The sequence below is a fragment of the Psammomys obesus genome, unplaced genomic scaffold (genome assembly GCF_907164565.1).
Source record: "Psammomys obesus unplaced genomic scaffold, mPsaObe1.curated_primary_1811, whole genome shotgun sequence".
NCBI lineage: Eukaryota > Metazoa > Chordata > Mammalia > Rodentia > Muridae > Psammomys > Psammomys obesus.
In genome coordinates, this window is record NW_026592510.1 from 835087 (window position 1) to 896001 (window position 60915).

Sequence of the window (60915 nt, forward strand, 5' to 3'; positions counted from 1 at the left end):
CACCTAAAATATAAATGAGTGATATATCTCCAGGATGTGCTTCAGGAGAACTGGTTGACCAGGGAGATTACAGAACTTTTCTTTCAGAAATACTCATGCAGAGGCAGTGGGCTCAGCCAGAAGCATGCCATCACTCAAGTTGTGCAGGAAGAGGCAGACTTCTCCTCTGGACTGTGAAGAGGGAATACAGTGCTGGGCAGGTGCCAGGCAGGTACCCGGAAGTCCTTTCCTGGGTGCAGAGATATGAACCTTACCGAACACATGGTTCTGCCCCATCCTCCTGAGCACATCTTCTTTGAGCTGCCTGGGACCAGCCTTGACTTCCTAATCTATGGGTTCAACCAACAATGAGCCAAAAATATTCAAGGAAGAAGGCAGAGAGAGATCAAAACAACAGGAACAATTTGACTTTGCTGCAGTCTGCTGAACCCCCGGGGAAAGGATGATATACTCCACATCCTGCTGTGTTCTCACGCCATCCTGTAGGCCCTCTACCTCTCCCCAGTGTATAAATCTGAATATTGCACAGCTTTGGCCTGTTTATGAACTATGTGGTTAGGCACTAATACCTAATCTCTATGGAGATTTTTATCATTATTCTCTAAACAGTAGAGTTAACAACCATTTGCACAGCAACATATCACACTTAAATCTATACCGAGCACACAGTCTTTCATTTTCTTCTCATTCTCTAAATAATACAGTACAAGGGTTATTTACATAACATTTGCATTCTTTCAAACATTGTAATCCAGAGAAGACAGACATATACACAAGGATGTATGTACATTACATTCAAATACATCATTTTAAGCAAAGGCTTCGGAGATCCTTGGATTTTGGAGGAGCATGGGGTACTGGAAACTGAGGCGCAAGTATGTACATCCTTTGGTAAAAACTAATCCAGTCAAATTTCCCAATTACCAGCCGGAATGTGGTGGCGCAAGCCTTTAATCCCAGCTCTCAGGAGGCAGAGGCAGGCGGATCTCTGAGTCTGAGGCCAGTCTGGTCTACAGATTGAGTTCCAGGACAGCGAAGGCTATATAAAGAAACCCTGTTTCAACAAACAAACAAAAACAGAACAAAACAACAACAAAGGTAAAATTTCCCAGTTAGCACAGCGTTCCCTGTCTATGGAGTCCTACAGAGTTAAAACACACAGTGCAACAGAGCTGGCAGGGACTACAATGGGGGTGAAGAGTGTAGGGTGAGCAGCTTCCATGTTAAGGAGAACTTCAGCAAGGCTCTTGTACTATCAGGGAATTGAATGAAGAGTGGGGGTCAGGGCAGGGTGTAAGGTAAAGAATCAGTGATGTCCAAAAGGTCGCAGGAAGCTGAAGGAAGCCACAGATGTCTTTGCAAGGTAGCCAAGTGTGGCTAATGATTGAAGGAAACATCAACTTAGTTCTTTGTGTGGTGTCTCTCTCCTCTCTCCTCTCTCCTCTCCTTTCCCCATTTCAGGCCTACCTGTGACAAAATGGTCAGTCTACTCTCTGACGCTCAGACTTTAAGCAATAGAGACAAATACTTTCTCAGCAAAAGTCACTAAGTCTCATTTGGTCAAAATCTTCCTTTGGTCTGTTTTGATGGAATGCAGGCTCGAGAAAAAAAAAAAAAAAAAAAAAAAATCAGCCAGTCAACAGCCTTTTGGCTACTGACCACTAAGGTTATGGAATTTCTTCCTTCTCCTTTGTCTATTCCCGGGCCAGTTTTCCTCACTGTTTTGGAAGTAAGTAAAATCCCAATATGGTTTAGAAATAAAAAGGCATGGTAAACAGTTGGCAGTTAGGTTTTTCAGTGTGGTTTCAGAGAAGTGCGGCAACACAAGTGGACGACCAGCCACTCGGCCGCCGGCGCTTCTAAAGTATTTCCTGTCCTGTCCTGTCCAGGTTGCGCTTCTAGAGAATATTTAACAGGGAGTGTTTTAGTTCTTCTAAAGATGATGAAACTAAAGAACAAATATTGACGCAAACAGCACCACAAACTCCTCAAAGAGTAAAATATGCCCTTTTTTCAAAGGGGAAAAAAAAAAAATCCCAACCAAAATATGCCAGAAAAACTCTGCCCAACAGGTCCTCAGAAGAAGCAGGGGCCACTTGAGAAAGACAGGGCCTCGACACTAATGTTCCAAGCTGCATCATAGGTCTCTTCTCGGTCAGTGAAGCCACCATCACCACACCATGGCCACGTAGGCCTCCAGCCAGGGCAACAGGACCTGGAGGCCACCCCAGAGCAGCTGGCTGCCGCTGGGTCCCCGCTCCAGCTCTTGGCTTGGTGGATCGTCTGGGCCTGAGAGTTTGGCTTCACCAAGACCACCCTGCGCGGAGCTCGGAGCAGAGGCGACAGGGGTGGAGAGGCTGACGGAGGGACCCCCCGCGTGCCTTCAGGCGGTGAGTCAGGGCTCGTTATGCAAGCCCGGCCGCCCCCCCCCACCTCCCGCCCCCGGCACCTCCCCGCGGTCTTTCACCCCGCGTGGTTACGAAAGCGAGACCCCCTCCCCCCGGGGCTATAAAACGCGGCCGGCCGCTCGGCTCCCTAGCTCCTCGCGCGCGCGAACGCGGCGGCCAGGCTTGCACGCGGCTCCGGCTGGTGAGCGGCCCCGCGCACCCCCGGGGGTCCTGCGGGGCGGGGCGGGGCGGGATGGGGCGGCGGGCGGTGGGGTCCTCCGACCCCCGCGCTCACCCGGCGCGTGTCCCGTCCCGCAGGGCGGACTTCTGGGTGAGATGGAGTGGGTGTGGGCGCTCGTGCTGCTGGCGGCGCTGGGAGGCGGCGGCAGCGCTGAGCGAGACTGCAGGGTGAGCAGCTTCCGAGTCAAGGAGAACTTCGACAAGGCTCGTGTAAGTATCAGCCCGGGGCCCCCGCTATTCCTGCCGGCCGGCGGGGAACCCCAAACTCCAGTCCCCAGCTCTCTCCTCTCTTTCTCAGTTCTCTGGGCTCTGGTACGCCATCGCCAAAAAAGACCCCGAGGGTCTCTTTTTGCAAGACAACATCATCGCTGAGTTTTCCGTGGACGAGAAGGGCCATATGAGCGCCACGGCCAAGGGCCGCGTCCGTATTCTGAGGTCAGGGGCCTCTGGTGGGCTGTGTGGGGGCGTTTCAAGGTCCCTCCCTCCTTTGCCTGGCTGGGAGCCCAACCCTCGCTGGGAAGGAAACGGAGCACCTTGGACGGGGTAGAAGCCCGTTCCTGCCGTGGCTCAGGGCTCTCTTGGCTTTTGCAGCAACTGGGAAGTGTGTGCGGACATGGTGGGCACTTTCACAGACACTGAAGACCCTGCCAAGTTCAAGATGAAGTACTGGGGTGTCGCCTCCTTTCTGCAGCGAGGAAGTGAGTCGCGGGGCATCCAAAGCCAAATCGCTGCCTTTCTATCTAGTGACACCACCGGGCAGGGCTGCAAGAAGCAGAGCCCTCAGCCCTCTCTGAATCTAGGGGGGCGGGAGGGTAGAGGTGGCCGGATTCCCAGCCTGAAACACCCGGTCCAAGTTCGGAAGGACCTTTGGGGCTTCTCAGGTGCCATTTTCCCGGTCACCCACCCCACTATGAATTGCGCCATGCTGCCTCCCGCGTCACCGCTCCACTCTCTCTTTGGGGCGGAATCCCCGAGACAGTGCAACTATCTGGAACATCGGCAGAGCTAGATAGCCAAGATGAAGGTACCATTGTGGATAGAGTTGGGTCACAGCCTAGAGTCCTGCCCGTGGGTTGCAGTGTTCTGGATACAATGACGTCTCGTCTCCTTTCCTTAAATACTAACAGCCATAGGCAAGGCAGGATTTTGAAACTCTTAACGAGGTTCCCTTAAAGGACTGGATTCACTAAAGCTTCAGAACACACAATCTACATGTTCTTTAACATCCCTTCCCCGTTTCGCGTGAACTCTAAATCTGACCGATATTGATAACAAAGGAGTAATTTAGGGTGCGAAGTATAGTGGGAGCTCAAAAAGAAAAAGTTAACCCTATGGCAGCGAGTCTCAACCACTGGTCGCGACTCCTTTGGGTGTTAAAAAATGGCCCTTTCCCAGGGGTCGCTCAGACAGTCAGAAAACGCAGGTGTTTGCATTATGATTCACAACTGTAGCAAAGTAACAGTTATGAAGTAGCAACGAAAAATAATTTATCCTTGGGGTTCAACACAACATGAGGAACTGTATTCAGGGGTCCCAGCGTTAAGAAGGTGAAGAACCACCAGGGGGGAAGGGAATGTTCAGGATAAATTCCTCCTTCGTTTGCCTTTCTGAAAAGAAGCTGTGCAGCCAGCGTTAAAATTAGGCTGCCTGAGGGCTGGAGTGGCAGCTTGGAGTTGTAGCTTCCTGGGATAGCGTTTGGCTAGCATGCACAAGGGTCTGGATTCCATCTACACACACACACACACACACACACACACACACACACACACACACACACTTCAAATCCTAGCTAAACTATAACCTGTGGGACCCTAAATTGTTGCTTAACTTTTCTGTGCCTCAGTTTCCCCCTGTGCAAAGTAGAAGGAACCACAACATCCGCATCAGGGAGCTGCGAAGGTATAATGTCTGGGCATGCAGAAAAGCCCTTGGAAAAACACCTGACACGTAAATTCTGTGTTTGATATTATCGCCCCTTAGGTCAAGATATCATAAATAGCTTTTTATATTCTGGGTCTGGAGTGTGAGAACCCACAGACACCTTCAGGTTCAAACTTATTATTTAAGTGAGTCAATGAGTGTCCCAGGGGTGCACACACAGTTAACTGCTGGGACCTAGTGGCACCTCTTAGCACATGATGTAAAGGAACATGCACCCCACCGTCACCCCTGTTTTCTGAGTCTCTACAGACTCGTTTGAAGTGTCTGCCTCCCACTGTCCTATGTGCTTCTCTGGGGACCCTCTCCACAAACGCCATCTTGATTCCTTGTGTTAAGTTCCTTCTTCCTTGAGCTTGTCCTTGCATTAAGCATGAATTTGGACAGGAGATCTGAAGCCCACTCAGGCCCAAATTCTGTCTCACTCCAAAAGGATATATTTGTAATAAGGCAGGCTGGGTGGAAATAATTCAAGGCAAATTAAAGATGTAAACCTCTATAGTTGATGCTTTTCAAGAAAACCCCTGCCACTCTGAATCCCTATGGTGATAGATAGGGAGCTAAAGGCAGAGACTTACCATGAGTTTGACAGCTGGATGATGGGGCTGATGCCTTTGCATTTTTCTGACCTTTTTCCATACAGGGCCTGGGAACTGAACCCAGAGCCGTGTTGGGCAAGAGCTCTAATGATGAGTTGCATCCTTCAGGGCTAGCAGACTGCTTTGACCTGCTGCCCCCTCCCTTGGGTACGCTCTGTGCTGATCTCTTTCTCCTCTTCTTGTTCTACCAGCACGGAGTGAGAGATCTCAAGAGTGAAGGGCGTTGGTGTCAGCCTGTATTGGTTGAGTATATAGACTTAGTTATAGACTAGATTTTCCAAAATTTGATTTCCTTTGCTACCAAATTGAGTTATGGGACAGTTCCTATTTAATAAGATTGTTGAAAGAACAGCTCACGGTAATGAATGGAAGTGTTTAGCTTGGGGCATAATAAGGGCTTATTAAATATTAACTGTGATCATTATTTCGTTGTGCCCTCCCAGAGAAACATGAACTGAGACTTCTTTGTTTTTTGTCCCAAATGAACTTTGCTGCTCTCTTGGCAAAGTCATTCCTGTTAATGTGAGGGACAGCATAGGCTTGAACATCAACATCAGCGCTTCTCAAAATCTCTGCCTTTTGGTCAACTTCAGCTAAGTCAACTCCAATATTTTTTCAAAGTGCAGATTTATGGGTCCAAATCAGACTTCCTGAATCAGAAACTCTGGAGTGGAGCCTTGTCTCTCTATTTTCAATAGGCTCGGGTGATGAGTTCTTTCTGAGCAATGAAGTTTGAGAATCCGTGGGCTAGCTAATTCAAACCATGACATCGTGATTAGCTGGAATCTGTCTCCTGGGTGGTTTAGTTGGATCCTTAGACCTGAAAGTCATAGGAAGCTTTTCACCTGGAGGACACATATCTAGGGAGCCAAGAGGACATTTTCTTAGGGCCCTAGCAGTGAGGCCAGTGAATGGTGGATGTTTAAAGAAAGCCAGTCAAGACATTTCCTGCTACTAAGCATTTGAAACCAGGCAGTTCTAAGCTCTCAGCCTATCTGTTCAGTGTGGACACAGCCATGGTGTAACGTCATATTCTGGGGTGTAGGAGGGGAGTCGGGGACATGGTCTGACAGCCACATAGCCTCTGCCTCAGGCACTCTCTCCACAGTCGGCTGTGTGGAGTTAGCTGATCTCTGGAAAGACTTGGGTGTCTGTTTCTCTGAGGAAACCTACCCAGCTGCAGGAGGGAAGGCTGGAGGGCTGAGTTCATTCTTTCAAGCTGCACCCTGGCAGATCTTCTCTTGCAAATACTGTTAGGAGAGAGTATCTGTTGAAGGTTGTTGTTAGGAATCTTTATGACTGAACTATCCTTCCAAAAAGGACCTGGAGATCAACCAAACTTCTTTTAAGTCAAAAGCAGTAGCCTAGGGCACTAAAATCAGGCATTGAGAGTTAGCCCTCATGTCACACTTTATATTCTGGCAACAATTTGGGGACAAAATTGTTAAGCTGATGTATGCCTGGACCATGAGTTGAGGTACTACTTGAAGGATGAGTGTCTTTTTTTGTCTGAGGCAGTCTCCCTGGGGTGCCCTTCATGACCCAGTGATCTCATGACTTCCTCCAGAGATGGGAGGACTCTGCCCAACTGCCTGGGAAGGGTGGAGCCTGTGGTGAGGGGGTGGCCTGGCAGCAGCTACATGGCTTTTATTCCTGTTCCCTCTACTGTGGAACTCCAGGGCCACCGCCTAGGAGAGGAGTCGTGGGCCAGGGACATTTCCAAGCCAGGCCTCTGAAAGCCTGGAAGATAGAGGAGTGGCTCCTTCCTCTTCTTGTCTGGCGGGGACAGGGGCTGAGGAGGAGGGCTGCACATGTGGTACTCCTGGGCGGTGCTCCTCTGAATCCTAGGCTAGTATCTCAAGTGTCCGTAGAGAGGCACTGGGGACTTACCGTGGGGACTTGAGTGGCCTCACATGCCGTGATGTCTCGGCAGCTGGGTCCAGACGCAAGTACCCACTGAGCCATCTTCTCAACTCCCGCCACCCCCCCCCACCGCCCCGTCAAAATTCTAAGGAGTATTTGAAGGTGGATAGTGAGCAGCTTTTGACCCCGGGCATCCCGTTTGTCAAGCCGGGGAAATGAACGGGTTTCCTAAGCATGAATAAGGGTAGAGCCTGAAAAAACCATTATCATTAGATTGACATCCTCCAGCCCACGGAAGTAGGGGAACAGTGGGGCTAAGTGAGATGGTGGGGAGTAGATTCTGCATAGCGTTGATGAAATGACGACCTGGAGTGGGGGGTGACGTAAGTTAAGGGCTGTCAGACATTAGACAAAGACACATGTTATGGGAGGGAAGGTAGCAAAGGCGGCAGTACATCCTCAGTGGTCCCTTAGAAAAATGTCGTGCTGCCCATTATCAAAGAGTCACCGACACGAACGAGATGAACGAGGTGCCCTCTGTGCCAGGACTCCTTTCTGTAAAGGAAGCAAGCTCCCCTCTCACCTGCCCAGTTGTACAAAGCGATCAGGAACCCCTGCACCCTCCGCTCCCTAAGGAAAGGCCAACAGTTCCACAGAGTCAGTGGTAACAAGTTGGTCAGGACCCGGGCCCACTCTGGCTCTCTGACTTACAGTTGATGACCACTGGATCATCGATACGGACTACGACACCTTCGCTCTGCAGTACTCCTGCCGCCTGCAGAATCTGGACGGCACCTGCGCGGACAGCTACTCCTTCGTGTTTTCTCGTGACCCCAACGGCCTGACCCCGGAGACGCGGCGGCTGGTGAGGCAGCGGCAGGAGGAGCTTTGCCTGGAAAGGCAGTACAGGTGGATCGAGCACAATGGTGAGCGGCTCTTCCTGAGGAGCTTGGCGGGGCTGGGCCAGTAAAGGGGGTGAGGAATGCTGCATCTGGGTAGACGGTTGTCTGAGGAGCCTCCTCTGGGCCAAGTCTTGCCCCCTCTTGATTAAATCTTTCCCAGGGCTTTGCCATCAGCCACATGCAGAAGGGACCAAACATTCATTTCCCCCAAATCCTGGCACTTTCAATAACCCAAGCTGCAGGGCCACTCTCTTGTCCTTATATTTTGCTTCCCACGCCATTTTGCTCCCAATGCAGCAGTCCTGACAAACCATTCCGCCGGAGTTAGAGTTTCGTGGGGATGAAGTGTCCCCAGTAAGGAACTGGATGGGGCATACAGCCATTTTATGCAAAACCATAAACAAAGGCATCAGTGTGGCAAGTCCCAGAAAGACTGGTGCCTGCAATATTCTTTATGCTTTATAAAACCCTACATCACTCAACTCACTGGGTCTCCAGTGGGTTTGTTTCTTAGGAAGAGCCCCTGAGATAAGAGTGGGATGTTTTAATAGCTATTTCCCTTAACTGATCCTAACTTAAAACTCAGAAGCATGATGGGGGAAGTGGGCTGTCTGTTTTGAAATGACATGCACTCATTTCTGTGGGCCACTGGGCTTCAAAATCCAAAAAGGCTCACGCTGAAGTGTAGAAAAAGAATATCTTTCTTGGGCTGTTGGGGATGCGGTGAAGTAGGAATAAATGCAGCAGGTCCTGTGCCCTCAGCACCACTGCTCGCTGGAGAATTCAAAGAACGTCAGCGTCAGCTGTGGGAGACCCCCATGCAGCCAGATATAAGCATATGAATGGCCTCCTGCTCTAAGGCTGTCCGGGAGTTAATTTATCTACATAAGCACCATCCACCTCTCTGTCCTTAATGGCTGATTTTCTGTATTTCAGGTTACTGTCAAAGCATACCCTCAAGAAACAGCTTGTAGCAACACCAAGGATGTCAAGTTTCCTTTGAAAACTTCTGGTTGACTCTCATCCACTCTTCATCTCTATTTATCTTCGAAGTTTAGTTTCCCACCTCTCCTTCCCTTCTCTGGGTAGGAGAAGCCATCATTGGTAGGCCTAAAAATATACGTGTGAATGACCGAATCTGTTCCTTGCGAGACGGCCGAGGCTTGGCATTCCAAACTTGATTTATTAAACATGTAGTCACCATCTTCCTATGCGTTGAAGGCTTTTTTGTGGTCCGGTTGCAGGTGGGTTGTACTTTTAGATGCCGAGACTTGATCTCTATACTGAAGACTGGGTTCTAACTTCTTGAAAAAGGTTTTCCTCATTAATGCAGGAAGGCCTTGATAACAACCTACCAAGTCACTGACAGCCCAAAGAGGAAGTGAGCGTGGCCAGGCCATTAGATCCAAGGCTGTCAGCCCAGGGCCCATGAGGTGTGCAGGGCAGAAGGCGCCCCTCTGGATAGAGTGGACATTAGGAAGCCACTCTGCTCTTCATTGCTTCTAGGGTGATCCACTTTGTATTTCAGATGGGGAGAAAATGTTGAAGAGCCGACTGCCTTGGTTTTCCCTTGGGGAAGTTCAGGGATGGGACCTTGGAAGCCAGCATCCCCTCGTGAGAGTGTACAGGAGTATCAGGGTGACAGAGGAAGCAGCCAGAATCACAGCAGCAGCAGCAGCAGCTGTCAGTTCTAGGGTAGCACTTGTCTCAGTTCCTCGGGGGGTTCCCAAGAGCCTGTCTTTCAGCAAGGCCATGGTACCAGAACATCTTGGTGTTAAGTCTAAGCCAGTTCAGAGCTGGGGGATTGGGGCCTGGTTTTGTGGCTTCTCTCATTAATCTTGGGGAAGCAATCATTTCCTGCCTGACAGGATAGCGTGAGAGTCAGTATAATGTCTGTGAGCATGCAAAGGGGCTGTGAAAACTGTCGAGACAAGAAGACATCTGTGCGGTATATTGGAGGTGGCTTGCTGAGGATGGTGGGGCACGTCTTAGTCAGGGTTTCTATTGCTGTGACAAAACACCATGACCAAAAAGTAAGTTGGGAAGAAAAGGTTTATTTGGCCTACACTTCCAGAGCCATAATCCATCATTGGAGGAAGTCAGAATAGGAACTCAAGCAGGTCTGGGACCTGGAGGCAGGAGCTGATGCAGAGGCCCTGGAGGGGTGCTACTTGCTGACTTGCTTCCCATAGCTTGCTCAGCCTGCTTTTTTATAGAACCCAGGACTAAAAGCCCAAGGATGACACCACCCACAATGGGCTGGGCCCTCCCCCATTGATCACTAATTGAGAAAATGCCTTACAGCTAGATCTCATGGAGGCATTTCCTCAACTGAGGCTCCTTCCTCTCTGATGACTCCAGCTTGTGTCAAGCTGACACACAAAACCAGCCAGTGTATGGAGCTCACAGCAAATGTGTGTGTGTGTGTGTGTGTGTGTGTGTGTGTGTGTGTGTGTGTTGTTCTCTAGCAAAGGCAGAGGAAACAGGTAGCCATGCATGAGAAAACAGAGTTTTTCACCTTCACAGTACAAGCTGATTGATGGAGTCTGGCTCCTCAGCTTCAGTGTAACACCACAGCCATACGATATCTACATGGCCCTTCAGAACAGAGCATCAGTATATCAAGGTTATCAACCAAACAAGAACAAAGGCACCTTGTTATTCTGTCTTCAATGTCATGGTCACCATAAATGTTACCTCAGACCTATGTGTTGACACATGCTGGGGCTCAGTGTTTGACTCTGGTTTCTTTCCTTTCTTCATCTTCTCCCAGACTACCTCATAAAACCGTGGGTCTCTAACCATCATTGTTATTTCCCAACAAGATTGTATCATTAGGCCCAATTCCCTATTTCTTTATCCAGCTGCCCCACTGGGATTTCAAGAATATGCTCTAGATAAAACCCCATTTTGCTTCCCTATTTGTCTTAGTCTTGTTGCCTGCTCCTCTATCTAACTAGTGCCTGGCTTGAAGTCCAGGAGGCATCCTGTTGATGTAAACTGTCGCACTTTCCCAAGCACAATGTAAGATTATTTCATACAGTCCTCCCCTAACGCCATGCACCTTCAAGGTCCCATCAACTTTTCTCCTTCAAGCAAGCCACACACCTGGTGTCCGTGTTTTTTCTTGTTCCTTCAAGCCTGTGCCTTGCAGAGGAGCCAAAGTAAAAGTACTCATTCTTCAGGTCTCCTGTTGCAAACCTCCAGTCCATGGAACACTGAGTGAACTTCTTATGCTGGCCTGCCAGGCCCTTCCTGACCTAGCCCTGGAACTTCATTGGCATCCATTGATGGGCTCCAGGGAAGCACTCCTCTCTCCTACTATCAAATACAAAGAAGGCTCAGTCAACCGTTTGCAGGTCCTGGACCACATAGCTCACCAGCCTCTCTCTCCCAGCAAAGATCTTCGCCTGGATCCACATAAGTGCTTCTTTCTTACCTTTTGCCTTTTAATTCAACTGCTGCTCCTCAGTTCTGAAACCCATCCCTATCCTATATAAACACCCATCGCCCTCACAGCGCCCTATCCTACTGTCTCCACTGTGCTCATTCACTCCCAAGCGCTACTTTGTTCATTGACTTCTCTTTAGCATCTGTGGTCCCCTGACCCCATGAGAAGGTGACATCCTGAGAACAGAACCAGGCTGTCCACATTACCCCTGGATTCCTAGCACCAAAAGCATTGTGCAGCCACAGCAGGTGTTTCAAAGGCCTGATGGGTGGAGTGATAAAGTATCCACTGTCGATCTTCTCTAGCATCAGGGTCCATCCCCCCCTTTTTGATTCTATGGTGCTCCTTCTACTAAAGTGATCAAGTGATATATATATTGAACCTTGGGCCACATGCTTGCTAGGCAAGCATACCATTGAGCCATGTCCCCAGTCCATTTTTAATATGTGGGGGGAAGGAGGAGGATTCCTTAAGCACTCTTGACATGAATGAATAAATGATCTCAAAGCATTATGAGCCCAAGGTGGGGACTTAGCATGGCCATGACCCCCTTTACATGGAAATCTGAGCCCTGTTTGTTTCAATGACCATAAGGTTCAACTCCATATGTAGGAACCGTTATAAATAAAAATTTATTAACTCAATCATATTACAAACACACTAAAAAAAAAGGTTCACAAAAGGAACCCATAGAAAGTTCTTTTAAGAAAAAAATATTTTTATACTGAGCGATCATTCCTTAATTTTCTGGCCCTGTAGGTGTGTGCTGCTGGAAGTCGGATTTCCTTAAAGCAGCGTGCACTGGTAGGCTTTCCCGAAAGTTAACTCCCTTTACATGCACACAGCGCTTCACTAGTTAGTTGGAAATAACAGACAAGTCATTTCGTCTGACAGATGTGTCTGTGAAAATGGCTCCCTTCTCTGGGAAAAAGAAGCAGCAAAAAATCTTCCTCCATTCGTTCCTGAACAGCGACATGTTGTACAGAATTGGGTTTAGGGCGGAGTTGGCAAAAGTGAAGGCCACTACCCAGAAGAAAACGAACGGCCAGATGACTAGGTCCTGCTGGAAGTTCTGGATCAAGATCAGGAGGATGGTGATGATGATGGGACTCCACATGATGAAGAAGGAAACCATAAGCAGGAAGAGGGTGCGGAAGAGCCGATAGTCCTGCTGGGACACTCGGATCTGGTGGCTCTCGGAGTACGCCAGGCTCAACGTGAGCCTCTTCCTTGATGCTTTGGTGATCTGCAGAAAACACAAAGAACCGGAGCTACAGTGGGTCGTGGTGGCTCATGCCTTTAATTTCAACACTAGTCTCGGGGAGGTGGCGAAGAGGTGGGGGGAGCTACAAGTAAGTCACTGCTGACGTCAGGGTTGGTTGGTTTTTGTTTGTGGTAATGAGGACAGTGGATTGGGGTGGGACGAGAAATGGTGTGTTGTAGTCTAGCTGGTTACTTCTAACCTGGACATTATGTCTATGGGTCTGATATGCCAGTCTGCGACCTTTGTCCTGAGGGAAGAGAGCCAATGGGATGTGTTTTGACCTTGTCAGTGGCTCTTACTAACTTCCAATGCTGGGGCTGGTCCAGGCCCTGTCTCTCTTAGTCACATTGCCAGCTCTGGATGGGGGTGGGATTTGGGGCCTATTTTCCTAAGATCCCTGCATCTTGAGAAAGGAAGTAATTTTAAAGTCATTAGCATCATTCACAATTTGAGGAAGTTTAACTCATCAAAATGGCTTAAAATGCTCTTCTTACAGTTTTTTTTTAATTCCCCAATTAAAGAATGAATGCTTAACTGTCGAATGATTACATGATTGCTTCTCACTCAGCAGGGCATTTGGAGCCACCTGTTTGTGATAGAGACTAGGACTGCAGGTGCCCGCTGAACTGCTTGGAGCGCCCTCAAACAAAGCTCCTGAGGACCAGAACACCAGGATTCGAGCAATCAGGACTGCGGCGCTTTCCTGTTGGCTCCCTGCCACATGCGAGGCATTTATTTCATCAGTTGTCACCTTTAATCTTCACATATCCTCTCTGTATTCACATCACTGTTGGTCTTGCAAATTGATTCTCTGAAAATGTAAGTTACCTGCTGAAAGTCATTTTTCTGATACTAAATGGTTGGGAGCCCCACCTGTGAAAACTGAGCTCCAGAGGGGTTCCCATTCTACTGGGGGTGGGGGCGGGCCTCCTACCCACTCTAGTGTGCAGGTGGGGGGTGGCTCAGCCGTCACTTCCCGCTTTGTGGGGCCAGGGCTCTAGCAGGTGCCTGACAATGGCTGTGATAAAGTGATTGGCTCATAGCCAAGCACAGAAGATAATATTTTTTTTTCTAACAGATGCTACTGTTTGATTCTGATTCCACAGTCCCCAAAATTTGTAGAATCAGGAAGAAAATGAAACACTGTCATAAAATGAGGGTCCTTCCTTGCTCCCCATTCCTCCATTAGACTAGCTGGCAGGTCAGCATCAAGCCAGGATTTCAAACGTCTCTGGCTTCGCAGAAGGCCTCATGTGCTCTTAGGAAGGGCTCCATTACTTTCTGGAGATTAACTTTCACCCTCAAAACAAGCCACTAGGGGAGGTCCTGGGGTTCTCCCACCTCAGGAGCCCCAGTGCAGAGGTGTCCATGAGCTTCTTCACCCTGGCATTATTGCCAGTCTGAGGTGAGGGTGGGGCAGTGCTCTTTAGAATGTGCTCCGTGACCTCTGGAAACTTGGTAAAACATAAAATGTCTCTGAACAAAAGTTCCTATAAAGAACTATACCTTACGCTAACCCTTCTACAAGGCTGATTAACCAACTAGAATGTCAGTGATTGTCCAGAGGTTGGTGCTGCAGATCCAGAGACCAATTAGAATTTATTTTTGGCCACTTTTAGCCCCCTTAATAGTTATCCCACACCTACCTTTGCGTCTGCCCTAACATCCCGGGGACTGACAGGTGCAACCATTTATAATTTATTTACTCAAGAGAAGAGCAGCTTCCACCAACCAAAAGGCTTAATAATGTCATCAGACAACATCTGAGGTCTACAGCAGAGGATTCCTTGGTTGGCTGTGACCCACCTACCCGAGGTTCCCACCAATGTATTTGAAAACCATCTTGATGTATGACTTTCTTTTTTCCATTACTATTTTTTTAAAAAGCTTCATGAAACAGTTACTGTTAGTATTTTGGAACACAAGCTGCTTCTGGGTTGCCCAGCAACCTATCATGTGGCCTCAGCCAGTCAGGTGACCACACCTGGAGGGCGTGGTTACCTTCCAACTTAAAGGGCCCACCCCGACACGTGGTCCCTCTCTTGCTCTCTCTCCCTCTCTTTCCCCTTCTCTCTCTCTCTCTCTCTCTCTTGCTTTCTCTGGGGCGCCCCCCTTTCCCTCTCCCTCTCTCTTCCCCCACCATGTCCTGCTACCCACATCCTCCCTGTCCCTCCTAATAAACGTCTCGCAGAGAATATCGGTTGGCCCCCTGCCTCATCTATTTGGAACATGGGATTTGAGGTAGCCCGAATCTGCATTCCTGGGCCACGGCCACTCATATTTGGCTCCAGAATAAATTATCTCCTATCCTTTTTAGGTTGAAAGTTGTGGGTTTTTTTTCACACATGCAGTGAGGCTCACTTTGAGACGCCTGGATTTAGTGAGGGGATAGAGGTCTGCACTACTCTTAAACTGGCTAGGTCACCTTTGCGCACAAGAGCCTAAGAACTGCTAATCCCAGACAGCTGCTTGGTTTGGAGTTTTGCTCCCTAGACCTTTAAAAAAGTCCATTTTTAAAACAGACCTTTTGTGACTCATTGTAGCCATGTGAGCTTTGGAAGGCCACCCAACACCCCTTTGCTACACCAGCTGGATGCTGGCAGTGAAGGGGAATCCTACTGACAGAAGTTGGGGCCTGGAGGGTTTACTTAGCTCCCTTTGTTTAGTTAGCTCCAATTGGCTCATCGGTAGTGTCCTGATTAGAATCATGAGACAAGAGGCCCCACCTGCCTAGAGGTCTACCCTCAAAAACACATGACTAGAGGAGGAAAGCAAGACTGGAGAGAGTGGCATCAAGGTGGACATGTGAAAGAAGTCAGGTGGCAAGAGACTGGAAATGCTTCCCAACACCCATGCAACAACAAAGTGCATTCAAGAAAAGCCTTCCGTAGCCTTAGGCAATATGCAAGCACGGGAAAGGCACACGCAATGCAAATTATCCCTAAAGGGTTATAAGCCTAGAGGCGCCCCCCCCCCCCAATTGTTGTTCTTTTACTTGGAAACCTTCCTCCCCATTCTCCACATCTCATTAAGTCACTCCCACTCCCAGGAATGTCTTTCTCTTATTGATCTGACCCTGTTTCTAATATTAATCATGTGTCCCTGATACCATTCTTTGCCCCGGAACACAAGTACCTGGAAACTTCAGCAGGTGTCTCCAGGCCTCAGGACACATATCTAAGCCTAGAACATGACCCCAGTTCCCAGTGGCAGGTAGTGAGGGCCAGGCGTTATGTTCAATTGACACAGATTTTAGTTTCCCAGCTAAGCTCTTCAAGGCAGAGGAATTTCCATCTGCAGGCCGTGGAGTCACTGCTTTACTCTGTAAATATTTACTGAGACTCTACTGTACGCTAAGCTTTCTTAAAGAGGCTGCACACAGTGCGAGAAACAAGGAAGCCCTGCCCACTGTGCTCCCATGCCCTCTGCATGTGGCCAGTGGGAGAGAGAACGAGAAACACAGGTACAGTGGCAGAGACATCAGAGACTATCACTGTTACGGTTGCTGGGTAAACTTGTAAACTTTATCCGAAGCTGCCAGCCCTAACAGTCTGATCCAAGGCACTTAGGAATTACTGGGAAGCTGTTCCCTTGGGGGAACTGTCAATAGGAAAAACATCACTGAAAATGTATGGTGTGTCTGAGTCACAAGGAAAGAGGAAGCAGAGAGGGTGAAGGGCAAAAACAGTCACTGCCCAGCACATGAAGCAGTAAGGGCCATCAGCAGGGGAAGAGGCAGTTGGATGCCCAGGTCAGAACCAGCAAAGGTTGAAGCAGGACTTCCCACTGGGACCTCTACATAATACCAGCCAAGAGAGATGCTCTGTGTGCAGAAGGGGCCACTGTGATCAGATTTAGCAATGCTGTCTAGTTTATTTCCTTGCTGGGGATGCCCAAAGCACACTGGTACAAGAAAGTTCTAGGTCCCACAGCAGAGAATTCCATGCAGCTAGCTCAGAGTTCCCTAGGTTGGTTTGCATGACAGTTTCTATATCCAGCTTCCCATGTCTCTCTAGTGAGCCACTGAAGGATGCTGCTTTGCAATGAAAGAATGAGGTAGAGTGAGAAGAGAATCTTTCAAGCCTGGAAATGAAATCCAAGTTGGAGGTGGGGTCAAGCCTGGTAGGGAAGGGGGTGGTGAAAGCTCTGCCTCCAGGGGATACTGATGTTCATTCAGTGTGGGCTACAGTCCTGCTCCTGGCAGAAAAGGCCTGGGCAGGAGGGCTGGTTCAGTGTGCCTGGGCTGTGCACCTTCTGCGGGAGGAGATGCCAACTCTGAGGCCCTGTCCAGCCTGACAAACTCACAAGTCCAAAGTGAGAATAAATGTCATGATCCTCATAGGAAAAAGTGAAACTGTCCATTTTAGTGGTAGTATAGAATCTAATTTTTAAAAAAATCTTCTTTTTGTACTAGTGTTGGGATTTTTCAGACATTACATCTGTTCTTTCTGTGTTAATCACAGGCGTATTTAATTTTCGTGGAAACTGAGGCCCACCTTCAATCAGTGGTTTGTCCATAGTTACATGGTAGCAAAGCTTAATCTTGAGCCCATCTCATTGCTATTTATCCAGAGACTGCCCACTGCCCAAGCAGAGAGGCCCTGCAGATCATTTTGCTGTGCTCCAAAGCTTGTATATGCTCATGTGCAAGTATAAACTGAGCACCTATAGGCCAGCTCCAGGCTTGCAGGTGCAACAGTAAACAAAACAGGCTTTGCTCTCACTGAGCTTGTAGCCTCCGGGCAGTGGGAATGACAGACAACAGGATGCCTGTTTGGAGAAGCCTATTAGTGAGGGATTGACAGGAATGCTTCCAGGGAAGAATTCAGAGTAAGTGAGAAGTAGTCCCTACAGCAAACCAGAGAAGAGAGATCCTGGAGAGGAAATAGCAGGTGTCATGGCCCTGGGGCAACCGTGTGTGACAGTTTTTGAAGGACAGTCTCCAGCCTGCCTGTACATGAGACGGGAGGAAATTCGGGGATCAGGCAGAAGGCAAGTGGCACAAGACTTTAGATTGGGGCTTTGGACATGGTTCATGCGTACGAAAGGGATGGGTCTAAATTTCCTCTGTGACTGAGCCCTCAGGTAGCTTTCCACAGCTGCAAACCGCAGATCTTCTGCTGCTTGTGGAAGCAGCTGCAGCGGTCTGTGGTGTGGAGATGTGCAGGCCTGGCTGTGAGTTTAGACTCAAGTGTGGGGAGAGCACCATGCACATGCTGTCCAGAGCAGGAAGAGGAGGGTTCTTTCTCCTTCCTGATGCAGAAGGCCTTTCTGATTTTCCCAGCTGGGAAGGCCCAGCAATGAGACTGAGATTGGGGTGGGTGGGCAATCACACTCCCCACGGGAAGGTGTGTCACACGTGGAAAGGGAGCACCCCGGAGCCCTCTTAACCTCCTCAGGTTTCAGGAGTGGCCACCAACAAGAGGAGCACAGATAGCACTGCCACTCCCAGCCAGTTTGCTCCAGCCATGACTACTTATTCTTATTCCAAACCTTGACCTGTTGTTTGACCTCTGGGAAACCTCGGTGATGCCATTTCCTAGCACACCCAGAGGGAAAGGTTGGAAAAACAGCCCAGCCCTGCAAATAGCATCTGCCATTTTACTCCATGCCTACCTCGATCAGGCGGGCAGTTTTGATATATTTGCCCTACGCAACTTCACACTGGAACTAAGGCTGCCTTTTTTGTAGATGATGGAACTGGGGCCCAGGGAGTGCAAGTAGCAGGCCCAAGCCACACAGCAAAGTAAATCAGAAGTCAAGACTCAGAGATAAGCAATTTTAAAAGAAGCGTCCAAGCCTCATGTCTGTTCCCATGGTTCTTTGCTCTTCGCCATGCCCCTCACTGATCCCTCATACTTGTGCAACAGCTAACAGCTTTAGTTTTGCACCGACAAAACATTACTCTCCCTCATGCTACGGTCTTTCTTGCTTTAAATCTCAGCATCGATGTCCAGCCGCCTCTCCGGCAAAGATTTTTCTAGGCATATGACAACTTGCACACTCCTGAACCACACCCAATCCCTGCAAACATTCTGCACAAAGCGCTCTTAACAAAGCTCTGCGGAATTGAAGTACGGAGACTCCGGGCCCAGTCTGCCTGGGTTTAAATGCTGAAGTTGCTCATGACCTCGGGTAAATTGCACACCTCTGTGTCAACTCATTTGAGAATTGTATTAGGATTGGGTGAGTTGGTGCTTGCTGCATGATAAACACTACATGTGGCCTAGTATAGTAGTGAATTCTTGTAATCCTAGTACTTTGGAGGCAGAGACAGAAGTGTTGATGCAAGTTCCAGGCCAGTCTAGTCCACATAGAGAGTTATAGGCTTGCTAGATCTATATAGTAAGATCCTGCTTCACCAAAACCAAAAGAATATAAATATTTATTAAAATTATTCTATTTTTCTCTGTCATTTCTCTTCTTTCATTTTGGCTTTATGATACTGATTAATTCTTCTGTAACATTAAAATATGCCATACCATCCATTGCAAACATTTTTTCAGGTCTTCACACCCTGAAATTTGCCTCAAATATTAGAATAAGCCCAAAGCTTGGATCTCTTTAGAGATGAAGAGCCGTGGGATTATTTCAGGTAGAGTTAAACAATGTCTCCCACAGAATCAGGGACAGGAGCCTTAGGTGAGGTTGGCCTGGTGTGTGTTCTGAGCTTTATAAGAAGGCTACAGATCCACAGCCATAAAGGGCCGTAAAAGTGGCCAGAAGGTGAGCACCTGATAGACACACCTGTTTATCATGACCCACACATAAGATGCTATAAAACCAGGAATCAGACACTGCATACTGCCAAGAGGGCTTAAGAGCTTTGAGGTAAACCTTACAAGTGGGCCTAAATACACACGCTTGTGTTTGCTGGGTGGTATCTTCCATGCCTTTAGAGGCAGGAAGCAAAGGCCAGCCCATCTTTTATAAGTCTGTGTACATACACTTTTCCAGGAGACATTTACTTCCTGTGTCTACACTCACATGAAGTGGATATTCCCAAGGATGAGGTCACTGACCCATGGGGACAGGAAACACTCCTGGCCCAAGTTCTATTCTCTATCCAGGAGCTGCTTTATGATCCTGTTCAACTTGTGAGCAGAATACGTAAGCTGGGTGTGATTTTATATTAGCCTATGATACTTCCATAAAAAAGTCTTATGAAGTAGACATTGTTGATCACTGCTGTGTCTGTGGGAAAACAGTGGACGTAACTCCAAATCCATAAAATGATTGCATCATGCCTATGTGACGAAAGCTGCATAGCCCTTAACCAAGAACAAGATAAGATACAGGAACTGATAAAGAAAGATGTCCTGATGTGATGTTGAGTGAAAAAAAAAAAAAAAAAAAAGGAAGTTACCAAAAAGCATCATCTCATATCTGAAAAGAACAGTGAACAGCGTCAACAGCCATCTAAGCATTGGAACCTACAATTTCGTAGGTTCATCATACACACACAAGTGTACATGAGGAGACATAGTTGGGTTATTAAGATTGGGAAGAGAATAGATTTTCAACTTCTGTGTTACACAGTTATTTGCCTATTTCCAACTCAGTGTTTTTATAACCTGGTACTATTTTAATGATGAACAAAAAAGGTTCACAAAAGCATAACTAATCAAGAAAACCAAAGCCTAAATAAATACATAAACTTTCATCCCTCGTTGTTACCAGGGGGTAGCAGAGGATCTGCTTAGTGAATCACGATTGTACTATTAGAACCTCCATGGAATCCTCTAACCAGGAAGTTCTAAAACTCTACTGGAAATGCCAACAAGGAGTGAAGTTTCAGAGCAGAACTGAAACAAACATACCTGCAAAATTTTGGAGTAACTGATCACAATGACCAGGCCTGGCACCAGGAAGTTGAAAGTCACGAAAAACACATCCCACGAGATTTCTCCTATGCGGTTGGGCCAATCCAATGTGCAAATTGGGATTTCCTGGTTATGAAAGGGAAAACAACGTCACTTAAATTCTGGCTTCTTTCTTAGCCCTCAGCCCAGTCCTAGTTTGGGGTACAGTACAATGTTACACTGTGTGTGACACAGTTGCTGTGACAGGGAGTCCTAAAATCCACGCCCCTTTTTCCCAGGACATTGCCTCTTAGACCAGAGCCTAGAGCTACCACAATTACAATTGCCATTTTCCAGGAAGGCACCTCAATCTCAGAATCATAGGGAGCAGGTAAGAACTGGAGGCATTTCCCAGGATTGGGCTTTCCACTTCCCTAGGCTGGCAGGCAAAGAGGGTATGAGCCTTCTCTTTCAAGCCTGGTGCTTTAAAAGGGAGAAACTTGACCTCAGAAAGGTCACCTACGTGGAAGTAACATGACTCACACAAAGCGTTTGAAGACAGGATGGAGGATCCAGTGACACTTTGCTGAATCAACGGGTAAAATATTGCTTACTTGTGTCAAAGTCAGGTACACACTTGTAGTCCAGCTACTCTACAGACCAAGGCAAGAAGAGTGGAAGAACCAAGGAGCTTGAGACAAGCCTAGGCAACATAGTGAGACCCTACCCCAAGACATGGATGAAGGAATGAGTGAATACACACATACACACACACACACACACACACACACACACACACACACACATACAAAAGTGGGGCTGAAGAGATGGTTCAGTGGTTAAGAGCACTTGCTGCTCTTGCAGAGGACCAGGGTTCAGTTCCCAGCACCACATGGCAACTCACAACTATCATTAACTCCATTTCCAGGGGATTCAATGCCCTCTTCTGATCTCCACATACACCGGGCACACATGTGGTGCACAGATATACATGTAGGTAAAACACTTGTGTGCACATAAAATAAAAATAAATAAATCCTTAAAAAGCAGAAACATGAAACTCAAAAACAGTGACAATGAACAACACACACACACACACACACACACACACTGTATCAGTCTAGCTCAAAGAATAGGCCATCCCTCTTCAAGAAAGTGTATGGTGCCCTGACTTGGGAACCTTGGCCTTGTGTACCTCCTCCCTGGGAATAGGATAGAGACTGAGAGCAAACAACTGGAACGGTAGAAAGGACACATGAAAGCTGGTGATTACGCTGCTATCACTGTGCTATGTTGAACCAAAAGTTTGATGCTAACTACAAAGCCAAGGTATGAGGGACCTACTGAACAGGAAGAATTCTGTCACTACAACAGTTCTTCCACTGAGCAAATTTGTCAGTGGAAATAGAATAGGAATTTGAACGTATCTTCCCGCCCCTGAACTTCTTCTGTTTTTTAGAACACAATTTACCCCAAACCCTCCCGAACATCAAAATATAGGTTTAAGAGAATGTGCTATGTAAAAGATCATATCATTGATTTTTGATAGACTAGACCATTCATTCATTAATTTGATCAATAGTTATTGAATGCTACATACACTAGGGAAAAACGAATAATTTTTAACATTTGCCAATGTGAATCATAATTGAGCAAACTCAGCATGTTGTCAAATATTCACTAAGTTTCATAGCCGGAATTGGTAGAAAACAGCAGCATTTCATATTTATTTGACATCTACTGTGTACCAAGAACCGCTCCTACACTGGAACATCCACACTTAGAACAGCCTCATTGGAACTCACGTTGTTAGTTTTCCCATTTCACAGAAGAGGGAACTAAAGTCAGAAACATCCTTCAAAAGCAATAGCCTAGAACACTAAAAGTTAATTGTTTTTATTGGCAACATTTTGCCCCCGAAAGAATGTAGTTAAAGAACTACTTGGTAGAGAGCTACCAGGAAAACTTCCCAAGGCAAAAAAAATGGAAGGTACTAGGATTACAGATGTGCACACCACACCTGGCGTATTCGGTGTTAGGAACTGAACACAGGGCATCATGCATGCCAGGCAAGCGCTCTACCAAATAAGCCATATCTCTGGCCCCAGAGTTTTCTCCTTATCACTATTTTTGGTCAGCTTACAAAGGAATGGGTTTCACTGTTACATCTTTATCCATTTTATTACTAGATATTACTCTTATTCATCTCCCCAGTGCCTTCCCCATCCCCCTCCACTTTCTGCTGATCCTTTTTCTCTCTTGCAAATATGACATATATTTCCTCCCCTTCTGCTTTTATGATATATACATTCCATCACCCTCTGTTGCTCCCATTGCCTCTTCCTTTCGTTATCTAAATGTTCTAAATTCTGCTATGCATCTTTTTTTTTTTTTTTTTTTTTTTTTTTACAGGGTTTCTCTGTGTAGCCTTGGAAGTCTTGGACTCCAGTTATAGACCAGGCTGGCCTTGAACTCACAGAGATCCACCTGCCTCTGCCTCCCATAGTGCTAGGATTACAGGTGTGTGCCACTGAGCACACTCTGTAGGGCCCCACCAAAGCATGCTGAGCTGGGCAAGGATGAGGCATGTGATGCCTGGCACACAGTAGGTACTCAGTACAAAACTGCAGAACGAGAATCTTCCCAGACTCTCCGTGGGTGGGCACACCGTCTACAGGCTCTGCTCCAGCGCTGACCCTTCTCCACTTGGGGGATTTATTAAACGCTGTCTGAGTCTAGCTCTTTGCATCTAAGTTCCTCCAGTGATTGTTCTTGCAGCACTCCAGGGAACGCCTAGGCAAACTGCCTCCCCTGTCCCAGGGCTTCAGCTAAAATGGAAGGTCTCAAGACAGTTTTAAGGTATGAGGAAATGGGTATCTTCTCTTTTATTAACATTTGTTTGTTATTCATTTAGTTATCTATTTGAGACAGAGCCATTTATTTATTTGTTTGTTTGTTTATTATTTGGGACAGGGTCTTATTAGTTCAGGCTGGCCTTTAGCTTACTATGTGGCTAAGGATGATGTCAAACTTTCTGAACCTCTTATATCTACCTCCCTCACACAGAATTCCAGGTATGGATCAGGTTTAGCCTGGTTTAGGCGCTGCTGGGGGTGAAACCAGGGCCTTGTGCATGCTAAGCAAATACTCCACCAATAGAGCTACACTCCCCGGCACTCAACTCTCTTCTTGAGTCACAATATCTCACTAAATTTCTCAGGCTGGCTATGACTTCATGATCATCCTGCCTCAGTTCCAGGGTGCTAGGACTACAGGAATGTACCAACACAGACTTCCGAAAAGGTATTCTCTAATATTTGTTAACAGAGGCAAGCTGACTGTGAAAATCTCCTCAGACAATCCACACTCCGTGGAGAGACAAGATAACTTACTGACTTTGCATTATAACAGGGAAGGGCAGCATAAAGGGTCCACAAGGCCTCTAAGACCCACGAGTTCAGGGACTAGGGCAACCAGAGCTATTACATTATGGAAGTACTCTCTGCGTGGTTTTTTCTTCTTTTAGAAACTAATAATGAGAACCCCCTACTTGTGGGGTTCCTAGACCACAGACCGCACTGGACTACCTACTCAGCATCTGGGCCTATGTGTGTTTATGTGGCTTGTGGTGGGGTGGGTGGAGAAGGGTGCTCAGCAAATGTTTGTGGCATGAATGGACAGCACATTCTAGCCAAAGTGGACAGTCTTCCCTACCCAGAAGTGTAGGTCACCGCCAGGCCAGGGTCACAGCACACACAGGTAGGCATCCTGTTGGAGCAGACTGAGCTGACCTGGCCGAGAAGTTAGCATTGCTAAGAGGCATCCACCCTCTTGAAATGGCAGCTGGTTGTGTTGAGCAATCAGAACATTTATGCTGTTTTGAAGGATGTTTAAATGTTGATGCCCAAAGATAAGGAAACTAATAATAGCTAGTAATTCTTGAGCACTTAGCTGCATGCACCAGGGATTGGTCCATCCACCAAACACAAGTCCCCATGGCAACCTCACGTAGTTGACACAGGAGACCCGTACTTCAAACAAGGAGAGCGCTGTGGACAGGGCTGGGAAGGCTTGCCCACTGTGGGGCAGGGACTGTTCCGGAATGTGAGACGCCAAGGCTCACACGCAAATACCAAATAGGTTAGAATTACTAGCACAGCTATCAGCTCCCCTGGATGGCAAGGTATCCAGAGCCTACATGGATGAAGGTTTGAAGAGTCTCACAACAGCAGAGGTTTGAAGGGAAGGGGGGGTCGGGGAGGGAGCTCCCTGCGCTGGGTTTAGTGGGAAGGAAATAATTCTTCAGCCAAAGCCTCCACTTGGAGCATCCCACTGGGAAAGACAAATAAGAGCCACAGGCCGGAAGCTGTCATTCTAAGGGCTTGAAAAAAAAATTGTCTTGTTTGTATTTATTTGCTTATTTACTCATTTATTTATTTAGAGACAGGGCATCACTCCATAACCCAGGCAACCTCGAACTTATGGCAATTCTCCTGCCTCAGCCTCCTGAATGCTGTGATTGCAGAGGTGAGTTGCCACGCCTGGCTCTGCTAATGTTACATGTGAAACTCACCTCAGTCTAAACCAGATTCTCCTCTGCCATTTTCTTTCTTAATTGGCTAAATCCTGTCACTCTCCTTATCCTTACCCCTATTCCCTCCTGTTCTTCTAACTTATTTCTTCAACTACTCAGTTTATAAAATGGAATGCTTCCCACAAAGCCAGACCATAGCCTTTGAGGAACTGGGGAGTTTCTTCGTATTAGGATCCTTTAGCATGAATACAAAAAACATGGAATGCACAAGTCCTCTTATTCTTAAGGGGACTATATCCTAGAATCCCCCAGAAAATAATGGAAACCACAGGGGCACTGACCCCCATATGCATTGTTCATTTTTCTATGCATACAATCCTTAGGCTAAATTTTGTTATGAATTAGAGATAGTAAGAGATTAACCAGAAACAATTAAAAATTACAACCATAGACTGAAATTAAAGGTATATAAATCAGGATGTTTCCTGGAATTTCCAATTACTATTTTCTGACCTCACTTGCCCATAGGTAACTGAAGTCACAGTAGCTAAAATAGTGGAAAGTAAAGCCCCAAAGATGGGGAGATTACTGAATTCCCTAAGAGAGAGGATAGCTAGCCAGGCATGATGTCCCAAGCCTTCAATCCCAGCACCAGGGAGGCAGAGGCAGAGACAGGGAGTTTGAGGCCAGCATGCTCTACACTGAGACAGCTAGAGCTACACAGAGAGGCCCTACCTCAAAGAACAGAGTGTGTGTAAGGGTAGAGGGGGAGGAATAGCTCAGAGGGGAAGGGTAGGGAGAGAAAGTAGCTGAGGGAGAGGGACAGGGACAGGGAGAAAGAGAGCAAAGGACAGGAAGGGGAGATGACAAGACAGGGAGTCAGAACACTGTCCTACTTTTTTTCACTGCAAGCTTCTCCATCCCAACCTGGCCCCTAAAGCAATGTGAGCTCATACTGCCCCAGTGGCGTTGCCCAAATGCCACTCCAAAGACCCTTGAAAGCAGGAAGGTGCTTTTTCATTAAAACAAGAGGGACCTAACCCTGATCCCGCTGCAGGTCCCAGAAGCACCTGCAGTAAAATTCTGGAAGTGCTGTAGAGGGCTCTAAGGTTCCAGGTACACACACACATCCCCCCCCCAGGGGTGGATGAGCACAGAGTGGACCACACTAGCAAGGACCTCCTTGCTCAAACAGCAGTGACCACGTTAGTACACGATGTCAGTCTGGGTTTGGCTGGGAGGAAACAAGACTCTTTTCTCTCTCTCTCTCTCTCTCTCTCTCTCTCTCTCTCTCTCTCTTTAGTGTTATTTGTCAGCAAAATAGGATTGTACCTGAATGGATTTTAAAAGGGACAGTACACCTGGAAATTTAAGCTATCCTATTTGGTCTTAATTCTTGGAATTGAAATCTTTCTGTGTTGAGAACAAGAAACCCTTTAAGTTCTATGAAAAATACAGTAGTATTTGTTGTAACTCAGTGGAAGAAAAATCATATTAAACAAATACCTGAGGGCAGGCCCTCCCTCTTTTTGGGATGTCCACCATTTTGAGATGGTGGCACCTCATTGTCACCGTGTTGGGCCATATTCATAGCTATGCACATAGTATCTACGTGTGGGCAGTTGGCTATATGTTGGACATGACTGATCTAGCTGATTCCTTCGGTATGGAGTTAGTTCTGAGCTTTCACTTATTCCAGAAGCATTTATGTGGCCTGTCCTGATTCTTAGGTATATCTGGGCTAAGGACAAGACAAGCCTGGAGTGAGACAGAGGCCTTGGTCTCTTCCAGGCCAGCAGCTCAGCTAACTCTAGATCTCCTGTACCCATGAGGAAAGATATGGCCTCAGACTTACATGTTCTTTAACGAAATGCCACAGGCCTGATTGATTCCTGCTCATTAGCCATTCAAAGTCATTATCAAACAAACATTTCCCTCCATGTTTTTTGTTTGTTTCGAGACAGGGTTTCTCTGTGTAGCTTTGGCTGTCCTAGACTTGCTTTGTAGACCAGGCTAGCCTTGAACTCACAGAGATCCACCAGCCTCTGCTCCCCTGAGTTTTGGGATTAGAGGCATGCACCACCTTGCCCAGCATCCCTCCATGTTTGGGGAGTTTGATTTTTATTTTTTTGTAAGATACCATTTGCCTAGATTGTAGCCTTCATCCATCCTCCCCATCAATAAAAATAAGTGATAGGTCTGTGGACACTGCCACCCCTAAAAGCCCTCCTGTGTGTTCAGGGGTCAGGGTGGGGCGCTCTCACTCAAACAGTGTTTCTTTAACTGGGGAGCAGGAGCCCTTCCCCCAGGCGACATCCCAGCACTGTAGGGCTTCCCGTTGGGACTGCAATTCTAAGCAGGAGGCTAACTCTAAGGGAAATGCTAGGTACCCCCGCTTTCTTGTCTGTAGAATACGAGTGATAATAACAGTAGCATGACATCTGGAGAAAAAGCAGAAACTCTGTGACCTCGCCCCCCTGTGTCCCACCTGGCTATAAACTCCCATTGCTTAATTAGCCTTATAACAATCTCTGTATTTTGCAAAAAATCTGGGAGAGTCCCTTAACCGCGGCTGGGAGGACTCACCCACTTGGCACTGTGGAGAAACTGATGAAATTAAATTTGGGCAGTGAGTCTGCCAAAAAGGATTCAATTCCACCAACGACCTATTATTTAACTAATCACCACCACCCCAGCTCACCGCTTGGGTCAGATTCCCACCTCCCACCCCGGTCCACCAGAACACCTGTCGCACTGCACGCAACCAGCGCTCACCTGGTCCCCGCCGGGAAGGCGCTGTGGGACCACGCGGAACAAGATGCAGAGGGGCAGCGCTGCCAGCGCCGAGTAACCCCAGATGAAAGCCAGCAGGGAGGCCTGCGTCCGCCGCCCCGGGCCTCTCAAGCCGCGCTGCAGGCGCACGATGCACACCATGCGCTCCAGGCTGACCGCGGCCAGCGTGAGGATGGTGACGCTGCCGCTCATGGTCATCACGTAGAAGAGCAGGTGGCAGACGACGGGGCCCAGCAGCCAGGCCTCGGTCCAGCGCACGACGAGCACTAGAGGGATGGCGCTGGTGAACAGCAGGTCCGCGCAGAAAAGGTTGAGCACCAGGCTGGCTGTCGCCCCGCGGCGCCGACGGCGCGCCACCAGCACCAGGGCACACGCGTTGCCCAGCAGTGACACCACGAAGATGAGCCCCAGCGCGGTGGTCTCCACGACGCTCAACACCAGCCAGCGGTCGCCCTTGACATCCGAGAAGAAAGAGAAGTGGGTGCGATTGATTGGGTCCGGGGTGCGCGAGGGGCCGGGGGCCGTCGTCTGCGCGCACTCAGGGGACATGCCAGGCGCCCGGCCGCCCGCCGCTGTCTGCAAGAGCGCTCATCTGCAAGGTGACTGAGTGCCAAGGCGGGGAAAGAGGGAGGGAGGAGGTTGCGACACCTCCCCTCGGCCCCCCTCCTGCCCTAGTTGCCCGGGCACTGGGCGTAGGAGCTGCGTCCAGGGCGCACCGGAACGAGGAAGTGCCTGGCAACACTAGTCTGAACAACGTGGGTGGGGATGTGGCCACCAAGGCAGAGGCTTCAGACCCTCGGGCAGTCTGAGAGCTGTTAAGCTAGAAAACTAAAGCATCCCAACCCCCACCCACACCCCCTTACAACCCCTTACAACCTTCTCCATCTTTCATGGACACTGATCATTGAAAGCCCTTTAACCATCCATAAGCTAACCTCGATTGAAGAGTGTCAGAGTTGAACTCTAGAAAAGGTGTGGACCTGGGTAGTTTAGACTGCACTAAAGAGACCTCATGGGTAGGAAGGAGGTTGATCCCAAAGCAACTTGTAATAAGCCGGTGTTTATTTGACTTTGGAGTGAGTTAATCTCCTTATATGCCAGTTTGTTTTCACTTGTAAAATATAAAGAATTACTTTGCCTGAGAGTTAGGTTCATTGAGTAGAGCATATACCTAGTGTGTGAGAGGCCCTAAGTTTGATACCAAGCATTAACTACAAGGAGGGGTAGCTGGAGGGAGGAGGAGGAAGAGGACAGAAGAGAAGGAAGAGGAGGAAGAAAGGGAAAGAGGTCAGGTGCACAGCCAAGCTGTGAATGTGCCTCAGGCTCCCAGTACGAGGAGCACTGGACAGTCTGATTCTGTTAGAGGAAGAAATTGAGCCTCAGAAAGAATGACTTGTCTAAGGTGGCCTTTGGTGACTAACACATGTTTCTCCCTTCCTCCTTGCCGTTCCCCACCTACCACTGCTTTCTAGTTTCCTTTTCTAGAAAATGAGATAATTTAGAGAGTTAAAAGTGTGTTTGGGGCCTGAGATCTAGAGACCACTTCTGTAAACACTCCAACCACCTATGACCTTGTGCCCTTTCCCTTTGCCACAGCCCCGGGCCTCTCCTTTCGTCCCTTCTGTCTGGTGGTTGTTGCTGTGTGTTTATGAAGAACAGTGTGTGCCAGTTTGACGCCGTGTCTGGAAATGCATGCATTTGTGCCTCTGCTTATCACCCACATGTGAGTCTGGTACACAATGTGACTTCTAATGGGAGGTGCAGGCCCTCTGTCTGTGGGAGAGAGAGGCTCAGCTTGAGTTTTGACTTGCTTCGAGTGAGAAAGTGGTTCTGGACACAGCTGAAAAAGGCAAAAAGATTGAAATAAAGGAGCCTCAAAGATGGGATTTTGGAAACTGTCTGATTGGGACCAAGAGACACCAGTTCTGTGAAGAGAGGTGGGAGGGAGAGGGAGGGAGGAAGAGAGAGAGAGATCAGAATGGACAACTGAAAGGGATGCTTTCATATTCTGGATTGTAAAAACACACAGGTATTCTGTGTTATAAAAAGGAATTGCCAGATGCATAGGTAACGGTTTGTTTGTTCTGAGTTAACTTTCTCACTGCAGCCCAAATGCCCCTGGAGGTGTTCAAGGTTGATACTAGCAGAAACAGAAGCTAGCCTGAGCCCAAACAGCCCCAGAATGAGGGAAGAGCACAAGAGATAACAAGAAAAGCACAGACACCACAGTCCTCCAAACTGTGCCTGGCCACCTGACCAGAGGGGCAGAACTGAGGTTTGCCCCCTCCCCCTCTCCCAAAATACTCTGCTGACTAGAGATAGAATTAGAGGCACATTTCTAGGATGTTCATGTCCTATCTTCTTGGCTTGCCAGCTCTCAGGATAACCCATACCTTTAAAAGGCTCTATTTCCACTCCTTTTCATTGGAGTCTGCAAGTCTAATTAACCAACTATGGTGGCACATCTGGACTAGAGGGGTGTAATTATCAGCACCTTCTGGGCGTCTGAAACTGGTGAAATGATGTGGGCAGAGACTCCTAAACTTTCTTCATTCCCATCACCTTTGTGTACTCCTGGACCAAAGAGCCACTTGGCCCAAGACTGTCTGTTACTCCAGTGACAACCTGCTGGAACGGTGCAGCTTTGGAGCCCCAACCAGCTTTCAAAACAGGCATCAGATCGGGCACCGCCTGCCTCTTTTTCTACTACATAATGATTTTTGTTCTCTATCTGCTCTTTATCACAGTAACCCCTGAACGTCCTGCTTCCTTCAGCTGCTCCAGAGTGAGTCTAAAGTTAGTAACCTAGAGCGTCCCTGGAGCTAGTGGTGTATGCAGAATATCTAACACGCTGAGTACCTACTTCCCTGAGATACCTGAGTACCAGCGGTGGCTGCTGGGAACACAATCCTGACCACACAATTCAAGGTGTGGACTTTTTCATTCTTCACTGCCCCTACATATGGGAAGAGGATGATGAAAGCAGCGAGACCCTATAAGGTTTGGGAAGATCAAATGAAGTTTTTGTGTGTGATATATTTAGCATAATAGCCAGACAGGGGACTTAGGCTCAGCTCTTTGCCCAACACAGTATATGGACTTAGGAACTGATGAAACCACCCACTTTGCTAACCGTCTCAGTGTCTGAATTTTTTTTTTAACCCCCCTTCAAGTTTGGAGGATAAACAGTTCTGGTTTGTACACTACTGTGGTGATTTGAACGAAAACGGCTTCTGTAGGCTCAGACGTTTCAATGTCTGGTTCCCAGGTGGTGGAATTATTTGGGAAGGATTAGGAGGTGTGGTCTTGTTGGAGGAGGTGGGCCACTGAGGCATTAAGATTTCAAAAGTCCAAGACATTTTCCAGAGTCTCTCTTTCTGCCTCATGAGTGTCTCAACATGAAAGCTCTCAGCGACTGCTCCAACGCCAGGCCTGCCTACCTTTGCTACGCTCTCTGTTATGATTGTTACAGACTAACCCTCTGAAACTATAAGCAAGTTTCCCAATAAACTCAGTCTTTTATAATTTGCCTTGGTCATGGTATCTCTTTACAGCAATAGAAAAGTAACTAAGACACTTATGTACATAAAAATCACCTCACCGTCATGCTTATTAGCACATTTGAGTGTCCTGCAAGATGAGGCACTGCACTTGGAATCATGGCAGTTGACTCCCCGAGTAACAACAGCTTTTGTAGCAACAGCTTTTGCACCGCCTAACCGGGTATGTTAGTCCATGCTCAACTGCTGTGATGAAATACCGAGCCTGGGTACTTTAGCTCAGTTTTCAAGGCTGACGGACCAAAGCCAGGCAGTTCCGTCTGTCCAGCCTCATGGTGGCTGGCATAACGATGACATTAGCGATTTCAGGAGTCATCACATGGCAAAGCCCAGAATCCAGAGCCATAGCTGGGCTCAAACTCATACATCTCACCCGCACAGGGACATACAAGGGAGCTCACGACAACTTCCCAGGGCAGATTCCCCAATGACGTAGTCACTTTCCATCCTTAAAGGTTCCGTAACCTCAGTGTTCCACATGAGGGCCAAGGTCCCAACACACAAAACTTTGGAGAACACGTTGAAACTATACCATAACCATATATGGCACCAGGCTGCCTAAGGCGGTGTGTTCATTGTAACTGGGGTCGGGGGTTATCGTGTTTACTGGATTGCAGAGGGATGGAAGCCAGTAACACCACTGACTATCTTACAAGGCACAGGAAGGCCCTGCAACAAAGAACCATCTACACCTTTGCACAGTGTGGTGTCACCCACCTGTGATCCTGCCCTGGAAAGGCTGAAGCACCCTGATGGTTGGGTTCAAGGCCAGCCTGGACCTCGCAGCGAGCTACCACCTTCCTCTCTCCACTTATCTAGCCCCAATCTGGTGGCGATGCTGAGGTTGAGAAACCCTCTTGAAACCTGACAGGATCACTTCCTACTGTCTGCTCTGCTTTCATCACATTTTGTGGTGAAAGCCTAGCGTGTTATCATTTTCGTTGTACAAGTTTCACTACCGGCTCTGGAAGCCCTTAACCTACCAGCTGAGACTCGGTTTGTGCGGGTGGCACCAGAGGTGCACGCTGTGAAATCCCCTTCGTCCACGCAGCTGTGTCGAGTCATCAGGGTATCTGCACCTTCTGCAGACACCCAACCAGGATGCCGTGGGCTGAGTGTCAACCGATTGCTCAGGGCCATTAATCACTATTAGCATGCTCTTCTTGCTTCTTCCACTCTCCGGTGGAACCATGGAAACAAGACATGGACCCACCAAGTGTAAATACAGACAGTAGGTTTCTGAGCCAAAGGGAAGTCCAGCATTGTGAATGACTTTTGTTCCTCTTTCCCTCACATTTTCAACCAGGTTGGAGCGGGGGAGGTGGAGAGGAGACTTTTTCTGTGCAGTTTTCTCTTACAAAAGTTTTATCAAGTTTATGTGGAAATACTTACTGCTCTCTCTCTATTTATCTCTTTCTTGCCTCCTGTGCTCTCCTCTCGAATGATCTGCCTGTCTACACTTCCACGCTCCTCCTGTGCTAGTCTCTGTTTGGAATAGTTTGGAACACCACTCAGAGCCTCGTTCAGTGGAGAGTGCTTAGGTCTCTTGAAGAAGGCCTAGTGAGCACTGGAGAGTGTGGTACCCAGGGATGTAGCCCAGGTGGAAGAGTCCTCGCCTAGCATGTAGGGAGCCCTGGGTACAATCCCCAGCATGACAGAAAAGCAGATATGCTAGCACAAAACTGTGTTCTGGGCATTTTGGGGTGGGGAGGCATGAGGGTCAGAAGATCCAGCACGACTTAGTGAATGCAAGGCCTGCCTGGACTGTAATATGTGATCCTGTCTCAAAACACAAAAACAGACGTCAACTCCCCAAATGGAGGAGGCAGGAGGAGCCTTCCTTGGAGTGCAAGGCAGCCCTCCCTCTCACTCGGGGCATGAGGCCCTGTCCTGAGAAGATGGAGCAATGGAGGCAGGAGAGAAGAGGACCCCGCCTTCTCTCTGCAGTAGAGCCTGACTTTGCAAGGGGAGAGACAGATAGCCTGCACAGATGAGCATCCCAGGGGTGGAGAAGACACAAGGTGATGCTCCCGTGTGCCTGAGGCCCGTGCATTTCTACCTGACACTAAAGCAGTGCTTCTCAACCTGTGGGTCACAGATATCCCGTACATCAGACATTTACATTATGACTCATTACAGTAGCCACATTACAGTTATGAAGTAGCAACAAAATAATTTTATGGTTGGGGGTGACCATGACATGAGGAACTTCATTAAAGGGCCATGGCATTAGGAAGGCTGAGAACTGCTGCACTAAAGGAAAGAAATCTGGGTAGAAACTAAAATGTGAAAAGGCCGAACCAAAAGTGATGAGCTGCCTCTTTCTGAATTATTCACAGGTCAGAGGCCAGGGCAGGGAAGGGAAGCACAGCGGCTGCTCTACCAGATCCAGGGGCAGATAGCACAGCAGCCCTTTCTGGAACTTAGACACAGAAACTGCTGAGAGCAGACATGTTAGAAGGAGCCTTGCTTCTTCAAAGCTGACACAGCCAAGGCTCCGGGGTTGGCAAGTAGGGCCTAGCTGGGCTTATGCCTGCACAAGCAGCCCAAGGTTACTGTTTTCTACAAGGTACAGCCTACGCCCTGGATAGAAGTGGCTCTGCCTTCTTGCTGATGGGTTTTGTCCAAGTTCTCAACTCTCATTCCACTCTGTCGGTGTGTGTCCCACCGACCTGACCTCACCCTCTTGGGTATTTCCCTGGGTCCATTGTTGTGGACATCTCACAGAGGAAAAGAAGGAGAACAAGGGCCAACCCTTCAGCAACCCTGAGGACTAAGAAAGGCCCCCCACTGGACATCCCTGCCTGACCCTTGTCATGATGTGACTCAGCACCACCTCCCCTAGGATATAATTAGGACCAATCCAAAGAGGCTGCTGCTACTCTCAGGAGGCCCCAAAAGTCAATAAGGGGGCAGCCTCCACTGCTGAGGTGATTCTAGGGAGGGGCAGCACTGAGGAGGAGGCAAGGAAGGCAAACAAAACAGTAACCATAGTAACAAGAATGGTGTGAATGGCAATCACTCAGGTGTAATGACCATGTGCCTGGCAGTTGTAAGCACTTCCTTACATGAATTCATTCACCGTTCACTAAACTCCTGAAAGTGTGGTGACTGTAAACCACAGCTGCTCACTGAGTTCCACCCTTTGGCTTTCTTTTGTTTTTTTTTTTTTTGTTTTGTTTTGTTTTTGTTTGTTTGTTTTTAATGTCTGAATCATAGCCTCTTATAATCCCTCTATAGAGAGCCTCACATGAGGAACCATCTATATTTGGCTTCTTGGGCTCCTCTCTGGGTTTTTTATTCCTTGGCCTTGAAGGCAGGGTTCAAAATGAATAACCCAGGATTTGATTTCAGGCTCTTTGGCAATTGTTGGAATGGTTGGAATTTCAGGGTGAAGTACCAGGTGGGTTTGAAGAAGAGAATAAGAAAGATCACATTAAATCTTCGGGTTTGAATGACTGTGGTCTTGTCTCAGCTGTTGGTCTCACTGAGTGCTGCAGTGCCGAGATTGATCCAAGCTGGCAGTGCCCTTTTCTGAAGGCCCAAAGAAAGAGAGACAGGTTGACAGAGGTGATGGCATGCTGGACACAAAGCATCCGTCCTGTTACGTACTGATCAGTCCCTGTGAGTTGCTTGGGTTTTGTTTGTTTGTTTTGCTTGATGGTTTGTGCATTAGGAATGCAGGCTGGCAAAAATCAGAAAGCCTTCTTTTTCCTCAGACCGATAATTTTTCTCTGTCTTTAGTCCTTGCTTCTTTCTCCATGTCCAGCTGGGCAAAAGTTCCACCCTTCACTAAGAAGCTATTTGCAATTGAGACCTGCTGGGAAAGGGAAGATAGTGTTCTCTAATCCAAATCTGAGCGTCACTGAGTGTATCAACCATATTCAAGGGCAGGCCCCATGCAAAAGAGTAATTGACAACAACAACAACAAAAAACTCCATAGGGGTTTTTGGGGGGGGAGGGGAGAGTGTGTTTTTTTTAATGCAATTTAGAATTGTTTTTGTCTTACTCGGGACTTGTTTTTTTGTTTGTTTGTTTTGTTTTTGAGAGAGAGAGAGAAAGAGCATTAAGTTGGGTAGGATCTGGGATGAGTTGGAGGAAGGGGAAGAATATGATCAAACAATATTACCACAAAAAATTAAATAAATTTTAAAAAAAATTAAAAAATAAGCACAGCTGCTGAAAGACCAGGCTTATTCCGAGAATTGGCCAAAGCAAGCTATTGCCGCTCATAAAATGTGTATGGGTACATAGAGATAAAATTATAAATCATACAAATTAAGGGTGTTGAGCCTTTGTCTATGTGCGGGTATGTTGTATGCGGGCATGGTGTGTGAGGTGTGTGTGTGCTCACAGAGGCTAAAGGAGAAACTGCAGTTTTCTCCTCCTCTGCCCCTCTCCGCCTTATCCCTTCAGAGTCTCTCACTGAACCACAAGTTAAGCTGGCATAAACCCCAGTAATCCTCCTGCCTGTGTCCCCACGGCACTGAGGTTACAGGCACGTGCAACCACGCCTGACTAAGGATTTGAACTCATGTTTACCTAGTGACTATTCTTATTCACTAAGCCATCTCGTCAGGCTATTTCTTTGCTTTCTAAGATTTCACTATGCAGCCCAAGCTGGTGCTGAATCTGTTATCCTCCTGCCTCAGCCTCCATCCTGCGCACCCAGTGCTGAAATTACAAGCACAAGCTATGAACCACCAAGCCTAGGTGGGAATAGACTTACTGAAACTTAAAAAAGCTGCCTTTGGGGGAAACAAAGTCTCTCCTCGTCCCTTGCTCTCACTGTGGAGGGTGGGAAGCACTCTCTGTGGCTACATGGGACTACTGTGAAAGTGTTTCATTTGGGATAAACTGAATTTGCCTGTCAGTAATACCAAACTTGCTGACCGTGAGGACTGAGTTAGCCCTCACTGGACAACCACGCTTGGCCACTGTCAGTGAAGTTCTGATGTGACTGATCTCTACTTCAGCTGGGTATATAAAGGACCAATCTAAGGAGGCCACCGCTATTCTCAGGAGGTCCTTTTTGGAAACAGAGTCTCCAGCCTCCATCAAGCCTTCAGATGATCAACATCTGAATGAACCCTGTAAGAAGTCTCAGTGTCCAGCTTAAGCCCTTCCCAAGCACCTGGCCCTCAGAAATGGAGGTCACAAATGCTTACTATTGGTTTAAGATCTCAGATTTGGGGGGTAATTTGTTTCACAGAAGGAAAGTACAAATAGGTGTTTCCACCCTTTGCAGATGTGGAAATGAGGTTATGGAGATTTGCCTACCATCCTGGGAAGTATGATTTGAACCTGAGCAGCCTGGCTCCAAGGTCACATCAAGATTCAGAACTGTAGGACAGCAGGTTCTGTAGGGCAAGTAGGGCTCAGCCATCCCTGCTGGGTGGCTCTTCAGTGCCCTCGCCTGGGCTCTTTCTGTCCAAACTAAGACCTCCCATGACCTCTCTCCTGCGTACCTCTCTCCTGCTGGGACTGTTGCTGGTCACCAAGAAACCAGATCAACAGGAAGCCTAACTGCCTTCCACTTCTTTCGGTGAGGGTCAGCTTGCCTCAGCGCAGCAGGCTCCATTATCTTGATCCTTCTGCAGAAAGATCCAAATCCAAAAGCGCGGCCCCTTGGCACTGAAATGGCAGCTTTTCTCTGTGGGCTTCTCTTGGCCAAGAGCCACATGGCTCACCTAGTGGGAAAGAGGTTCACAACACACACACTGCTTAAGCATGTACTGCATGCCACCAGTGCCAGGACCACAAAGGTGACAGGTGAGTGACGCCAGAACAAGCCCAGAAGAGATGGCTATACTCCCAAATCCACCGGAACCGTGCACGTCCCAAGGAGACCAGGGGCCAAGGTCTTGCACATGATTGCATGATTCCTCTTGTATTACCCCCTCCCCCGTTTTCCCTTTTGGCTTCTTAATTTATTCTGTTTCCAATTACAAAATATAAGAGGTTAATTCAGAAAAAAACAAAAATTAAAAAAAAAAAACAAAGCCATCCATTATTCTTCTATGAGGACTGATGAGGGTGTTTGTTCTATTCTATGAGGCTGTCTACATGGATGTGGTCTTGTACACAATGGAGGTCACAGTGTACATACTTTTCTTGTAATAGGCTGCTATGGTTTAATGCTATTCTAAAAGTTCTTGTGTTAGACTTTCCTTTTTCTGTGTGGGTGCTGGTTACAGGTGGACTGTTTAGGAAGTGACTGGGATTGGCTGAAATATGAAGGTGAACTAACATGGTGGCTGCAGTAGATATACAAACAAACAAACAAATACTTATTTTGTCTCACCAGCTGTCCTTCACCATGTCATATTGTTATTCCACAAAATAGTCCCCACCAAATGCTAGCACCCAGAAGTGTGAACTAAGCAAACCTCTGTTCTTTATAAATTACTTATACTCAAGTATTTTGATATAGTAACAGATGAAGACATATGTGGTTGAAAGTTTGCTTCTCCAGCATATTCTTTTCCTTCCTTCCTTCCCTTCCTTTCTTCCTTCCGTCCTTCCTTCCTTCCTTCCTTCCTTCCTTCCTTTTTTTCTTTGTTTGAGACAGGGTCTCTCTGTGTAGCCCTAGCTGTCCTGGAACTCACTCTGTAGAACAGGCTGGCCTCAAACTCACAGAGATCTGCCTTCCTCTGCCTTCTGAGTGCCCTCGGTGCACATAACTTACATTTTTAGCTTTTTTTCCCAGGCATGGCTGCAAGGAGAAAGGACACATCCTCCAGTGGTAGCTCTCAGACATCTGTCCGTGCTTGTCTGTTTCCGGTGTCTAACGTGAAAAGGAAATAATGAGGACCAGGCAGTTTTCCCCAAGGCTACAAAACCATTTTTTCATAAAATGATTATCTCCTGATTTTTTGTTAAAGACAGAGTGTTTGTATTGGTCAGGGAAAAGGGGATTCTGAGAAGAGAGAAAGAGAAAGGAATCTTAATCTTAAAAAACAACAACAACAAAAACATGGCAACCAAGGGCTGGAGAGATAGCTTAGCAGTTAAGAGTGCTGGTTGCTCTTTCGGAGGTCCTGAGTTCAAGTGCCAGAACATACATGGTGGCTCACAACCACTTTTAATATGCTCTGATACCCTCTTCTATCATGCAGGAACACATGCAAACTTGTCTGAGCTCCAAGATTTTGTTTTGTTTTCTGAGTCTTACTATGCAGCTCAGGTTGGCTTTGAACTTGCGGTGATCTCTCTTGTTTCATCTCCCAGGTGCTGGGATGATGGGTGTCAGCTGAAGCACCCAGCTGAGATACTGAGATTTATAGGAGAAAAATATTACCCAGGTCTGTGCAGTACTGAAGGTAGGGAATGACAGCTTGAGGCTGGTCTCAGGGCTCATCAGCCTTGCGTGCAGTGATAGGAATACTCTTACTTACCCAAGGAGAAACCTCAATTTAAAATCCTTTCCTGGGGCTGGGAGCAAGGGTAGCCCAGTACTAGGGCACTTGTTTGGCAAAGTCTAGAGTTTGATTCCAAGTACCACAAAAAAAAATATTTTTTAAATATCCTTTCCATTTACATTTATGTTCTTATCCCCTCCTGCAGACAGCTGTCCGGGCAGACAGGAAAGTCTCCCACTTCCCAGATGAGGCGGTGAAGAGTCACTGTGCCTTGGGGGGGAAGGGGTACTGTACCTGACACGGCTTGCCAAGCCCAAATTCAGCTCACTCAGGTTCCTGTCTCAGCCCTGTTACCGTGCTGGGCCTCCTCTGTGGATCTGCAACTCTGTGGCAATTCTGAGCTGAAATGTGCAGAGAGGGGAGTGCGGCCAGGAAAACAATCTGGAATTCTATTCAGGAGTCAGAAAGCTACCATAAGGCACTTCAGTGTTATAAGGGGATGGGACAGTGTCTTTGCCTTCCCACTTGTCCTTTGCATCACGGTAATGTTCCTAAGGGTACAATGCGGCCTGTGGAGGTGCAGCTGGATGGCGACTGTCTGAACCACAAGCCCAACAAGGAGCATCTTCAGAAGTAGCCAGTCATGGGCAGCTACCTCCTGGTTTCACCCGGTTCTGTAGCTGACTGGCAGCGCTCCGCTGGGCAAGGAACACTGCTTTTCTAGACCACTGTTTTCCATCTGTAAAATGGGAATGACCCTGGTTCCCTCACAAGCTTGTGAAAGATAATAATGCCAGACCTTTGGAAGAGGAAGGGTTTAATAAAGATTGTGGTTCTCATTTTGTAAAAAAAAGTATTTAAATTTAAAAAGTATTTAACACATAGGCATGCTTTAAATATTTGAAATTTTTAAATATTTATTTTTTATTATTGTGCATACTGCTGGGGATGGAGCATGCCATAGTCAGTATGTAGAGGTTGGAGATCATCTCTGTGGAGTCTGTTCTCTCTTTCAACCTGTACAGGGGTCCAAGGACTGAACTCAAGTCGCCAGCCTTGTGTGGCAGAACCTTCCCTAGCTGAGCTATCTTACTGACTCAAAATATTTTTAGATAGCTGAATAATCCAATGAATGAGTGAAAATTAAAAACAGGTTCTGTGTGTCCTCCAGACATTTCTTTGCTCCAGGTGTCAGGAAGCTGCAGTGAAGGTACACAGCGACAAAGAGGGGAGGGGACAGCCACCACCACAGCAGTGCTCTTCCCGCTTCCGCTCCCCTGAAAAAATGCTGGACTCTGAAAAGCCTGGCTAGACGGTACGGTACACAGAAGTCGGTCTGAGGAGGCAAACGCCAGATGACGTGGAGAGATAGGCTTGGAAGTGTCAGCCTTCAGGATGATGGGGGCAGGTGCGAACAAACACAGCATTTCACACATGTGAAAACCATTACGAGGGTCACCAGTTAGCCAGCTGAGGCTTCTGATAGCCCTAACGGCTTTGGACCGAATTGCTTCATCCCGGGGCCTTGGCTTCACACGGGGAGGAGCCCCTTGCGGGCAATTTCTCAGCACTATCTGTCCCACAAATTGGATTTCATCTAAGGTGAGTCCAATCCCAGCTTTAAAAATTGCTCGTAAGAGCTGGAGAGATGGTTCAGCGTTAAAGATCATTCACTGCTTTTGCAGAAGGCTGGAGTTCTTTCCCCAGCACTGACTCAGATGGCTCACAAGCACCTGTAATTTCCAGTCCATGGGAATCTGGCTCCTGAAGGCACCTGCCCATACGTGACTGTTACTCAAAAACACGCACAAATACATAAATAAGGGAATCTTTTTTTTTAAAAAAAAATGCTTTTGTGTGCGTGTCTTGGGCTTGCGTTCAATTTATTTTTGAGGATTTGTTGACAAGGTCTCTAAAGCCAGGGTTTTTGTAGCCTCTAATAGAGCCTAATAGGGAAGCCAGAGGGTTGAATGCTAAGGGAGAAGGGGTAATAAGTCAGGTCCAAACAGCTCCTCCTCAGAGGTACAGGGAGTATCTTCCCCACAGGCCTGGTATGTCTTTGAAGGTGTTTCACTACAGAAAGGCAGAGGGGAAGAAGGCTCTGGGTCCACATCCAAGGCGCAACGCTGACCTGGCAAGCATGCCACAAGGAGAAGGGTAGCTGGGTGGTGCTTGGAGAAGTGATCTGAACTTAGAAAAAGTGACAAATAAAGGAACAGGGTTTTCTGCTGTCTGTGGTGGCTTGAAAGATGGTTCTTGGTTTTCTAAAATCCAAGGGGACCTAGGAAGGGACCTAGACACCGGTCACATGCTTACTTTAAGTATGCAAACTCACATAACACAGATTCTCGGCTGTGGGGTGTATGTCACACTTAAAATGCTTCTTTGAGGTACAAGGTCAATACTGATTTCTCCAGCCCCTTGCAACATGGCCTCTTTCCTGAACTTAGCCCATTAGACACATCACGGGAGATGGGCATTTCAGGAGAATGAGGAAGCTAGATGTGCACAGAGGCAAAAGATGGAAACACAGACACAGTTGTGGGCTGCTGGGAGCCAAAAGAACAATGCCAGCAACAGTGGGTGTGCACTGGAACAGCCCCAGCATGGACAGTGTAGCTGGCCGGGTGTCTCCAGGGCCTGTCCCCTAGTCCTCCCGCTGGAGAGTCTGGGAACTACAGAATCCCCTTTTCTGTGAATGCAGCCAGCCCGTGTTCCTCCGCATGCGTGCAGGAGCTCACGTCAGTCCTGCTGCGCTAACATCTGGCTGAGCTTCCTAGCCTTTGAGAGGCTTGGCTTCATCATGCTCTCGACTCCCTGCTCCAACAACCAATCTTGATGGAGCAGGTCCCCAGTGCCAGCACACGTCCTCTATTCCTACAGCCAATGCTAAGCCGGGAAGCTCCGAGCAGCTAGGCTCGCTTTCCCCTAGATCACTTTCCTTCTTTCCAAACTGTATTGCAAAACCAGTCGCCTCTGTGCTGCCAACCGCTGCAGCTCCCATCCTCCTTGCCCAGTCCTCCTGCTGTTTCTGACGACTGCTGACACAGTGGCTTTGGTTTTCCCTGGATCCATCACAACCTGGTTGTGATCCTGAGAGGGAGAGAGAGAGAGAGAGAGAGAGAGAGAGAGAGAGAGAGAGAGAGAGTGTGTTCATGTATGCATGTGCAGATGTGTGAGAAAGATGACCACTGAAGCCATAAATTCTGGGCTCTCAGCTTCCTGATGAACTCATTAACCTCTTTTCTCACGCTCTGGGTTTAGGGACCTCTCCCCTGGATTTCCATGACTGGAGGGGTTTTGCCTCTGAGTATATGTGCTTTGCATCTGCTGTTCCTTTTTTGAAACATTTTTTCTGACTTCAGCTTTTCCTAAGGCCTTAGAAGTGATGGGTGACACTTACTGACCCCTTGGTGCACAGTAAAGCTCCGTGCTTATCATGCTAATGCTGGTTCTGCAAGTGTCACCGCCTGTGCAGAGGCTAGTCAGGAGAAAACTAAGGTTGCAGAATGTATTTTTTCAGGAAATATTTTGTTGATAGCTAAAAATAAATCAAACCAGAAAAAGAGAGAGTGAGAAGAACAAGAAATGGTAAGAAAAGAAAAAAGGAAAATTGTCTCATAAGCACAAAGTCAAGAGGCAAATCTGCTCTAGGGCATATCTGGATTGACTGAGCTATCCAAAGACATGGTGGAGTGGCACCTGGCTTCCTCCTCTGAATTGGCCTTGTGTCAATACCCTGTCCTACAGGGGAAGCAAGGCCATGGCAGTGCTTGCCTGCCTCTTGCTCACACCACAGACTTCCTCTAACATAGCTGGCAGGATTCCAAGGCAGGCTCTTGACGATGGTGGGGCTATAGTCACCCACCTCTGGAATCTGGACAGAGGCTGGAGATGTCAAGTTCCCAGCGCTGACAGCACCAAAGAATGGAACTATGGACTCTGGATAACTAATAGCAGGGAGGTGGCTGACACATCAGGAGATGAAGTGGCATAGAAAATGGATTCTCCAAATCCAAAAGCAAGCATGAGCTTGCAATCTGCTATGACAGCATAGGCAGGCCACGAATGGACCTGGTGATCTGGCTGTCCCCAGCTGCCAGTAATTAGCCAAGTTAGCTTTACAGAAATGACATGTCGTCCAATCTTCTTGTCTTGTAGATATCAAATTAGACCTTGAATTAAAGAGCATTTGAATTAGACCTTGACTAGACCTTGAATTAAAAAGAGTAAGGTATAAGGTACTTTATAGTCCCTATATGTGCCTATATGTCCCTATGCAAACCTTCCATCTTGGTTGATGAAATCAGCTTAAATCTGCCATTTTTCAATATATAAATAAATCAAACAAAAACTTATATCAAAAGTAATACCTGGGCGTATGAGATGGCTCACTGGATGAAATCACCTACCGCACAGATCTGATGATCTGAATTGGATTCCAAGATCCCACAGTGGAAGGAGAAAACTGATACCTGAAAGGTGTCTGTCCTCTGACTGCCACAAGTATGCCACAAGCATGTACCCACACCTACACACATGAACATGGACATACAACACACACAGACAAATAATAATAATAGAAACGTCTGTTGTGTGTGATTTAAAAATACAAAGAAGAAAAAGAAAAAAGTGAAATGAATGGAGCATAATTCCTTCCCCTTGATTATACTGAACTGATGAAGACTCTCTTCTGCCTGTCTCATTCAAAGTGTCCAAGAGTTTTGTCTACATAAAAAAAAAAAAATGGTGTGATATGGTATGACTTTTGCAGAAAAAAATCTCCCTAAGCTGTATATGAAAGTGTGTGTGTGTGAGTGTGTGTGTGTGTGTGTGTGTGTGTGTGTGTGTGTGTGTGTTAGGTATCTGTTTGGCCTGCCCACCTCACAGGCCATAAAAGACCATACTTGAGGGATTGGGAAGTAGGGGGTAGTGTACATTTTGCTCACCTGTATTTGCCCACAGAACTGCCAGTCTCTAAGATAGTTCCCAATAAAGGGTAGGTCCTGGCAGGTACCCTCTTATTTGGTCTCCTCCCCTGGCATCCAGCTTGGTCTTGTGGCCATTTCCAGATAACAGAATGCAGGAAATGTGGTACCGAGTGGCATTCAAGGCCACAAGATGATCCGACTTCAAGTAAATGAGAGGCTAAAGGGGACCAACCAGCTGAGTCTGTCAATCCAGAACTCGTGAGTGGAAGAGAACGTTGTTACAGGCCAATAGATTTGGGCCAAGAACCCCACCACTGTTTCCAGGACCCTGACTCTGTCCCCAACTAAAGCTTAACGGTTAAAAACCTGTTGCTTTTGGAATTGGAGAGAAAGCCTGGCTTGCATTTTTCTCACCATCACCCCAGCAGCTAAATGATTCCTCTTGTAGGCATCAGCAAACAGGCATAGAAATGCATCCTGAGGGGTGGCAGACCTGGATCGATAGATGTGGTGCCCTGCAGAATTAATCCTCCATACATCTTGGCCACCGTGGTGTTGACCATCCTTACTGGTAATGCACCTCACTTGTTTCTTAACTAATGTACCTGGATTTCTTAATTAAATTTTGTGAAAAGTATACATCAAGCTACCCTGTGTTTTACAGCTTTTTAAATTGATTGGGTTTTTATTTGGTTTTGGTTTTTCGAGACAGGGTTTCTCTGGGTAGCCCTGGTTGCTTTGTGCTCATTTTGTAGACCAGGCTGGCCTTTAACACATGGAGATCTGCCTGCTTCTGCCTCCCAAGAGCTGGGATTAAAGGCATGTGCCAACATACCTGGCTTTTTAAATTAATTTAATGTAATTATAATTACATTATTTCCTTACTTTCTTTTCCTTCCTCCAAACACTCTCTTATACCCCTCCTTACTCCCTTTCAAATTCACGGCCTCTTTTTTCATTAACGCTTACCATATACATATATGTATACTTATATATATTCTTTAATATAACCTGCTCAGTCTGTATAATATTATAATATATATTTTTAGGAACAGCCATTTGATATTGGATAACCAATTCATATATTCTTCCCTAAGGAAATCTATTTCTCCTGACCTCAGCATTTCTGAGTTGACTGTAGTTCTTTGTATAGGCTTTAGGTCTCACTTGCTTCCCCTCCACTTTGGCATGTCTGTTGTTGCTGTCCATGTTTAGCTCATGCTTGGCCAGTCATGTTGGTGAGACTTTATGGGTGTAGTTTCTAGCATTCCTAGAAGATATGATCTCAAAGAAAACTCCCTGATCCTCTGGCTGTTACACCCCCTCTCTCCACCCCCTCTTCCACATTGTTCTTTGAGCCTTTGATGCAGGAGTGCTTTTGTAGCTGTATCCATTGTGACTGGGCTCCACAGCTCTATATTTTGATTGGTTGTGGTTTTCTTTAAAGGAATCCCCCTGTTGCAAACAGAAGTTTCCTTGATGAGGGGTGAGGACCACTCTTATCTGTGGGTATAAGGACAAATATTTAGAATGTAGAGAGGGATTATGCTGGTTTAGTAAATGATGATTGTAGGTTCTCCTCCAACATGGTTAGCCCAGGGTAGGCTAGGTTTCCAGTACCAAGCATTGTTTCCCTCTTGTATCAGCCACCATTCCTGGGGCACATAAGAAACTTTTAACACCAGTCTTTGGCAGACTTTCAGTTCCAGTCCCAAAGCCAGGCATTTTAAGACACTTTGAGTTTCCAAAGGTCAGTCCCCTTAAAGAAATGCTTTGCCCAGGTTATGTCATTGATCAAATATTGACTTTATTTATGGCTACATACTTGAGGTCTACTTTACAGTCTTTTTTACAGCCTTATTTGCTTAATGGCTGACTCATAACCCCTGCTCTACCATGATTTTACTGGAAATTCTAAAGACAAAAAGCCAGGCATATCTTAGACACAAATGGTTGAAATCATTATAAAAGTTGCTCATTCTCGTTAGAGTCTGTTAAAACATCTTGTAGTCCACCCCATGTGCCAGGCATGAAAGATGGGAGGAAACACAACTTCTGATCTTATGAAACTTACAGGCTTTGGGGGGGGGGGATGGAAGGGTGATATGACGAGTGAAAAATGGACATAGTACTGAAAGGACTATGAAGAGAGGCACATTTAGGCAGTGGTGATATTTGCCTGTAATCCCACTACTCAGAGGGCAAAGGCAGGTATATCTCAGGTTCAAGGCCAGCCTGGTCTGTAGAAGTAGTTCTAAAATTAGAAAAACAACACCCTTCACAATAGCCACTAATAACATAAAGTACCTTGGGGTGACATTAACCAAACAAGTGAAAGACCTGTTTGAGAAAAACTTCAAGTCTCCGAAGAAAGAAATTGAAGATCTCAGAAGATGGAAAGATCTCCTGTGCTCATGGATTGGTAGGATTAACATTGTGAAAATGGCCATCCTGCCAAGAGCAATCTACAGATTCAACGCAATTCCTATCAAAATACCAACTCAATTCTTTTCAGACCTTGAAAAAAAGATTCTCACCTTCATATGGAGAAACAAAAAAATCAGAATCTCCAAAACAACCCTGTACAACAACAGATCATCTGGAGGTATCTCCAGCTGATCTCAAGCTGTACTACAGAGCAATAGTAATAAAAACTGCATGGTATTGGCATAGAAACAGAAAGGAGGATCAATAGAACCGAATAGAAGACCCAGAAATAAACCCACATACCTATGAATACTTGATTTTTGACAAAGAAGCCAAAACCATTCAATGGAAAAAAGATAGCATCTTCAACAGATGGTGCTGGTCTAATTGGATGTCTACATACAGAAAAATGAAAATAGATCCACATTTATCACCCTGCACAAAACTAAAGTCTAAGTGGATCAAAGACCTCAACATAAAACCAGATACGCTAAATTGGTTAGAAGAAAAAGTGGGGAACAGCCTAGAACTCATTGGCACAGGAGACAACTTCCTGAACAGAACACCAACAGCACAGGCTCTAAGAGCAACAATCAAAAAATGGGACCTCATGAAATTGAAAAGCTTCTGTAAAGCAAAGGACACTATCATCAAAACAAAATGACTGCCTATAGATTGGGAAATAATCTTCACCAACCCTATATCTGACAGAGGGCTAATATCCAGTATATATAAAGAACTAAAGAAGCTGAAAAGCAACAAACCAAGTAATCCAATTAAAAAATGGGGACCAGAGATAAACAGAGAATTCTCGATAGAGGAGTATTGAATGTCAGAGAAACACTTAAAGAAATGCTCAACCTCATTAGCCATTAGGGAAATGCAAATCAAAATGACCCTAAGATTTCACCTTACACCCATCAGAATGGCCAAGATGAAAAACTCAAGTGACAACACATGCTGGAGAGGTTGTGGAGAAAGGGGAACCCTCCTCCATTGCTGGTGGAAATGTAAACTGGTACAACCACTTTGGAAGTCAATCTGGCACTTTCTCAGACAATTAGGAATAGTGCTTCCTCAAGACCCAGCTATACCACTGCTAGGCATATACCCAAAATTTGCTCAAGTACACAACAAGGACATTTGCTCAACCATGTTTGTAGCAGCTTTATTTGTAATAGCCAGAACCTGGAAACAACCCAGATGTCCATCAACGGAGGAATGGGTACAGAAATTGTGGTATTTTTACACAATGGAATACTACTCAGCAATCAAAAAAGAGGAAATCATGAAATTTGCAGGCAAATGGTGGGATCTAGAAAATATTATTCTGAGTGAAGTATCCCAGAAGGAGAAAGACAAACATGGAATATACTCGCTTATATAGACCTAAAAGATATGATAAACATAATGAAATCTATACACCTAAAGAAGATAATCAAGAAAGCAGACACGGGGTATGATGATCAATCCTCATTTAGAAAGACAAATGGGATATGCATTGAACGTATGGCAGGAGTCTACCGCAGAAGGCATCTGAAAGACTCTGCATAGCAGTGTTCCAAAGTAGATAATACGACTCATAACCAAACCTTCAGCAGAGTGCAGGGAATCATATGAAAGAAGGGGAGTTTGATGTGGAAAGGATAGGAGCTCCACAAGGACCAAACATATCTGGGCACAGGGTCTTTTCTGAGATGGACACTCAACCAAAGACCATGAGTGAATAAAACCTAGAACCTCTGCTCGGATGTGACCCGTGATAGCTCAGTAATCAATTGGTTTCCCATAGTAAGGGGAACAAGGACTATTTCTAACAGGAACTCAATGACTGGCTCTTTGACCTCCCCACCCCACAAGGGAGGAGCAGTACTGTTAGGCCACAGAGGAGGACCTTGCAGCCAGTCCTGAAAATACCTGACAAAATGGAGTCATATGAAAGGGGAGGAGGTCCTCCCCTATCAGTGGACTTGGAAAGGGGCAGGGAGGAGATGAGGGAGGGAGGGTGGGACTGGGGAGGGAATGCGGGAGCAGGATACAGCTGGGATACAGAATTAACAAAATGTAACTAATAAGAAAAATAAAATTAAAAAAAAAAAAAGAAGTAGTTCTAAGACAGCCAAAACTACATGAAGAAACCCTGTCTTAAAACAAACAATAGGGGCTGGAGAGATGGCTCAGAGGTTAAGAGCACTAGCTGTTCATCCAAACGTCCTGAGTTCAATTCCCAGCAACCACATGGTGGCTCACAACCATCTATAGTGAAATGTGGTGCCCTCTTCTGGTGCACAGGCACACATGTAGGTGGAAAATTGTATAAATAATAAATAAATTTTAAAAAATTATTAAGAAAAACAACAACCAAATAAAAACAGAGAGGGGTGGGGAAGGAGAGAAGAGAGGAGAGAGACCAGAGAAAGCACCGAAGCCGAGAGGTGTCACTGGGACACACATAAGGACCCCCAATATAAAGCAGACCTTGATGGAACAGGCATGCTGGCTGTGTATCACCATTCCTATCTTGGAGCAGCTGATACTCTAAGCATAGGGAGGGTTACATGTCTTGCTCAAGGTCTATCAGCATTAGAATTTCAACCTGGGTGAATAGTTTTTATGTCCAGGTTTTTCCCAGGGTATTATGCTTCGCTGATGCTAAGACACAAAAGAAACTTTCAAAACAGAAGTGCTTCTCTCCTCATCTCTAACAAACTCATTTCCATCAAGTTCAGGGGGGAAAAAAATCATGACTGCAGCATGTATGCACCACGTGGTTAAAGATTTAAACCTAATAAGCAGCTCATTAGGTTTATATTGATGATGATATGCTCAGGACGGCTTCGCTCTTGGTCCTGGGGTCTGCTGCCTGGCATTCACCGCTACCTCTTGAAGAGGAAATGAAGGGGGCATCTTCATCATCTATATCTTCATCAAGACGGATCACCCTCACCACCCATGGGAGGTGGCTCGCCCTCATTGTCCATGTGAAGCTGCTTGCCTTTTGTCACTCATGCCTTCGTCATACACACCAGGTTATCTGCCTTCATCACCCAGGAGGAGGTGGTTTTCCTTCATCATCCACACAGAGAGGCTGACCTCTGACTTCAACACGAGGTGGCTCATGTCCACTAGCATAATTTGGGGCTGAAACAACCAGGTGACGCTTTATCTGTTTTTCTTTTCCTCCCACAAAACCTCCAGTTAATTTATTTCCCCATATAACAGGTCAACATTTAGGTTTGCCTTCTTGAGACTACGTGGCTCCCAACTTTAAGTCACTAGGCTATGGGAAACACCCTTTACTAAACAATCTTGGTCAAAGCTATTGCCCTTTCCCGCAGACCTTGACATCAGAATAACACAGGCTATGTTTTCTTTAAGCTCTGCTTAGAGATTCTCTTGTGACAACAAACGTGCTTCTTACTTAAACAGTGTGAGTCCTTAACTAATAAATCGGCCATTGCCTTGTTTGGAAAGTCTATTGTCTCAGTCTTGGGGACACGTCAGTTGGGGCCCTCTGGCCTCCTCTACAGAGCTGTATGGCCCCTTATCTGCTGTAGATGGTTACACATTTGTTGGTTAGGTGATGAGGTCTGGGCTTGGTCTTCTCTGGGCAGGAAATATGTCAGCTTTCAGTCACTAGAAAAAAATAGCTAAACTCAACTGATAAAGACAGTTTTATTCTGGGTGTTTCAGTCATGATTGTTGAGCCCTGTTGCTTTGGGGCCTGTGGCAAGGCAGCAACATCATAGCTGGCAGCATGTGGCTGAGCAAAGCCACCCTCCTCCCAACCAAGTGAAAAGGGCTGGGGTAAGGGTGAGTCAAGACCAGAGGCCCATATCCCCTTCAAGGAAATACCACAGGATCTGAAGCTCTCTGAAGAAACTTAGCCTTTCAAAGGTTCTTCACCTCCCAATAGTGACACTGAGGATCGGTCCATTCATGCATATGCCTGCCTTTCTATGGCAGGGAGCTTACTTGTCTGCTGATTGTGCCTGGGGGGTGAGAGTGAAGGCCTCTGTCAGAGGCCAACCTGTTCCTTCTGGCATATGCTAGTCCTTCTCTGGCTGTTTGGTTTGGGTGACACTATAAGAGTTTGGTTCTTTGAGGACTCCACTTTTTCAGGACCACGAGACAACCCCAGGCTTTGTCCTCTCAGCTCTCTCTACATAAATTTTGCCCTTGGTCCTTGACCCTTCAGCCGTGTTTGAGCATTTGAGCATTACCACTAGAAGCAGACAGGAGAGTTCATTTGAATACCAGCCTGGTATCCCCCATTCAACCATCCAAAGCCAAAAAAAATCACTAGTGTACAAAGGAAAAATGTGAGTGAGGCCCATATATGAGCAGATTTGACTTAGGAACACAAAACACCTGAAATCTCTAAAAGAATAATTTTTCTGGAATCATAACACACACAGACAGATAGCAGGACATCTATCGCCTTGGAGAGCCTTGGCTCTTCCCATTTCCATTAGCTATGTGACCTCGGGTAAGTGACTCCATTGCTGGGATCTGTTGTGTCACTAAGTTGGATTAGTTTTCAATCTTCAATAATGCCCAGTGCTCTAGAGAGCATTCTCCCAAATAGTCAAATGGAGGCATGGGAACCAGCATTTCCAAAAGGCTACAAGTACATTTTCTGGACCCAAAGCAGGTCTTGAAGCCAGTTCCTCCTACTGCCGACCTTCACTGTGGGCCTGAGGTTACAGAAAGTAATCAGGAAGTGCTGGCTGCTAGCCAGCTCTGTCCAGAAATGTAGCCATTAAAAGCTGCCAGATGGCAGGTGGCAGGGAAGGGTGAGGGAGGGCTGTATTTGCCGTGTTGCTCAAACAGCACCTGTTGGACTGAAGTGGACACTGAAAAACCTCAGTGCTCACATGACAGGCAGGCACTTTCCTTGGCTTCCTTCCCATCTCAGGCAAGTCATCCTTCCTTTGTCCCATGCAGCTAACTGTTCCACAGGAAAGTCACAAGCTGCATTTTTGTTGTGGTCCACATTCTTAATATTTCATTAGCTTTGGACTTAAAAGTAACTGGGAGGTTTCATATTCTAAAATTCCAGGTTTCTCCGAGAAAAAAAAAAAAATCTAAAAATTAAACTATCATGGTGGTTTAACTGGGAAATGTCCTCCCTAGGTGGCAGTATTTGCTGGTGGCACTGTTTGGGGAGGTTGGCCAGGAGTAGCATTGCTGAAGGAAGTGTGTCACTGAGGTGAACTTTGAGAGATCACAGTATTGCTCCACTTCCAGGTAGCTCACTCTGCTTTGTGCTTGGGGTTAAGATGTGAACTGTCAGCTCCCTGTCCCTGCCACCATGCTTCTTGTCACGACTACTGCTCCCTGCCATGATGGACTCTTAACCTTCTGGAATTGTAAGCCAAAATACACTCTCCCTTTCAGAAGTCGCCTTAGTTATGGTATTTTATTATAACAACAGAAAAGTAAATACTACAGCTGCGTTGTCTTAATTTTTCTTGGCAAACGGCATCCCCCGTGAGGATGGGCACTCACTCTGTCTCCACTGCAGCAGCTGCACCACCCGTTACCCACCAGGCCCCTAAGAAGCAGGAGCAGATATTTATTGTGGTACTCTCACTCCAAAATATGGCTGGGATAAGCCAGAAAAATAGAGGGCTGGACACAGCCTGTCCCTGAGTTGTCCTGGGCCTCAGGTTTTCACCTATGTAGAAACATTAAGAAATCAGTGGTGGCTGCGCGCAGTGGCGGTCGCCTGTAATCTCAGCAGAGGTAGAGGCAGAGGCAAGTGGATCTCTGTGAGTTCAAGGCCAGCCTGGTCTACAAAGCAAGTCCAGGACAGCCAAGGCTACACAGATAAATCCTGTCTCAAACAACAACAGCCAAAGAAATCAGTGATAGATTTGTTGCAGAAATCGCTGCACTGTGTACACGGCTCTTCCTGTGGAGGCTCATTCACAAAGAATTCCTTTAGCCACTGAAAAATACTGTTGAATAGTTGTCAGTAAAGATAAGTATCACCTATTACGACCCACTGTAATAATTTCCCTAATGGAAATGAAAAGACAGACTCCCCCAAATGTTTGCATAAGAGGTTTGGGGTGTAGTTCAGCACAAGCACATACACAGTTCACATAAGGCTCTGGGTTTGATTCTCACACTACCAAAACAAACAAATACCCCACAACACTTATGCAAGATACAATGCAAATTCCTACCGTGAGAAGTACAGGAAACTAAGTTAAGTTATAGCACATTTATAAAATGGAATATTATTCAGTTATTAGAAAACAAATTATATGTACACGGAACTGCATGTATTTGCGTGTGTGCGTCTGAGCGTGAGAATGAGTGGGTAGGTACACATGGGCAGGTCATCAAAGAGTAGAACAATATCTTAAGAGGGAGAAGGAAGAGAGATAATGCAATGTATGTATATGAAAGCAGGTCAGCAAGACTATCTGGGGGAAGAAAATACATTATTAAGAAAGTAGCATGGCACATATACATGAACATACTACGGTGAAGCCCATTACTTAGATGCTAGTGTACACTTTTTTAAAGAAATGAAAATTTAAAACATAAAAACATGGAAAAGTCTGAAAGCACCGATGAGTCAAAAGGAAGCAAGATCCAAATATGTAACTCTATATATGTGAATTTCAAGACCTTACAAAACCAACGCACGGACAGACACGAGACTGCCTCTGAGAAGGGATTCTGGACTGGAACCAGACAAAAGGATGCATGTGTCAACTCATTGATTTGGTAGATGGAGAGAGAGATGGCTCTATGGTTAAGAGCACTGGCTGCTCTTCCAGAGGACCCAGGTTCAATTTCCCAACCACATAGCAGCTCACAACCCCTAAATTCCAGTCCCTGGGCATCTGATGCCCTCTTCTGGCGTCTGTGGGCACTAAACACATGTGGTGCACAGATATCCATGCCAGCAAACATACATAGAAAATCAAACCAAAATCTCAACTTAAAACATTTTCTTAAAAAAAAAATAAAACTTTTTTCTTAATTTATATATTTAATTATGCATAAAATGTTTTTTCATCCAGCTTTTTGTCTTGGTATTTCAAACAGTCTTGCTATGTAGCCCAAGCTGGCCAAGAACTCAGGAGTCTCCTAAATCAGCCTCCTGCGTGTTTGGATTACAGAGGTGTGCCAACATGCATGGGATAACGGCCAAGGCGAGAATCCTAAAATGACAGCCCCAGTGTGTTTGTTAGACACAAGAACAGGACCACGAAGCTAGCTCCTTCCCTAGAGACACTATGCTTTCCTGTACAACAGTAATGACCCTGGGTTGCTCCATCTCTGAATGGTGCTGGTATCAGCAAGTACTTCTCAGAGCTGCAATTAGGAAGAAGTATGACACACCCAATAGTTTCTGTTCAGCAACCACGTGACCACGTGCCATAAAAATAAACAGAACTGGTCAACTCTCCAAGGGGTTTCAGGTCTTAAACTCTTGACAGATCCTTGCTTCTATACCATGATCCAGAAGAAAAAAAAAAAAAAAAAAAGACTTCCTGTTCTAATCATCTACAAAGGAAAATATGCAAAAAAGCTGCTGAACTCGAGGAAGGTTTCAGAGAACTGTTTCTTTTCTTGACATCTTCCCAAGGTACATTATATTGGTGCACACATGGTGGTTGAAGCATGGAGGGAAATGCCCAGATCCAACTCTCCAGTGCAGGCTCTGCCAGGTTAGAGCGGCTGCTAACCCTACCTTCTGGCTATAATGTCCAGGGGACCCCTTAACCCAACATTCCCTATTGATGGGTGGGCAGATCATCATCCACTAAATGAGCAAGCCATTTTCCATATCTGTAAACTACAGGCAATGCCTGGCTTACTTAGAAGTTGTGTATGAAGCAATTTTTTTATGGCACACATAGAATTAAATACTGTGGTCTTTGTTATAGCACTTGCATCAGAATAAGAACTACCTAACTGAAAAGTACTTCTGTACCTTGTACCTTTGTTCAATTGTGGTTGAAGATATTAGGAGTCTGGGATTATTAACTCCAAAGGCAAATTTTTATTTACATTAGCAAACATATATATTTTTATGCCCTAACATTCAAAATCCAAAATCACATATCCTTTCATAGGCTTGTTGTTTTGCCTTTATAACAAAGGTCTCAAAAATATTTATTGATCAGCAGAGGTACCTAGAAATCTCCACTCCTTAACCCCACTCACAGAATGACTGTGGTGTCTTCTCAGTTCCCCTGTCACCTGATAATGTGTCAATTTGGAATCCCAACACAGCTCCATGACTAGAGATCTTAAGACTATATATGTACACAAATACACACTAGACGTGGTAAACTTATTAAATAATTTTATTTTACTTCCTCCTTCATATTGCTAATAGTAGCCCAGGTTTAAGCATGTTAGAAAATCTGAAAAAAATAAAATACCTTTTTGTTTATATAAAAATATCTATTTATAAAACAAATATCTGCCATCCATCTTTAAAAATGCCAAAAAATAAAAACAGACAAACAAAATCACCAAGATATAAAATACCTGCAAATTTAATGAGGGGGCAAGATGTTTTGTTAAGTTTTGTTCATTTTGGCATTTTAGGAAAGCGACCTGTGCTAATGAAATTTAAGTCAAAGTTATGGTCAGATAATGAGTGAAAATGTGCAGCTTCTTAAAGGCGTTCTTCAAACAAAGCCTCCTTGTGCTTAGAACAGTTAACAGCAATAATAATCAATTACAAAACTCCCCAACTTTTCTAGTAACCGGTCTACAACAGCAAGAGGTATCAAATTGCAAGGGTCAGTATACTAAGCATTTACATAAAAAAAATCCGCACAGTAAGACCCATGGTTAATTATCTTTTGATTCTCTTAGAAACCCCAAGGCATAAAATATTTGCTTGCTGGTCAGTAGTTTTAAGCCATAACCAATAACCCAAGTAGCTCTTGCTCATCAAGTATAGGAGGAGAGTGAAGTGCTAGCTATTGCAACAGCATGAAGTGCTAGTAGTCTGGATACCCACTGCTCACCACAGTCTATCACTGCAACCTGATGGTGACGCAGCTCGGGGAGGCATCACTACCCAGGAAAATGCAAAGTGGTCAGAAAAATACAAGGGCACATAGTGGGGTTCTTGTGCAAGAGAAGTGATCTGTAATTCAAAGTGCCCATAAAAAAATATAGGTTACAGTGTGGACTTCTTCAGTACAAGTGTGGAGTTCTTCAGTACAAAGGCAAGGCTGGCTCTGCTATTTCATGCAGTATTCAACATGGACAAGCAGGTCTCGATGTTCGGTGGCTGGGTACTGTACATTGCACTTGGGACATTCCACCAGGCTTTCATTGAGAGCAGCACTGGGACTTTTGGGTGAGGCACCTTTCGCTCTGTTTTCAGGTTCTCCTTGGAGTGGGAACGGGTGCTCTGTAAAGGAAAACCCATGTAGCTGCTTCTGCAAAACAAATGTCAAATGCACACCGTTTGAACTCCTTCCTGCACCCTCTGCATGCTTCAGCCCTACAGTTTGGTCTGAATTTCTGTTCAGATATTTTAATGGTAACATATGAGGTAGTCATGAATAACTTGGATGATATGCTGTAATAACTCAGGGAAATACTGAGTTAGTGCTGAAATAGATAGGCTTTGCTAAGAGGCAGAGTCAAATGTAAAGGGAAGACAGTCCTTTTACCTTTTTTAAATTCACGTACAAAATAATCACAACATTTTCAAGAACAAGTATACATTTGCCAGTTTTGTAAAACAGAAGTAACTTAAGGAATAAAGAAATACAAAGACAGCCAGGAATGGTGACACACACCTGTAATCCCAGAACTCAAGGGGGCAGAGTCAGGCAGATTGCTATGAGTTCAAGGCCAGCCTGGTCTACAAAGTGAGTCAAGGACAGCCAAGGCTACACAGAGAAACCCTGTCTTGAAACAAACAGACAGACAAAAAAAAAAAAAAAAAAAAAAAGAGTAGAAAGACCTCAGTCCTGGTCGGTTGAAATGGGAAGATGGAGAGACCAGACCACCCTGGGTAGTGAAAGCATAACACAAAAAACAAGAGAAGCCACAAAACCCTACACGGAACTGAGACCAGCAAAAACTTTTAGTAGCTCAGACAGGTTACAGACACATGAGCAGACTCTTTATTGCTTTTGCCTTTTCATGGGTTTGTTTTGTTTTTAGGAATTTAGAATAGTCAGGAAAGCTTGAAAATTCCTATTTTATACTACATTATGAAGATATTTATTTTATTCATATACAAGTTATAAGTTATTTAACAATTGCTTTTTTCTCTTCCTTAGAAACTAGGAGATATATTTACTATATTTACCCATTTCCAAATATTCTGTAGCTCTAATATATGAATGTGCATTAACAGGACATTTGGGCCGACAGATGCACACAAATTCATTAGAAATATAAAAAAAGAATGCCATGATGCCCTCTTTTCTTCCTTTTCCCTCTATACAAAGTACTGTTGGACACCTGTAGAATGGCAGCAGCCAACCTGGGTAGGGGATGACCGCAGACACCAGTCAAGCAGCTTCGAGCAAGGGGATCATTAACGCCTCCCTTCTGAGCTCTGAATTGATGCTGTAAGGTTAGGTGCCACATAGGAGGCAACTACTGCTTTGAGATAACGTTCACTTCAAGCTATATTACTGGTTTGGGAACTGAGCTAATACACAAATGGGAAGGTAGCAAAAAAGAATGAAGAATAAGCTTTATATTAGCCACTCAAAATTTACCAAGGATTCAAGCTGTGTTATTTGACTTCTTGCTTTCCGGAGCTCCTTAAGAATCACACACAGTTGATGCTGCATATTCTGCCGGTCAAGCTTTTCATTCTCAAAGTCTAGAGTACATGCCTGCATCTGGAATATGCCAGGACAAGACAGTCAGAATTGGTAGAGCTACCTTGTTCTCTTCACTGAATGTTTACAGTCTTTGTCAGCATAAAAGAATACTTGCTGGGCCTCATTATTATCCGAGCACAGCAAGATTATTAGTACATGAAGTTTATGGCTATGGAACTGGTTTATGAACTAGCAAAGCCAAGGCCTATGGATGAGCAGAGGGTAGCCCAAGAAGTTGCTGGTTGGAGTTATTCCTTCACATTCTTGGAATTTTGGGTGGAGGTGGAAAAAAGGGAAAAAAGATGGCTATTCCCTGGTTTGAAATATATTAAAAATTTCTACTATACATTCTGAGAATAAACCGTGTCCGCTCTGCTTGAACTCACATGCTGGCCTGGAAAGAGACCCTGTTAGGCTAGGGTAGAAAGTACAATCAACATTTGCCAATGCCAACCTGTAAGGAAAAATGCCACCACACCTTTAAGAGTTGGTGGCTAAGGACAGTTACAGAGTATGTGAATGGTGCAGAGTCTCTAAGAGAATGTGTGTCTTTTGAACACAGTTTGTTTTACAGTTTTAAGCAGTATAAATACCAGGGGAAGTTCTGATTTTATCAACTAGATGAACTTTCGAGCATCCACAGTAAGTACCTGCTGTTCTAGCAGAGCCACCCTGGTCTGTTCCTCTTGGTACTTTAGCACAGACTCATAAAGAAGACGGATCTGGAAGATGTAAAGAGAGCCAGCATTATCTCATCTGCCCTCCTCTCTAGATTGGGAATAGACAAGGAACCTACATCGTAAGTATCACTTCTAGCCAGGGCAACACCTGCTGCATGCAATAAGCCACCCCAGCTGGTTGTTTGAGGCTTTCCAATGAGCAGGATGGGCAGTATAATCCATGAAGAGAGTTCCCTGAACAGCCAGACTGAGCAATGAAGACAGCTTCTGTGTGGCCACATCTCGTTCCAGGAGGCTCTAGTGTCAGAGTAGGGTAACAAAGAAGGATGTACCTCATCTCCTATGCTATAGAGCTAGATAAAATTTACTTCTTTCTGTCTAACTTTTCCCAAATGTCACTACTCGCACCTACAGGTCAAAGTAAGGAGAGTGAAGACCACAGAAGAACATGTCAGGATTACTGACTCTTACTCAGCTCTCAGCTTCTGCAGGGTGTTTAAAATCACAACTGTAGTAGCAATAACTTCCATTGGCATCTCCTTACTTTACAAAGCACTTTCATATGCCTCCTCAATTTCTGCACACAATGCTCTTATGAGGTAAGTAGAGGTTATTATTTGTTGGATTAGCGAATGCTTTATAAGTCAGGGAAGGTAGGTGATTTGCTGCAGGCTACATACACCATCTAGAGTCCAAGTGTGGATCCCACCATTCTTTTCTACTACTCCGTGCTGACAAGCAGAATTTAAATTAATGACTTTCTGTCACAGTAGTATTCAATTCTAACACTGCCAAGGCATGCCACCTCAAATCTAAAACAGAAGATGAGGGTGCTATGGCAATTCCTATAGGCACATCAGCACACTTGAGAGTACAGCCCAGGAGTCAACTGAATTCCCCTCGCTGCCTTTGGCTTCCTCCATATTCTACCTCTTCACTCAAGCCTTAGAATGTGTGATCTTTTCCACTGACAGAGAATTCCGAGAGAATTCCTTTGCAGGATCCCACCTCCAAGTCTCTATCCCAATACCATCACTTCTGTGAGGCCTCCATGGACCCCTGTGTTTTCTTTTCACATCCTCTTGTTTTATTCTCCTTATCTATTTATTTGGGTATTAATTCGTGGTCTGTTTCCATGCTGGAATACAAATGCCCAAAGGCGGAAAGGACAGCTTCTGCCCCTCGCTGGCTTCTTGGTGGTCGGGACTCCCTAACCCTTGTTGAACTCTGAAGCGGAGACCGCAGTGGCTGCCTCACCTGAGACACAAGCTCTTCAGACCGCTTCCTCTCCTCTTTCAGTTTTCCCTCGAAGAGACTGCTCTCCTGTCTGAGCTGCTGGATTTTCTCTGTCTTATGCTTGTCTTCTTCCAGGTGTTGTATGTCTGCCTTTCGCTGCAAACTCAATAGCTGATTTAAATCTTCAACTTCTTTTTGAGTTTCTTCATATTTTCTTTGAAATTCATTAAGTTCTAAACGCAACTGAGTTACAGTTTGTCGTTCAACTTCAAGATCTTTTTTGGTATTTTCTAAGAGATGCTCATATTTTTGCTTTTCCTCTTGGAGATGACCTGAAACAAACATCATGGCACAATGCATTTTGTAATATCCCACAAAATCAAACTTCAAACATATTCCTACAAATGCAACTTCACCATTTCTTCAGCTTATAAAATGCAGAGTCAGGAGGTAGGGGATAGGTGGATCTTTTCTTCTTAGCTCACCACCTGCAGAGCCTATTTCTTCATCTGCTAAATATCACCTTCCTTCCCAGAGACTAAGAGGTATTATCTAACTCAGGGGAAATCTATGTAAGGGAAACTGGAGACTACTTGGCAGAGAAACAGCATCATGGGTTAGGGTTAAGGAATCAGCTATAAAGCCTATTCTTTCTCCTGGAGTTGATATAAGTGCCAAAGGCAAGAAAAATGACAACTGATATCAAGCATGGTGGCACACACCTATAATCCCAGAATTTAGGGACCTTCGGCAGGAGGACTGCTCTGAATCGGAAGATAGCCTGGGCTACATGGTAAGTACTAGGCTAGCCAGGACTATGTGGCAAGGTTTTATCTCAATCCATCATCCTACCCATCTACTCCCTAAAAGGAATCTGGTGCCCAGGTCAGCTCTTGGGGGGAATAAGAAGAACTCTGAAGAAGGGGAAAGATATGAATGTAGAGAAAATCACCATGACTGCCATGATGGATGGCTCTCTCACCTGTGGCTTCTGTCCTCTTTTATCCAAAAATAAGGGGAAAAGAAACAAACTCGACAAATGCTTTTTCTTACTTTAAGCTTAAAAGACATGATGCTATTTTGCTTTCTAACACATATCTATAAAAAACATCCAAATCTGATGAATCATTCCTGTTGGAAACATCAGGCTTATCCCAAAAGAACACTTTTATAGCTCAGTACCTTCTGATTCAGTCTTTTTCATCTGCTGTGAGAGTGTAGCAGCAGTTGTTTCTGTTCTCCTTTCCAGCTCAAAGATCTTTGCTAAAAGTCCTTTAACGTAGGCCTCTCGCTGCTGATCATACACAAGCCACTGCTGATTTTTCTCCAGAGCCTTACAGTGAATGAAAATTAACAGCATAGTAAAAAGCCCAGATCTTAGAATGTGTAAGGGGAGTCCACATGACATTGCCTTTTCCAACACATAGAAAATCTTATGTCTTATAAGTTACTTACAGGCAGCCTCTGCAAGCCACATCCCTTTAGAATACATGAGAGCCGGTCAAATTCTGCCTGTATGCTATAGGCATACAGCAGCTCCCATAGGCAGCTCACTTTGTGTTTATGTACACATTATTGCCTGTGAACTACAATGCCCCGAGGGAAGGTACAGAAATAAGCTATTAGATCTCACTGTAGAAAGAGCTTTGATTCTATCTCCCACTCTCCTTCACTAAATCAGACAAAAGGAGTCTGTCAGGCAGGCCAATCATTCCTAGAAAACATACACCACTCCTCTTTGCTACCTTTTAGCCCATTTTGCTTGGAAAGGTGGGCAGTTTTACTACTGAAAATAGGGCACATTCAAGTGAAAAGCTACAGAAGAGTCAGACTGGAACCTGGAACCTGAAACTTGTTCTACATTACAAAGAAGACCATGAGCTGAAGACCTACCTGGGCTATGTACTGGGACCTTGTTCCTAAATAACTAAATAGCTAGGTGTGGTGGTACATACCTTTAATCTTAGTACTGGGGAAGCAGAGGCAGGAGGATCTCTGTGAGTTTGAGACCAGCCAGGCTATATAGTGAGATATTATCTCTGAAATAAAAATAAATAGATAGATAGATAGATAGATAGATAGATAGATAGATAGATAGATAGATA

General features: G+C 45.9%; 3 protein-coding genes across 5 annotated transcripts in view; 1 reads left to right on the forward strand and 2 right to left on the reverse strand.

The window, feature by feature from the left end:
* The first annotated feature begins 2507 nt into the window (after positions 1-2507).
* Positions 2508-9134, forward strand: Rbp4 (retinol binding protein 4). Its single transcript, XM_055613879.1, has 6 exons — positions 2508-2589; positions 2706-2837; positions 2926-3062; positions 3219-3325; positions 7741-7953; positions 8866-9134. Exons 2-6 carry the CDS (start codon positions 2724-2726, stop codon positions 8901-8903), a joined length of 609 nt encoding a protein of 202 aa, XP_055469854.1. The 5' UTR covers positions 2508-2589; positions 2706-2723; the 3' UTR covers positions 8904-9134.
* A 2459-nt stretch (positions 9135-11593) lies between these two features.
* On the reverse strand, positions 11594-28408 carry Ffar4 (free fatty acid receptor 4). Its single transcript, XM_055613994.1, has 3 exons — positions 27756-28408; positions 20465-20593; positions 11594-12626 (listed from the first exon to the last, which is right to left on the reverse strand). Exons 1-3 carry the CDS (start codon positions 28320-28322, stop codon positions 12237-12239), a joined length of 1086 nt encoding a protein of 361 aa, XP_055469969.1. The 5' UTR covers positions 28323-28408; the 3' UTR covers positions 11594-12236.
* A 26036-nt stretch (positions 28409-54444) lies between these two features.
* The window catches only part of Cep55 (centrosomal protein 55), a 22000-nt gene continuing 15529 nt past the window's right edge, over positions 54445-60915 (reverse strand). For 2 of the 3 annotated variants that reach the window (XM_055613995.1, XM_055613998.1), the window contains exons 5-9: positions 59993-60143; positions 58832-59142; positions 57545-57616; positions 56787-56912; positions 54445-55484 (exon numbers count right to left, since the gene is read on the reverse strand). In XM_055613995.1, coding sequence (XP_055469970.1) covers positions 55284-55484; positions 56787-56912; positions 57545-57616; positions 58832-59142; positions 59993-60143 — 861 coding nt within the window. In that variant the 3' untranslated portion in view covers positions 54445-55283. The remainder of the gene's footprint in view (positions 55485-56786; positions 56913-57544; positions 57617-58831; positions 59143-59992; positions 60144-60915) is intronic. The other variant, XM_055613997.1, reaches the window with a different exon arrangement.

Excerpts from the sequence above, each read along its gene's own strand:
- Rbp4 (XM_055613879.1), top strand. The coding sequence starts at position 2,724 with ATGGAGTGGGTGTGGGCGCTCGTGCTGCTGGCGGCGCTGGGAGGCGGC. Across the intron at positions 3,063-3,218 it reads GGCCGCGTCCGTATTCTGAG|CAACTGGGAAGTGTGTGCGG; the intron begins GTCAGGGGCCTC and ends TGGCTTTTGCAG. Across the intron at positions 7,954-8,865 it reads CAGGTGGATCGAGCACAATG|GTTACTGTCAAAGCATACCC; the intron begins GTGAGCGGCTCT and ends TCTGTATTTCAG.
- Ffar4 (XM_055613994.1), bottom strand. The coding sequence starts at position 28,322 with ATGTCCCCTGAGTGCGCGCAGACGACGGCCCCCGGCCCCTCGCGCACC. Across the intron at positions 20,594-27,755 it reads GCCTTCCCGGCGGGGACCAG|GAAATCCCAATTTGCACATT; the intron begins GTGAGCGCTGGT and ends TTTCATAACCAG. Across the intron at positions 12,627-20,464 it reads GTTACTCCAAAATTTTGCAG|ATCACCAAAGCATCAAGGAA; the intron begins GTATGTTTGTTT and ends TGTTTTCTGCAG.